Genomic DNA, 72089 nt, shown 5'->3' with positions numbered 1-72089 from the left:
TCAGTAGTAGAGTCCCCAAAATCTGAAAACTTACTAGATGTCCTCTCAAATATCTAAGAATCCATTTAACTATGTTCCAATTCTTAATTCCTAGATGACTCATGGGTAAGTGCACAAAGTTGTGGTGCCAAAAGGGGGGTATAAGTGGACACCTTTTTCCTGAAATTTGCAAATTTTAAACTTCAACAAGAATTTGAAGATAGTTACGCTCAAAATTTTCAGATATGACAAAAAAAAAAAGTCATAGTCCTTTGAATCTAGTTTCTAAACTACTAATTTTTTTTCAAAATGGTTTAGTTTTAGATCCTCAAAAAAGGGGGCCACAAAAAGTGGTACTGTTTATTCCAAAAAAACATAGCACAGTACAAAGTGTGGCCCCCCTAAAATTTTAACTTTTTTTTTTGAAATTTTTTAATTGCTCTGGTCAAAAGTTACTTAACACTATGTAGTTTATCCTAGATTTTTTGAGTAATTTTATAATGTCTATTTTTTTTTTTTAACGAATTTTTTAACTAGACACATCCCAAAAACGTGAAATATTTGTGTGCTCCCCCTAGAAATAATTGAAAACTAATCTAAAATCAAAACTTTTTTTTTCAAAGTGTGTAGAATGGAGTCTAGTTTCTAAAAAACTAAGTTGTTACAAAATTTGATGAACGGGCTAAAATCTATAGCCCAATTAGTATGTGGTGGTTTTTGACAAAAAATGAACATACATTCAAAAGAAATTATAGATGAGAGGCTTGAAATAGTTCAAATCAAAAATAAATTATATGGTTAGATAGCTAACACAGAGACCTATAATGCTATGTAACCTGATCTTATCGATACCCAACCACGAGAAATCTTGAAGGGGAGCACAGAAGAAAAAACAATCATTTTTTGTATGTTTGCTGGAAAACACGTCTCAGGCCTGTTCATCAAATCCAAACCTTTGGGTTGGATCTCCAAGGCAAAACCAAGCCTTAAGCTTGGGTTGGATTAAGGTTTAAATAGCGTGGGCACCCTATAGCATGCACATGCTATAGCGTGCACACGCTATTTAAACCTTAGATCTAAATAGTGCGTGCGCGCTATAGAGCGTAAGCACTATAGTGTGCACACACTATTAAGATGTAAGTTGCAAAAGAGAACTAGATGGGGGGGGATAAGGGAATGGCTATGTGTGTGCATGAAAGAGATAGAGAGAAAGTAGGGGATAGGAGAGGGGAGAGAGTACAGGATGGGAGAGAGAAAGTGAGAAAGAGTAGGGGTGGCAAAGAGAGTATAGGATGAGAGAGAGAGAGTAAGGGTGGCAAAGAGAGGAAGTGTGAGAGAGAGTACGGGTGGAAAAGAGAGAGTGCGGGATGGGGGAAAGAGATTTAAAGTAGGGGATGGGAGAGAGAGGAAGTGTGAGAGAGAGTACAAGTTGGGAGAGAGAGATTAAGAGTAGGGGATGGAGGAGAGAGAGAGTAGGTGATGGGAGACAGAGCGGGAGAGGAGGATGGGAGTGCATGTGTGTGAAAGAGAGAGAGTATGGAATGGAGAGGGGGAAGACAAAGTAGGTCAAGAGAGAGTAGGGGATGGAAGAGAGAGTAGGCGATGGGAGAGGGAGTGGGAGAGGGGGAGACAGGGGGGAATAGAAATGTGTGTAAGAGAGAGAGAGAGAGAGAGAGAGAGAGAGAGAGAGAGAGAGAGAGAGAGAGAGAGAGTAGGCAGTGGGAGAGGGAGTGGGAGGGAGAGAGAGGTGGAATGGAAGCATTTAAGAGAGATAGAGTAGGGGATGGGAGAGAGTAGGCAGTGGGACAAGGACTGTGAGAGAGAAAGAGAGGGGGGGAATGAGAATGTGTATTTATTTATAAGAGAGATAGAGTAAAGGATGGGAGAGAGTGTGAGAGTTTGAGAGAAAGTAGTAGGGGATGGAGAGAGAGAGAGAGAGAGAGAGAGAGAGAGAGAGAGAGAGAGAGAGAGAGAGAGGAAGAAAGAGAACTTGAGAGAGATAGATAGTAGGTAGTAGGAGAGGGAGTGCGAGAGGGAGAGGGAGAGAGAGAGAGAGAAATAGGGGGGATGGGAGTGTGTGTGATAGATGTAGAGAGTAGGGGATGAGAGAGAAGAAGAAGAGTGGGGGGGTAAGAGTGTGTGTATCTATGAAAGTGAGAGAGTAGGGGATGGGAGAGAGTGTGAAAGTGTGAAAGTAGGGGGTGGCAGAGAGAGAGTACGATGATGGGGGAGAGAAAGTAGGTGATGGGAGAGGAAAAGAGAGAGGGAGGATGGGAGTGTGTGTGTGTGTGAGAGAGATAGAGCAGGGGATGGGAGAGAGTGTGAGAGTAGGGGGTGGATGAGAGAGAGAGTACGACAATGGGGGAGAGAAAGTAGGCAGTGGGAGAGGGAAAGAGAGAAGGGGGATGGGGGTGTATGTGTAAGAGAGATAGAGTAGGGGATGGGAGAGAGTGAGAGTGTGATAGAGTAGGGGATGGGAGAGGAGAGAGAGAGAGAGTGGGGGAGAGTGTGAGAGTGTGAGAGAGTAGGGGATGGGAGATAAGAGAGAGAGCAAGGGATGGGGGAAGAGAGAAAGTAGGTGGTGGGAGAGAGAGTGGGAGAGGCAGAGAGAGCTTGTACAAGATGGGAGAGAGAGAGAGAGTAGAGAGGGAGAGAGAGAACTTGAGAGAGAGAGATAGTAGGTAGTAGTAGTGTGAGTGTGAGAGAGAGTAGGGGGTGGTAGAGAGAGTATGACAATGGGGGAGAGAAAGTAGGCAGTGGGAGAGGGAGAGAGAGGGGGAATGGGAATGTGTAAGAGTGACAAATTAGGGGATGGAAGAGAAGAGAGAGAGTAGGGGATGGGGGAGAGAAATTAGGTGGTAGGAGAGGGAGAGAGATAGGGGGATAAGAGTGTGTGTGAGAGATCTAAAGAGCCGAGGATGGGAGAGGAGAGGGGGTGAGAGAGGTAGAGAGAGTAGGTGGTGGGAGAGGGAGAGTGAGAGAGAGTAAAGGATGGGAGAGAGTAGGAAGAGAGAGGGAGGGTATGGGAGAGAGAGTAGGGAGGATAGAGAGTAGGGAGGATGGGGAGTGATGTGTTTTGAGAAAGTAGGGGGTGGCAGAGAGAGAGTACGACGACGGGGGAGAGAAAGTAGGTGGTGGGAGAGGAAGAGAGAGAGGGGGGATGGGAGTGTGTGTGTAAGAGAGATAGAGTAGGGGATGGGACAGAGTGTGAGAGTGTGAGAGTAGGGAGTGGTAGAGAGAGAGAGAGAGAGTACGATGATGGGGGAGAGAAAGTAGGCGATGGGAGAGGGAAAGAGAGAGGGGGGGATGGGGGTGTATGTGTAAGAGAGATAGAGTAGGGGATGGGAGAGAGTGAGAGTATGAGAGAGTAGGGGATGGGAGAGAGTGAGAGTGTGAGAGAGTAGGGGATGGGAGAGAAGAGATAGAGTAGGGGATGGGGGAGAGTTTGAGAGTGTGAGAGAGTAGGTGATGGGAGATGAGAGAGAGAGGGCAGGGGATGGGGGAGAGAAAGTAGGCGATGGGAGAGAGAGTGGGAGAGGCAAAGAGAGCTTGTACAAGATGGGGGAGAGAGAGTAGAAAGGGAAAGAGAGAATTTGAAAGAGAGAGATAGTAGGTAGTAGTAGTGTGAGGGTGAGAGAGAGTAGGGGGTGATAGAGAGAGTACGACGATGGGGGAGAGAAAGTAGGTGACGAGAGAGGGAGAGAGAGGGGGAATGGGAATGTGTGTAAGAGAGACAAAGTAGGGGATGAGAGAGAAGAGAGAGAGTAGGGGATGGGGGAGAGAAATTAGGTGGTAGGAGAGGGAGAGGGAGAGAGATAGGGGGATAAGAGTGTGTGTGAGAGATCTAAAGAGTCAGGGATAGGAGAGGAGAGGGGGTGAGAGAGGTAGAGAGAGTAGGGAGGATGGGGAGTGATGTGTTTTGAGATAGTGCATGCGTACTATAGTGCGTACACGCTTTATAGTGCATACGCACTTTGTAGTGCGTACATGCTATAGTGCATACGCACTATCTCAAATCACCAAAAAATAGTCAAAAACCAATCTTGGGGCCCATTTCATCCATTTTTAACTTTTGGTCTGTTATGCTCTCTGTTATTCTGACAGAAAACATGAGTTTCAACATCTAGCAAACACCAAATTCAATCATTGGATACGTGATTTGAAGAATTTTTGAATATTCTTTTAATAGAAAAGGTTAGTGCAATCCATTTTAAATATTGTTTGTCGATATATAGATACAAATTTGATTATAATTTGATATGTTATGTAATATATAGTGAATTCATTAAAAATTGTATGTTTGAATGAAATGTTATTTCGAAATGGTTAGAAATTTGACAAGTCGTTTGATATATATTGTGTATTCATTCAAATAATTATAATTTTTATAAGTAATTGAATAATTTGTAATTTACACATTTTAAGTAATTCGGATGTTTGAATAATTTGACATGTAGAAATCATCATCATGCCAAGGAAGAAACCAAAGATTCAAACAAATGCAGATAGGGAGAGAGATTTGACAATTAAAAGAGATAAAATGAAATTACTACGTGAACAAAGAAAATTGCAAAGCAATGATGAAGAATTAACTTTCGAAGAGGATCAAGAACCACCAGTACAAAGAAACAAGGAGGAAGAATTAGAAAGACAAAGAGAATGAATGAGATTGTTACGCTCAAGAAGACAATTGAATTGTGAAGCTACACCATCCTCCAATGTTGGAGTCATATCGTCCGCTACACCATCTTCGAATGTTGGAGTCATATCATCCACTACACCATCTTCCAATGTTGAAGTCATATCATCCTCTCATTTTGAAGATACTAATTTATAGATTCGAGGATATAAACACTCCATCATGTCATGTTGAAAGCACAACATCAACACATCAAGTAAGTGATATTCCATCTTTTACATCTTATTGCCAAGGCACATCATCTTCAGTTCAAGGTACGCAATACACTCAACCTTATATTGATGTTCAAAATGTTGAGAGAATTGAAGAGATTAGAACACCTTCTAGAATTCGTTTTAGAAAACCAAAATATTTGATTGATATTGATACTAACATTTGGAAATCAATGCCTGACAAGATTAGCAAGCGTACTTGTCAAAGAAAAGTTAATCATATGTGGAGATTTTTTTTGAAGAATTAAATATTATAGGTCAATGCCAATTATTTGTTGAAATGATGAGGAATTTGAAATTTAGGCCTATCATGAAGATTCTTGGGCTAAGAACGATGGATGATTCAAATGAAAGAAATATTGTAAAGAATCTAATGAGTGCTTATGACAAAGTGGGTTCTAAATCATGCACCAAAGATAGTAATATCACAAGACGAGTGCTCACATCGACAATAGTAAGTAGCCAAATGAAGAAAGCTTGACTCATGAGAAAGACAAGCAAAACATTAAAAATTGGTAGAGGTACCTTAAGGAGAGCCATGCTAAGGCATGAGAGATTAGAAGATCCAACAAAAAATGAGTTATGGACATTTAGCGGTAGACTACCGCAAAAGGATAAAGAAATTAGTGAAGCCTTGAAATCATTGATCAAAGATTTTTGGAAAAATAATACACGTGTTTCTCCTAATCAAAGAGATGTTGTAAGAAGGAGGATTTGTAGCCAAAATCGTGAGCCACATGCGAAACATTTTTTGGACTCAACTCAGACACAATTTTTTGCAAAATTTATTGGTATGTATCCTCAAATTCAAATAAGTCAAATATTTTTTGAGATGGGTAAATCTTTTTATGTGAAAATAAATCACACATGCACAACTTGTTGTTGTAGGATACATATTGAATTTTCTAACCATTTTGATGTTTTTTAGGCACATATGCGTAGTTTTGCATTCTCAGTTTGTTTTGCAGGATTGTGACATAAAAGAGCCACCAAGATCTTCAAGGGAATTCATATCCAACATTTTATGTAAAATAGGGGACAGCCAACAATTTTACAAGACATCATGCTTGGATGGTACTTGCTTATTTTGTGGTTCTTTGCAACTTTTATCAACTTGTCAACATATGGATAGTACACATGCAATTGGAAATGAAATAGTAGATTACGAAAAATTCAAGACAGTGACATATGCTCTAAAATATGGGAAACATGGTAAAAGATGCGATCTAGTTATTGAAAAGATTCCAGTGTATGAGTTCATGAAGATTTTTCGTGAAAAGATTATGTACAAGTATGCAAGGCATACCCATAGAGCTCGATGGTTGAATTTGCAATTCAAGTTGTGCAAGGATACATTTCCATTGGATACCATTGTTTCGGTTGTAGATTTTGCAGAGAATTACACACTACAACCACAAAATGAGGTGCAAGCAAAGTATTATACATCTCAACAGGTTTCTATATTTGTTCACATAACATTCATGAATTCACCTACAAGTATAGAGGATGACAGGAAGATTTTGAGGGAGTACCATTTTTACATCAGCGATGATCAATCACATTCTACTCATGCATTTATTCTATTTATTCGTCTACCTCCTCCTCCGCTTGGCCATTTTGCAACACCATCTGGATGGAACTCTAGCCTTCCTCAAAACCATTATGCATGACCTCTCCTTCTTCAAGATATTCTATAAAAAGTTCCTCAACCCTTGAACCTTTCAAAACCCCAATCTCAATGGAAGGCTTATAGACCAAAGGAACTAGTAGATCCGGTTCTTTAAGAGAAAGAGACAACAAATCCAATTTTCTAGTGACTAGATGGAAAATTGGGGAAATCATTTCAATTAGTTGTAAATCGAAAGGAATTATAAGTAAACTATATCAATATAATAAGTAACTTAGTAATTATATCAATATAATTTAATTACTAAGGAAATGAATTTATTACTCTAACATATAGTACATTATTTTGCAGACAAAGGTGTTGAATTTGATGCTTAACAGATTTACATACATGTGTAATAAATAATAAGTGTTGTAGCTTTGGGATCAACACTATAAAATGAAGGATGTCATACTACATTCACAGAGGTACCAAAATATTTTATTTGATATGGAGACAAAAGAAAATGTGTATTCTTCATAACTGCATTTGAGTCTCATGTATTATCATTTTCAGCTATTGACATCAGAGATACCTTTACATCTTCATCATTGTATTGATCAACAAGTCCTTATTGCACTCACTAGTTCTAATCCAATGACTAAGGTATGAAAGAGTTTACATTAAAATTTCATTAGTACTAAAATTCAATATAAAATTCATAGGCACAATCGAGTAGTAACTTTGATAGTTTATGTAGGGTCTTATTATTCTTGACCATCAGTGTATCCTTGAGGTGTATATATAGAGGAATTATCAGCTAGCTATAAGAAAATATTAAGTTTTATGTGTAAATATATATATATATATATATATATATATATATATATATATATATATATATATATATTTTATATAAAATAGTTATTTATTCATATATAATTTTGATTGTAACATGTGGAGTTACAGAAGATTCTAGACTAATGGACTAGTGAGCATGTTAGGAAGACCTTGTTATATACACTGGTCATCTCCCACTTGTTGGCAATTAAAGAAAATTAGGGATTTATTTTGTTCCCTTAGTTGGAAAGAGTATATATCTAATGATGTACATTTTACACCTATATGGCATTATTGGGCATATGTTTTGTATAATTTTTTCTATGTATGACATTATTAGACATATGCTTATGATGTTTCAAATTATTGATAAATGAATTATATGATATTGTTAGACCTTATGGAATCAACTTTTATTTTTTGTTATCACATTGGTTTGATGCTTGTATTCAATTAATCAACATATTTTCCTTTTAATTCTTCCACATTTGGCATATCCATCTAACAATGAACTTATGATACTCCCATCAAGAAGTGCATGATTGCATGGTTTTATGGTGGATGTCCCTCTCTTTTTTGAATTCCAATTTTATTCATCTACATGAGTAAGGGAGATCAATTCCATTTCTTTCAATTGTATTTAAAGGTCATCAAAGTTTTTTCAAACAATGTGATTAAATAAATATTATTCAGCATTTACCTCTATCATCAAGGTTGATTCATTCCTCCTCTTATTTTACCAAATAATTTGAATGAATCACCCATGGCTCCTTACATTTCTTGAAGAAAATTTTCAAAGACTTTGCAACATGTCTTCTCTTCTTCCATATAGTTCATGTTCATTGAAGACATTTGGTCAAACAATATATATGCTTTGTATATTCTCACAACACCAATAGTCATGGTACAATGCTTACAAGATCCATAGTTGAAGAGAAGCTATGTGAAGCTTCTAGAACCATGTATCTATACTTAATTTAGTATTATTGCATCCATGTTACTTATGAAAGTGGAACTTTCACATAGATAAGCAGGGAAACCAAAATTGAAAGCCAAACTTAACATAGAAAAGTAAAGCAAGCCTCAACTATATTCTCATTAAACACTATGAATTCAAATATCTTTGGCATAGCATATCTTGGATCTCGTGCAAGATATGGATGAGATTCTAGTTCCTACAAGACCATGTTGTAGAGACCTACAATAACCTCTCTCACTTTTTGGAGATCACATTCTGTTTTCATTCTACAATGCCATCTCGGGTGATGTTGAAACTTGTAGTGTTGGCGAGTACAAAGTTGCCAACTGCCAAATCTCTCTCATCTTTCGTCGTGGGATCAAACTGTCTACTCTGTTAGCTCCAAGTGGCCGAGTAAACCCTATCCCCAACCTCATCTTGTCCCCTTCAGTGCTCAAACATTCTCAGACACACTGAACCGAAATGTCCCTAAGGGTCACTAAATGCCACAGGGCTGCAATCTTTGATGGGGCATATCTCAGAGTTCGTGTGAGATATGGATGATATTCTAGTTCCTATAGGACCATGTTATAGAGACCTACAATAATCTCTCTCACTTTTTGAAGATCGCATTCTGTTTTCATTCTACAACGCCATCTTGGGTGATGTTGAAACTTGCAGTGTTGGCCAGTACAAAATTGCCAACTGCCAAATCTCTCTCATCTTTCATCGTGGGATCAAACTATCTACTCCATTAGCTCTAGGTGGCCAGGTAAACCCTATCCCCAACCTTATCTTGTCCCCTTCAGTGCTCGAATGTTCTCAGGCACGTTGAACTGGAATGTCCCTAAGGGTCACTAAATGCCACAAGGTTGCAATATTTGACGAGGCATATCTCGAAGCTCGTGCAAGATATGGATGAGATTCTAGTTCCTACAAGACCGTGTTATAGAGACCTACAATAAAATCTCTCACTTTTTGGAGATCGCATTCCATTTTTATTCTACAACGCCATCTCGGGTGATGTTGAAACTTGCAGTGTTGGCCAGTACAAAGTTGCCAACTGCCAAATCTCTCTCATCTTTCATCGTGGGATCAAACTGTCTACTCCATTAGCTCCAAGTGGTTTGGTAAACCCTATCCCCAACCTCATCTTGTCCCCTTCAGTGCTCGAACGTTCTCAGGCACACTGAACCAGAATGTCCCTAAGGGTCACTAAATGCCACAGGGCTGCAATCTTTGACGGGGCATATCTCGGAGCTCGTGCGAGATATGGATGAGATTCTAATTCCTAAAGGACCGTGTTGCAGAGAGCTATAATAACCTATCTCACTTTTTGGAGATCGCATTCCATTTTCATTCTAAAATGACATCTTGGGTTATGTTGAAACTTGCAGTGTTGGCCAGTATAAAGTTGCCAACTGCCAAATCTGTCTCATCTTTCATCGTGGGATCAAACTGTCTACTCCATTAGCTCTGGGTGGCTGGGTAAACCCTATCCCCAAGCTCATCTTTTCCCCTTCAGTGCTCGAACGTTCTTAGGCACGCTCAACCGGAATGTCCCTAAGGGTCACTAAATCCCACAGGGCTGCAATCTTTGACGGGGCATATCTCAGAGCTTGTGTGAGATATGGATGAGATTCTAGTTCCTAAAAGACCATGTTGCAGAGACTTACAATAACCTCTCTCACTTTTTGGAGATCGCATTCCATTTTCATTCTACAATGCCATCTCGGGTGATGTTGAAACTTGCAATGTTGGCCAGTACAAAGTTGCCAACTGCCAAATCTCTCTCATCTTTCATCGTGGGATCAAACTGTCTGCTCCATTAGCTACCGATGGCCAGGTAAACCCTATCCCTAACCTCATCTTTTCCCCTTCAGTGCTCAAACTTTCTCAGGCACACTGAACTGGAATGTCCCTAAGGGTCACTAAATGCCACAGGGCTGCAATCTTTGACGGGGCATATCTTAGAGCTCGTGCGAGATATGGATGAGATTCCAATTCCTACAAGACCGTGTTGTAGAGACCTAAAATAACCTCTCTCACTTTTTGGAGATCGCATTCTATTTTCATTCTACAATGCCATCTCAGGTGATGTTGAAACTTGCAGTGTTGGCCAGTACAAAGTTGCCAACTGCCAAATCTCTCTCATCTTTCGTCATGGGATCAAACTGTCTACTCCATTAGCTCTGGGTGGCCTGGTAAACCCTATCCCCAACCTTGTCTTGTCCCCTTTAGTGCTCGAACGTTCTCAGGCACGCTGAACCAGAATGTCCCTAAGGGTCACTAAATGCCACAAGGCTACAATCTTTGAGGGGGCATATCTTGGAGCTCGTGCAAGATATAGATGAGATTCCAATTCCTATAGGACCATGTTGTAGAGAACTACAATAACCTCTCTCTCTTTTTGGAGATCGCATTCCATTTTCATTCTACAACGCCATCTCGGGTGATGTTGAAACTTGCCGTGTTGGCCAGTACAAAGTTGCCAACTGCCAAATCTCTCTCATCTTTCATCATGGGATCAAACTATCTACTCCATTAGCTTCAGGTGGTCAGGTAAACCCTATCCCAAACCTTGTCTTGTCCCCTTTAGTGCTCGAACATTCTCAAGCACGCTGAACCGAAATGTCCCTAAGGGTCACTAAATGCCACAGGGCTGCAATCTTTGACGGGGCATATCTCGGAGCTCGTGTGAGATATGGATGAGATTCCAATTCCTACAGGACTATGTTGCAAAGAGCTATAATAACCTCTCTCACTTTTTGGAGATTGCATTTTTTTTTCATTCTACAACACCATCTCGAGTGATGTTGAAACTTGCAGTGTTGGCCAGTACAAAGTTGCCAACTGCCAAATCTCTCTCATCTTTCGTTGTGGGATCAAACTGTCTGCTCCATTAGCTCTGGGTGGCTGGGTAAACCCTATCCCCAACCTTTTCTTGTCCCCTTCAGTGCTCGAACGTTCTCAGGAACGCTGAACCGAAATGTCCCTAAGGGTCACTAAATCCCACAGGGCTGCAATCTTTGATGGGGCATATCTCGGAGCTTGTGCAAGATATGGATGAGATTCCAGTTCCTACAGGACTATGTTGCAGAGACTAGAGATCAACCAAGGATAAGGATAGCATAGTAAAAAAATGATTATTTATTTCGTGGATATAAGTCTTTTATATCAAAAACCATTTATATGCATAGTAAAAGAACTGAATATAGATTTGAGACATATTGATCACCTGCAGTCTGATCATCTTCACAAGTATGTAACTTTTGTTTCACTATTTCATGCGAGTTTATTGAACTTTCTTTATGAGGTCATTTACAGATGGGATGTTCAAAGGTTGAGTTCCTATGGGTCGTCAATACTTTGACTATACTTTAAGTCAACGATTATCAATGTGGGAAAAAATAGAACTCGTTGTATTTTGAAGTACTAAGAAGATGGCCTTGCCCTTCCCCAAGAGTTTCAGAAATGGGAGACATTAGGTAAGAGAGTGAAAATGTTACTATCGCTTCAACGCACATGACACAATTGGAAATGCAAATTTTGATGTTAATCATTTTGTGATAAGGGAGAGACTAGGGATGATCATTGTTACTATCTCTTTAGTAGTGGATTTTTGTTTTCTCTTGAATTTGGTGGTGGGGGATCAATGGTAATTCTCCTTGGATAGTCCTTCTTATGATGTTAGTGACAAGTGTTGCTCTTTGAAAACACTTGTACAATCTTTTTTAAATTATTAGATAAAAAAAAAGAATTGTAAGTATTAAACATGATTAGCCTTTAGTTCCTAGAAGATCTTTATTTCCCCATCAATGTATTTAGAAAGTTAAGTTTTAAGAAGATCATAAATAGAAAAAATTAGAGAAGCAATTTAAACATTTATATTGATTGGAAACATGTGAGTCTTGAGTTTCCTCTTCCTTTTAAAGAACATTCGTTAGCTAGCATACCTAATTCCACATTCCATAAGAGTGTCATTGCGCTAAAGATTTAGGAAACCAACTGCTCTAAGATAAAGCTTCCCGGTCAATAATAATCTAGCCTATTGAGGTACATAATACTTCTCAATTAAACTTGTGTTAATTCAGTATTAATTTTGTAATTAACTACAATTTCAGTATCTGTGTACAGGGGGTGACTGAGGAAACTATTTGAGGTCCAATTTGAAAATATATTTGTAAGGATCTCGACCAAGGTTCACAACTTCGATGATTAATACATTCATTCAGGCTAGAACCTCACTACAAAAAAATAATATATAAAAAAGGTAGTGAATAACTTCATTTCTAGACCCAAATCAACCAATGAAAGTCAAATTAGCATAATGTGGAACAACAATATATAGATTGAGTGGGTTGTCATAGAAAAGCTTCAGAATAAAATTCATGTCTAGAATTAAAAGACCTTAAAGAAAATTTATGCTTGTAACACAAATGGCCATTCAAAATTGAATATGATTGCAATATGTGAAATAGCATTACGAGAACTTGTAATGCTCTTGTGAACATCATGTTAATTCTTGTAAGAATCCCTAAGATGCTTTTTATACTCAAAATTTTGTTGAAATTGAATTAATTTTTATCCTGTCGGTTAATTGGCTTAGGGTGATATATGCTTCTTGGATGGAATAATGAGTTCGTGATTAACTCTGAATTAAGATTCATAGCATCTTCTAGTTATTTGCAAAGGAAATTTATAAATTAAGCTAATGTCATATGGCTTGCTTGAGAAAGATGACCGTGTTCTTATTGATGGGTACTAATGACTGTCCACATTTAGTTCTTCAATATCCTATTTGACAAGCTTTCCATAGACATTTCTTTGCCATAATATGTATTTTTGAAAACATATTTGAGTAGAAGCACTATAGTAGATACTACATGATGTTTTAACAAATAAAGTAATGGGTTAAAGACTATTATTTCCAAGGTATTGTGTCATAGTATTTTAATTGTAATGATCTTAGACTAATGATATTATTGAAGGTAACTTTGACATGCAGCAAGAAAGACAACCTACAACCAAGGCTATATTGTGCCTACAACCAAAGCTATAAATGCTCACAACCAAAGCCACTAGTGCACATAGCCAAAGCCATGGATGCTTATAGCCAAAGTTACAAGTGTTCGCAGCCAAAGCCATGAGTACATGAAGTCGATGATCACAATTGTTTACAACTATTCACCAGAAACAACTTCTTTGCAACTTTTGAGAAATACTAATAAAGCAAAAAATAACATCTACTAGTTGGTAGACATAATGGCAACTCTCTAGCAATTTAATTTAATTTCATACATGCACATATCTAATTTAATGTCATACACGAACATATCTAATTTAACATCATACATGAAAAAACATATAATATAAAATGATAACCAATAATGTAATATACATTAACAAACACATAATATATTATGATAACTAATAATGTCGTATATGAACAAACATATCATATATTAACCAATAATGTCATACATCAAATATGGAATTTCATATGTACATCAAATGTATGTCAAATATGTCTCTATGATGCCTATATATATACATGGGGAAGGAAACAAGTCTCTCTCTCTATATATATATACATATATATATATATATATATATATATACATATAATATATATATATATATATATATATGTATATATATATATATATGTATATATATATATATATGTATATATATATGTATATGTATATGTATATGTATATGTATATGTATATATATATGTATATGTATATGTATATATATATGTATATATATATGTATATATATATGTATATATATATGTATATATATATGTATATATATATATATATATATATATATGTATCGGATATCTCAACTACATCTTTTCCTTCCCACGAGGGGAAGGAAACAAGTCTCTCGACATCCTCTGTCGTCGTGTGGAGGGAGACAGTGGAGATGACAGGGCCCTCCTGACATGCTCACTTGACCTCTTGTTGAGGCTTTTCTCCAGGTCCAACTGATACAAAGAAAGTAGATATGAATCAATATTTATTATACGTTGAAATAAAATATATGTACACACAAAATCAATTATTTTCTTACCGCCAACAAATAGTCACTCTGTAAGTCCACCTCAAATGCTCGTGGATGATTAGGCATGACAAGACCCTACAACAATTCAATAAATATAATCACTTATAAATAACATTAGAAATTTTGAGATTAACTATTATAAACAACAACTAAAATGAAGAAAATTCTTTCATACCTCCGTTAGTGGCTGTGAGCTAGCCATAGCTGCGGCCACTCCACTATCAACAGACTGTCGCAGATGAGGAGGTGTGTCTGACATCATGAGATGCATGTCATACAATACACATTATATCTAACATGAAACATGGAATAAATATAATCAAATTAATTAAATTAACATGAAACAACTGTACATGTGTGAAGCTCGTATGGTGTCTCTGCTCTGTGTCTGTGGTAAAGGTTGAGGGTCCTATGGAGAAATGATGCACATGCATAATTTTTTTTGTCAATCCTTAATATGATTACATAATAAATATATGTATTAATTAAAATGATTAAATTGATACATACCTTAGGACTTGTCGAAGGGACAAAAAATGGGCCTGGAAGATCGCTGCTAGGCCCAACAACACTTTGACCCTAAATTTTGAACAATGTCAATAAATGCTAATTAATTAATCATTCACTATACATATGAAATGTGATCAAATTAGTAATTTACCTGTGTGTCAATGCCAAATGTCTCGTTCAGGAACTCATTGGTGACAAGCCCATCATCTGCAGCATCTTCGGCATGAGTGCCAAATGTGCATAGGGATCTGCATGAAGTGCACATGTGACCATGATGCATAGAAGGCTCCCCCTCAACTAATGGGCTCATGGAATGGATGAGGGTTTGTGTCAAAGCATTAATGGTCCCTAGAGTGCTGGCCTCTACATGTTCCTTCACAACTGAAGGAATAATCACATGCTCATGATGTGGATGGACCACAGGTGCCCTAACTACATTAGGGTCACGACGTGCTCCTGGCCTCTCAAATGATGACCCCCCACCTCTACCCTGGGAGTCTAACATATCAGAATAATTGGGGATCTCCCCAAGAACAAACTCACAATATAATTTCTTCAAAAAATACATGGGGACCTCATGATTGTTGCAAGGAGGGGCATCAAAAACCATCCACCATCTATCCCAAAAATTATTTGTAATAGCATCGTGTATACACCAATGGATGGGGAATCATTTAGTACCCTCTCTAACAGTATTTGGCTCATCGGGTTTTCTAAATAATGCACATATACTACCTTTTGATATTCCTTTTTTTTTAGCATCTTCAAATGACAATTTATTTGCATAAAATCTTTTTTGTTCATCCCTCTTAGCCCGCCAAATATCTAACTGACCACTAACTGAGGCTATCTGAGTGTTAATGGATTCGAGGGATGATGCCAATTGAGCCCTCATTGGATTTGGTTTGTTCGAATTCTTTCAACCGAGCAATGAGTCTTTCTAATTCAGTTTTGCCTCTCTGTATTTCATTTCTCATATTTTCTTGTGTGCCTAGCAGAGGTCTTGCAATTGGTTCGGGTTGTGGAATTTGTTGTTCTTCTTGAGGAGGGTTTTGATTTTGAGGTTCTTGAGGGTTTTGTGGATTTTTTGATTGATTATGGACATTTCCTGATAAAAAATCAATTGAAATCCAACTAAATAAACAAATCTAAATGAAATTTGTAAAAACCCTACAAAAGAATATCAAAAACCAATAAAACAATATGGAAAACATATTAAACAATGCAAAGTTAAGTTTATATCACTTACCTCATCGTCGTCAGTGTGCTCGTTGTCTTGGATTTCGTCGGTGAGGAGGCATTTTGGCAAATGGTGGTGAATTTTTGCTATCAAACCTACATACACGCTGTTGGAGAGCCAAAAAGCAAAATGAAAATGATGGGCCGTGGATCTGTAGCCCATCATATAACTTTTTGGATATCAGAATAGCACGTACGCTCTATAGCACGTATGCGCTATTGAAAATTAGAAAAAAAAACCTTGTCATCTTTTTGGCACCACAACTCAGTGCATATGCCCTCATATAGTTGCTAACAAATCCCACTACATGTGCAACATCTTTCCTGGTACATACCATAGCATACATCAAACTTCCTACAGCTGAAGTATAAGGTAGATTGGATATCTTATCCTCCTCTTCTTGTTTCTTCTTAGTCAACTTCAAATGACTAGGTAAAGGTGTGTTAATAACTTTAGCATTCTCCACCGAGAAACATTGCAACATCTTCACAATATAATCATCCTGAGATAATATCAATTTCCTATCTTCTTATCTCTACAAATCTTCATACCAATTATTTGTTTTGCTGCCCCCAAATCCTTCATAGAAAATGAACATGTTAACTATTCTTTTAACCCCTTAATATGATCCATGTTAGACCTAGTTACAAGCATATCATCAACATATAAACATAAAATGATGTAGCTATCATCATCTAACCTCTTAAAATAAACATAATGATTTGAATGACACCTACTATATCCATGCTCATGCATACAACTACCAAATTTAGATACCATTTCCAAGGTGCTTGCTTTAAGCCATATAAACTTTTCTTCAATTTGCACACTAAGTTCTCCTTACGTTTGACCTCAAATTCCTGTAGCTGTGCCATATAGATCTCTTCATCCAAATCACCATGAAGGAAGGCTTTTTTAACATCAAGCTGCTCCAAATGAAAATCTTCAATAGCCACAATACTTAAAATAATATGGATAGAATTCATTTTAACAATAGGAGAGAATATTTTGTCAAAATCAATGCCCTTTTGCTATGCAAACCCTTTTACCACTAACCTAGCTTTAAATTGTTTCTTGCCTCCATCCTCTTCTTTCAACCTATAAACTCATTTATTTTATAAAGCCCTTTTATCTGTAGAAAACTTGCATAAATCTCATGTCTTATTTTTTAACATAGAGTACATTTCTTCTTTTATTCTAGACTCCCATTGAATCTTTGTATCCACCTGCACAGCTTCATCATAACATTCAGGTTCACTAGCATTAGTAAGTAAAATAGAATACAAAGAGGGAGAGAATCTTTTTGGAGCTCTACTTAGCATTGTTGGTCATCTAACATTCACTGGTGTGTGTGGTATTTATTTTTGTGGTTGTTGCACATCATGGGGAACTACTAAAACATCATCTTTTGGAGTATCACCCAATACTACATAATCATTTTCTTTCTTCTCATGTTGCTACAACATATCTTTGTACAATACTTTCTCATTGAATATGACATCCTTGCTTCTTAAAATTTTATGATTTTGAAAATCCCAAAGCCTATAACCAAATTCATCAATACCATATCTAAAAAATACATATTTCTTTGACTTAGCTTCCATCTTGGTTCTATTTTTAGAATCTATATGAGCAAATGCTTCACAACTGAAGGTTTTGAGAAAAGAATAACTCGCCTTCTTACCAATCCATGTTTCCTCTAGAATACCACAACCCAAAAGAGTAGAGGATCCTCTATTAAGAAAATATACAATAGTATTGAAAGCCTCTACCCACATGTTTAAGGGTAACCTAGCAGGTAATCACATGTTCCTTGCATGCTCCATTATAGTCCTGTTCATGCATTCAACCACTCCATTTTTCTATGGAGTCCTTAGAATAATTTTCTGTCTACAAATACCATTAGTGGAACAATAATCTTCAAATTCATGACTGTAAGACTCACCATCATTATCAGGTCTGAGACATTTTAATTTCTTACTAGTCTCATTTTCAACCAAGCATTTCCATTTCTTAAAAGTTTGAAATACATCAAATTTTTGTCTAAGGAAATAAATCCATACTTTTCTAGTTGCATCATTAATAAATTTAACATCATAATCAGAGCCACCAAGGGAAGATACTTGACATGGTCCTCATACATCTATGTGCACAAGCTTTAATCTCTCACTTTCCTTCCTAGTCTTTACAAAACTCACTCTCTTTTATTTTCCATACACACAACTTTCACAAAATTCCATACACATTTTAGACCTAGTAAAACTTTCTTTGAATGAAGTGCTTTCATATCTTTCTCACTCATGTGCCCAAGGTTGTGCCATAACATTGTATTAGAATCTACAAAAACTATTTGTTCTCCCTGCTCATCTACAACAAATGTTCCTCAATGTTCATTTTTCTTTGAAAAAATCAAAGTAGAAGAAAAATTATGAGATATAAGGTATCTACTTTCACACCTTTTGATACAACAAGGGAACCTTTTGAAACCTTCCAATTTTTATCATTAAAAGTAACTATACAACCCTCATCACCAATTTGCCCTACTAAAATTAAATTCCTACTCAGCCTTGGAACATGTCTTACCTCATGTAGTAGCCAATGAATTCCCATTCTGCAACTTAATCTTAACTTTTTCCTTTCCAACAATCTAATAGGATTCATTATCTCCTAAACAAATAAGCCCAAAATCCTCTTGGCCATAATCAATAAAATAACCTCTATGAGGTGTAGCATGAAATGAAGCACCATAATCTAAAACCCATGAACCATCAACAATTTCTAAAGAAAGAAGTAAAGCATCCTCTTCGAATTTGTTACTTATCAGATTTTCCTCCTTGTTCCCTTCTAGTTTATCTCCTTCATTAGTCTTTCAAGTCTAATAATCTTTCTTCTTATGCCCTAGTTTACCATAGTACCAATAATATTTTGGTCCTCTAGATTGAAACCTCTTCCCCTTTGACTTTCCTCTTGATTTCCAATGATTTCCACAATTATTTTCTCTCTTAGCCATTCTACCTCTTCTTTGTGCATTTAAAGCACTTCCTAATGTAGATCCACCCAAGGCTTTCCTACGAGTTTCCTGACTAAGAATAACACTAATCACATAATCAAATTTTAGGGTACTAGATCTAGAAATAAAATTACTCATATCCATTACTAAGCCATTCCAACTTTTAGGCAAAGAACACAAAATCAAGAGAGCCCTAATTTCTTCATCAAAATTAATACCTATAGAATATAAATAACTAGTAATAATATTAAACTCATTTAAATGATCCGCAACATATTCACCTTGTATCATTTTCATATTAAATAAACGCTTCATGAAAAATACCTTATTTGAAGCTAGGGGCTTTTCATACAGTTTCACTAGGTTTGCATCAACTCTTCCATCATCTTTACTTTTGTAATATTAAATGTCACTGATGGTGCCAAGTGCAGTCGAATGCTTCCAAGTGTCTTCCTATTTGAAATCTCCTTATCCTCATTTGACATAGTTCCTTGTTTCTTGGACTTTCCTTCCAAAGGCTTCCATGAATCCTTTTGATAAAGATAGTCCATAACTAAAATTTCTCCCCATTTAACTTCTCCACCTTTAGCTTACCCTTGTCTACCATCACTCCCACTCAACTGTGAGACTTCCACTCAACTATGAGACCTTCCTATAGAGGATTGCTAAAAAAAATGGTGATGGCCTAGCTAAAACTAAAACCAAAAAATGACAATAGTTTGAACCCAAAAAATTAATACTCATCTAGCTCTGATATCACTTGTTACGATTAAACTTGGATAGAAATAATAGTTACATGAAAATATAACCAATATCAAAAAATAATAGATTGCATAGAATAGAATACAAAACACCAGGATTTAACGTGGTTCACCCAATCCCTAGGTTATGTCCACCAACAAGAAGTCCATTATTATTATTATCCAGTGATTACAATATGGAAATCCTTACAACTCAATAGCGTCACAAGAATCTACAATATCACCATTACATTATGAAATCCCTAACCCTAATCCTTTTTAAATAAGATTTTGTTGCTTACAAAATTAGGGCTAGAATAAGTTTTCCAATAGGAAAAATAGTAGCTAATGACTTTTATAATATAAATGCATTTTTGGCTTTAGGAGTGCTACCCCCAAAAACCTCGTAGGAGCATTGCCCCTCGATCTCACTCTATACTATGACAAGGAGCACACCTAGAGCATTACCCTAGGATCCTATAGGAGCGCTGCTCCCAAACCCCCATAGAAATAATATGGGGAGAAATATGCACTAAGTAAACCTCTAAGTCTGGTTAGGCTCCACATTACAATACAAACACCTTATAAAAGTGCATCCAATGCTCCTTTGACATCTTACAAAAGATCAAAATATTGTCTAGGTAAATAATGAAAGGCTTACCTAGAAACTCCTTTAGTACCTCATTCATGAGCCTCATGAAAGTGCTCAATGCATTGGTTAGCCCAAAAGGCATGACTAACCACTCATACAACATTTCCCTTATCTTGAAGGAGAATTTCCAATCGTCTCCTTCTCTAATTTGAATTTGATAGTACCTACTCTTTAGATCTATCTTTGTGAAATATGTAGCTCCATTTAAACAGTCCATAATATCATCCCTTCATGGCAATGGAAATCAATACTTGAATGTGATTTTGTTGATAGATCAATAATCTATACACATCCTCCATTTTCCCTTCTTCTTTGGTGTTAATACTACTGGTACAACACATGTAATCATACTCTCTTGAATAAACCCCTTCCACAATAACTCATGCACTTGTCTATTCAACTCCTCACTCTTTGTTGGTTTCATTCTATGCATTACCTTATTTACTAGATTGGCTCCTAGGATCAAATCCATCTAGTGATTGATCTCCTACCTTGGGGGTTATCCATTAGGTACATTATCAAAGTCAATATTAGGAAACTCTCTCAATAAATATGAAACTTCTACAAGTACCTCCACAACTTCTTCTTTACCATCTTTTGGAATCACAAAAAAACACATATACTCATGCCTCATCTCCTTCATAACCTCTTTTCCATCAACAAAAAATATTCTAGCATTACTACATACATTTTCTTTTTTCTCCTTCAATAGCTTCAAGTTACGTTTTACTTCATCCTTTTTCAAAGTAATATAGGTATTTGCGTGTCCATAATGTACAACATGCCTATCAAACTACCACTCCCTACCCAAAAACATATGACATATGTCCATAGCTATGATATCACACAATATCTTATCTTGGTAGGTTCCAATATTGAACTTCACTAAGCATTTCTCATTGACTACGACCTTGTGGTCATCATGCACCCAAGAAATATAGTATGGGCATAACTGTTTCTACTACTTGAGATTTAACTTCATGACCATAATTTTTGACACTATATTTTCAGTGCTTCCACCATTAGTGATCACATCATGTAACACTTATCTTGATATTTTCACCTTGTGTGAAACAAACTCTTTTTTTGACCAGGTTCATTCTCACCACTCAACAAGACTCTTTTGTTTACTAGGACCTCTCCTCTTTTATCATCTTTAGAATGTGATGATTTTGTAAGAATTAATGATAATGATGCTATATTGGGAGAGTATCCTATGCATTGGAGAGTATTGACATGTTTCATTCAGTATTGTGTTTGTCATTGATGTCAACATAGCAGTAACTCTGTGAAGACTGGTAGAGTAGCAGAGAGAGATCTTAGTTGTATGGACAAGGTTTTTCTTGTTTGGTGATGCATTCTCATGGAAATATTTAGTATAGTGTCCTAATGAAGTAGTTCAATGCACAACATGTAAGTTGAAGATGTTGAAAAGTTGTTCTTAATTTACTAAGAGCAATACAAAGATAGATTTCTTGGAAAGTAGTTTCTAATGTTTTTATTATATCTTTCATTTGAGATGTAAAGATGTGTAGTCAGCTAGTGATAGAGGATAGTCAAATGGTGACATTAGAAGATGTGTAAGCCCTATCATCACACATGTGAAGGGTAAAATCACATACATGTGTCACCTTTTAGGATAACAAAACTTGTTTTGGCCAAATCTCATTTCTCTATCAAAACTCATTTTTTTCAAAAACTAAAAATACCCTTTTATAGATCTCAGCTTCAATATCATCATTATATAAATTTCAAAGTGTTTTTATTAGTTATAATATGTTATCATTTCAAAATATTATAAGTCAATATTTTAACATTTCAGAAGATGCTCCGTCAAAAAAGAAAAAAAAATGGTAAATGATAACATTATATATATATATATAAAGAGAGAGAGAGAGAGAGAGAGAGAGAGAGAGAGAGAGAGAGAGAGAGAGAGAGAGTCCTCTTTAGGAATATGTAATATTTTTCCAAAAAGGTGTAGATTTTATAGGATAGTTCTAATAGGAGGAAAAAAGTATTGGATTCTGATAAGGTTAACCTTGAGTACTTATAACAAAGAAAATATACATAAAATGTAATTATTTCTATTTTTTGTTTCCTAGCTTTACATGTCATTTATAAAATATATTCAAATCAGATCAAAAAAATGATTTGCATATATTTGTTTGATGGGAACTACATGCTATATTTTTTACAGTTAGAAAGGGGACTTCAAAATTCAAAAAAATGAATAAACTCTTACTCAATAAAATTATAAAAATTATAGGCATAAAAGTCATCCAATTCTAGACATTTCATCAGTTTACATCATCTTCAACTTCTAAACACAAATACCATTTTTTATTTCATTAATGTTGAGCAATTGCATTCTGATATCCTTTTTCTTCATAAAAAGTGACACAGGTTTGTGCTTTTACCTTGAAGTTTTGTATAGATTGTGAACCGAAAGTGCTATTATAATTGTAATCAATTAATTATCTTATCATAATTAATTGAGAAAGCCTCAAGGCTAACTCAAGGAATTATTTTGAAGATATGGTATGAAGGAAAGCTTTTTTCCTTGTTTGTAAAGTATATCCCATATTGTATGAAGTGCAAAGTGTGAAAATGAGTAGAGTGTTTACCGAATGCGAGTAAGAAATCCATTAGATTTTGGATGTAAGTTTTGTGATCTGGTTACAAGATCAAAAGGACACTACAACATTTGGTGTCAAATTGCCACAAAAAATTATGACAATGGTGTAATTTGTGGTCATTTTCATACATTTTTTTTTACAATTGTCCCTGATATCATCACAATATCAATGTTGGCATCTTAATTGTGATGCCCTCATGAGGATTAAAAAAAAAGAGAAACACAACAATCAATTTCCATTTGTTTTTATTTTGGAGAGAGTTGCATGTGAAAGGGGTGGAAAGGTATGAACATTGTCGTGGCACCCTTATGATCAATGCAATTGGTTGTTGTGCCATCATGATCTTTGCATTTTGTTGTTGTACCCTTACTCTATGATCTCATTGTAATATCATGCCCTTGCTTTGTGATTTCATTCTCATGTTGTGCCCTTTCTCTATGATTTCATTACCATTGTTGCAAATATCTAAGACTAAGCTAAGTTACTGAGAGGGGAGGGGTCAATCAATAACTTCTAAAACTTCAACAATTTCAACCTTTAATCCAACCATTCATTTAGCATTTATCAATCATATAAATTTTGATCTAATTACATGCATAAGAAACTAAGAGCATTCATAACATCGAGACAAAAAGATTTGGTGACCCAGAAACCTTCCAAATAGAAAGTAAAAATGGGGTGGAGATGATACCCACAACTTTAGTACTACAATATAAAGTTAGCTTGTTAAAGCTTACATTGACTACTTCTGATGATCTGCCCTATTAGGAGCAATAATTACTGCTAGTTCCACCTTGTGAAAGGATTTACAAGCATACAATTAAGTATGCACTCGATAAAGAGATTTACAAAAGACTGTTAGGTCTACCTTGTGAAAAGATTTGACTAATTCACCTATTAGGATGAAATAGTAGATGATCTCTAATTTGCAACTTAGCTTGTTGAATGAGATTCCTTTGTGTACTAATCACCTTTCTATGATAGATATGTCTCTACTACTCCTTATACTATTATGGCCTTTATAATTCACTCCTTCTTTTCTCTGATATAATTCACATTCACATCTTCATATTTTCACACATTACATACATCCATACATTGGATATGATACAATGCATTACATATATATCAATCCAATTATACAAATTACAAAGTCGACCACCATACAAGTTACCATAGATGTTACAAAGTTAGCCCACATGAAGACATTCAACTTCTAAAGACTGACTCGGTGAGGTTCTAATACTCGACATCCACTATCAATACTCAACATCATCATGCACTTGGTAGGTGTAGAAGCTCAGTCCATATAGATCACTTCTAAGTAGTCCTAAACTCAGTTTGCACTAGTGACTTAGTAGACATTGTGAAACCTATCATATAAACTGAGTCTCTTGATTTACATTGTATGACTCAGTAAACATTCTCACCTTGAGCTTAGTATAAACTGAGTCTCTTGGATAACAATGAAAAGATTAGTTAACACTAGAATCTCATCACATACACTGCGAACTCGGTGAACACTGCACTGCTTGGTAACTACTGATAAACTTGGCATCAACTAAAATGCACGGTTTACACTATTGGTCTTCACATTAACTAAATCTACTTGGTAACCACTAGGATTTGTCCAAAGGACTTGGTAGCAACTGTAGAACTTGGTGAACACATGAATTACATGGAAAACACTAAGAATTGTACGATGAGCTCAGTAGCTATATATAATATGAAGAAGTGTGTGTCACTAATAACAAACTTGACTGATATGTCAACAATCTCCCCCTTTGGCATTAGTGACAAAAATAGTTATCAACCAAAATTGAATACCTTATATCGATCACCATGTGATACTGGCTCGGTAGAGTATACTATTTTTGGGATTTTTCAAAATTGGTTTTGTAAGGTATATATAGTACACTATACACCTTCCTGCTATATACAACATGTCTTTCTGTACATGTCTTACTTATTGCAAGTTCTGTCCCATAGTATATTTCTCCTCATACTATGTGTCTTACTCCCCTATAACATATGACATTCTCCAATTTATCTTTTCTCCCCCTTTTTGACATTAATGCCAAAGATTTATTCTATATTATTTACATAGAAACACCAAAATGAGAAAAAAAATTTAGAGTGTACCTTAAGAATGATTTGCAAAGTTTTATCCCAATTTTCCTATAGGACCTTACATGTATGAAGTGCAATTTGTACCTTTTCTAACAATTCTATCCTATGGTCCACAATAGAGAAGTTATTTTCATGGATTAGAGTTTTTCAATATGCAATATGTCTTTGCAGTGCATCCATGTTGGGAAGGATCATGTTCTGTATGTCAATCAATGTGGATCTGATCCTTTCTTCTTCCCTTAGCAATTATGCTTGAATTTATAATAAGAAACTTATTTTCTTGAAGTGTGCAGAGCTTGAACTGGGGTCAAGTTGTAGCTACTGAGGACTAGCATTTAGATCTTCATCTATTTTGGACAATTTGTCCTTTATTTCCTTTGTAAAACTAGAAACATCATATAGCTTCCCAAAAAGTGATTAGATATTTGAACATGATGTTTCTAAATTACCCAAAATTCTAGAGAGCTCTACTTGACGAATGAAAATTTGCTGAGCAATGTGCTCCAACACTTTATTGTTAAACTTCTTTTCAACCTTCTCTACTAGCTTATCTTGTCCATCAGTGTCTTCATTGAATTTCTAGGCTAGTTCTACTAGCTAATACAAAATAGTTTGAGAAGAATCAATCTCAATTACTATAGCCTCTATAAAAATGTTCTTGGCATCTTCAATTATCTTATACTCTTTATCTCTCTCCTCTCTTAGCCTTCTTTTAGAGGAGTTCACCAAATGTCCACATTTGGATAAGAGTAAACTTGTAGATATCCCAATTGGGGTTACTATTTCCTCATCTAAATCAATGTCATCCTCTATCTCCTTTACTTTTCCAAAAAAAAAATTTCTTAGTTGAACCGTGGGCTCAACTATCCTTACACGTATTGCTTTTGTATTTGGAATAGAAACAATGGTAGAGATACTAGGGCTTGCAATAAAAATTGATACTATACTAACTAAAGGAATACTTATAGAAATACTTGAGGAACTCAAAATTGATGTGCTCAAAATTGTAGAACCTAAAAATGGTTTGCTTACAACTAAAGAAGTCAAAATTGGAGAAGTCAAAACTGAAGTACTAACTCAGTAGATGAAGAAGGAATTTGTAGCTTGGTGGATGAAGTGGAAGTCACTTCTATTAGTGATGTGTTAACCTGAGTAGGAATAAAGAGTGATTGGACATTTGATATATCACTAGTGGTCACAATCAAACTTGTTGATGTTATCTCCACACTTGATGTTGACATTGGCTTTCTTGGAGAGTGAGGAAGTGAGACAATGACTACTGCAACTATCTTGACTGAGTCAGTCTCCTCGTCATCTTTCTTTTCTTCCTCAACAACCTCTTGTCTTTGATCCTCTTCATCTTCTTCATTGTCAAAGTGAATTACTTCTTCAACATTCTCTTCTTCATCTTTCTCATCTTCTACTTCATCATCATCTTTGGAATTGACTTGAAGATCACTTGGTTTATGTAACAAATATATATTCTTCCAAGTGTTTGTTGCATTCCTACCAACATGCTCAACGTGCTTGATCAAAACTAGACAAGTATTAAAATTTAGAGTCAATTTTTCTTCATTCTTCTTCAATGACTCTTTTACCTCAGCATCTGATATGTTCGATAATAACTACCTCAAGGTTTATCCATATATGTCATTGAAAGTTTGCATAGCAAAATCCCATCTTGGCCTTATCTTTTCCAATAATTCACTAGGAACTTGTGAAGCGAGCTGATCTAGTGAGTATTTCAACTTACCCATTTTATTCAACACTAGGTCTCCAACTTGCTTCTGCTCCTCCACTGTCCTAATCTCATATTCTAATGATTTAAAATTTTTTATGCCTGCTCCTTCTTCTAATTGCTTTAATTTTTCTTGGAAGGTGGGTGGAGGCTTCCCAAATATGATGTCTCCTCTTTCTTTATCAACTTTCTTTCTTGACCTCTTGGTGAATACTACAGTGGATGGTTTTTTTGGCTTGGTGATGATCACCTTTCCTTTCTTCTTTAATGGTTCTTTTTCCTCATACTCTTCCTCATCCTCTACTTCTTCACCTTTCTTATCCTCACCTTTTCCCTTGGTTAACAAAAGGGGTGGAATTGATTTCAGTTTTGCAATCCTTCTTTTCCCTTTGTTGACTACTTGAGGAAGCCTTATTTCAAGTTCAATCCTAGCCTTTGCTTCATCATACGTTCCAAATTATGTATCCTTAGTATCAACTTGTTCATTGATATCCTTTTCTTCATCAATGTTGACCTCATACCCAAGAGGTTTTACCCACACAATTCTAGGATTAACTACCTGAATATATACCTTATCACCATCCACCATGAAACATATATCATCTTTGTAGTCCTCAACTAGCTTCTTGGGGATTTTGAACCTATTGTTCATTTTCTCCTTAAATACATTGAAGTAGTTTTCCATGATATTGTTCTAGTTCTCACCCATCTTTGTAATATACTCATTGATTTGATAGAGCACATGCACATCTTTCCTCCATACTATACTGCCTTTAGAAGGAAATAATTTTTGTACATAAAAGAATAGGAAAGTCAACAAGGAACCAAACTTACATGGATTGTTCTTTGAAGTTCTTATGCTTTCCATGTTCTTGTTGAACTATCTTAGCAATAGCTTGACAAGGTCGTATAACAAATTGTTCTTAACCACTTTGTAAGCTAAGTCCACAGCTTCACATGACACACTATTTAGTCTACTCAAATTGTATATCTTGTGTGCAATGATGTGAATATCAAACTTTAATTCTACATTAGTGACACTGTTGATTTTCATTCCTCTACCACTCCATTCAGCTAGAGTTTTCTTTTCTAATTCTAACGAACCTAGGGTTTTTGTCATTTTGGCTTTGGCTATCATAGGGAGGCCAATGATTTGATGAGTCATCTTCTTGGTTATTAGAATTGGTTGTTCTATCCATAACTACCCATTATGCACCTGGCTGAGGATAAACCTAATCCATTTGATTTGAAATTCTCAGGGCATGTGAGGGATATGTGTCAACCCTTTGGTTTCCAGATGTTGATGCTTGGGTTTTAGGACTCCGTTCATGCATAACTAACCTAGGCATCATCCATCTCTAGTGTACCAATTTCTTGGATAATGCATTTGAAATGAGTGTAAATATCATTAATAAGAAGTACCTTAAGGGGAATTTGGGATTGTGCAATACTTGGATCTAGGGTTTTAGCAACCATAGGAGTGAGCTTAAAATTTGGCACCTTCCACTCAACTCCATGAACCAACATGTTAGATCCTCACTTAACCTTGTTGCTATTGGATGCCATTTTCACGATAGGGTTTGAGAGAATTCAAAATAATTTCACTGGAAATTTTCTCAAATCACTTTGATTACATTGAAAATCGCTCTTCAAAATTTCATGATAGGAAATGATTTTGATTCTATTCCTTTTGCTAAAACTTTTCCATTAATGCTCAATACGAAAGTAGATATGTTGATAGACTGTCATCCACTATTTGGCATTGAACACTTGGTAAAGTCTTCGTGACTTGGTAACCATATGAATCTTTATTACTTCTGACCTCACTCGGTAGAGTCTATGACCTGACCTCACTTGGTAGAGAAGTAACCTAGTAGTAACTGATGTCGATCTCACTTAGTGATCCCTTTGTATCCTAAATAAAAATTTGGATCTTTTCCACCTTTCAATTGGAACTGATTTAGATGTTATCTTTGATAGCCTAGTTCTAGTTCTCCCTTGTGAACTTAATTCTTGAGTGAGTTGACCATCATTTCTTGGACTTGTATCCTCAGTAGACTTAGGAACCCATTGATGTCTCATCTATTTTTGGATGTTATCAGCTTTTGTCTTCTTCTTATCTTCAATTCTACCATTATTCATGTAGTTCTTGGCAAGATGATCAAGTTCCTTACAAATGAAACATCTTTTTGTAGAATCTCTTTTCCTCATATAATGTTTAATGTAATTTATACCAATGTGTCCAAATTCTCCATGGTAATGATATTTTCACCAAGTGTTGTAGTCCCATCCAAATATTGCTTTCACAATTTGCTCTACTAGATTCAGTACCTTGGTTTTTCATTTTGGTGACTTGTGTCCATGTTTCTTGCGTTTGTGACATTTGCCTTCAAATCTTGGTTTCTCTTTGCATTCATTAGCTTTATGACCATGCTGATTGCAATTGTAACATTTTCCATTGAATTTTTCTTTTCCATTACTCCAACACTTGTTTGATGTATAACTTGTCTTACCACAGTGACTACAAGTAAGTCTTTGGTTCTTTTGAGCTCCTTGCTTGGATGATTCTCCTTTCGTCTATATATCCAATTCCTACTTTCCCTTTTTTCCTATAGAAATTTTTCTCATTTTTAACTGATTCATGTCTACTTGAGTTTTCATCATTCTTTGATTGATTTGCTTCTCAGAGTTTAGATCATTTCTCAATATTTAATTGATTTGTCTTTCAGATTTCAAATCATTTTTCATTCTTTCATTGATTTTCTTTTTAGAATTTATATCATTCCTCATTCTTTTATTTTTAAATCTTAGGCTCATGATTTCTTCATTTGCATTGTAGAGCTGATCAATAAGGTCTTCTTGCTGAAGGGATTGGTTCTAGATTTCATTGTTCCTTCCATCCATCTCTTCTTTTATCTTGTTTCTCTATTCCAAGACTTCACATAACTTTACTGATTGAATTTCTTGTTCTCTTCTTAGCTTTCTTACTTCTTCTTATAGGGAACCATTCTTTTCTAGGAGTTCTTTGATTGTTTCATTGGCTTCATCTAAATTGCTTGAATGAAGGTCTTCAATTCTTTCTTCAATGTAGAATTCATCATTCATTTGAATTGCAAGTTCTTTTCTTCTTTTCAAGGATTGAGAGAATTTCTCCTTTTCTTTCTTGAGTTCGGCAATGACCATTTCTAAATCCAACTTTTCATTGTCAATGGCTTTTTCAAGTCTAAATATCTCCATGGCCTTGATCTTTGCTCAAGCTATTAAGCTTTCTCCTGAGAACAAAAAAGCTCTAATACTAATTATTGGAAATATTTAAGACTAAGCTAAGTTACTAAGAGGGGAGGGGTGAATTAGTAACTTATAAAACTTTAACGATTTCAACCTTTAATCCAACCATTCATTTAGCATTTATCCATTATATAAATTCTGATCTAATTGCATGCATAAGAAATTGAAAGCATTCATAACAATGAGACACAAAGATTTGGTGACCCAAAAACCTTCCAAATAGAAAGTAAAACTAGGGTGGGGATGATACCCACAAATTTAGTACTACTATATAAAGTTAGCCTGTTAAAGCTTGCATTGACCACTTTTGATGATCTTCCTTATTAGGAGCAATAAGGAATGCTAGGTCCACCTTGTGAAAGGATTTACAAACATAAAAATAAGTATGCACTTGGTAAAGAGATTTACAAAAGACTGTTAGGTCTACCTTGTGAAAGGATTTGACTAATCCACCTATTAGGATGAAACAATAGATGATCTTTGATTTGTAACTTGGCTTGCTAAATGAGATTCCTTTGTGTACTGATCACCTTTCTATGATAGATATGTCTGTACCACTCCTTATACTATTATGGCCTTTATAATTCACTCCTACTTTTCTCTAATGTAATTCACATTCACATCTTCATTTTTTCACACATTACATACATCCATACATTGGATATGATGCAATGCATTAATCCAATTATAAAAATTACACAGTCAGCCATCATACAAGCTATCACAGATGTTACAAAGTCAGCCCACATGAAGACATTTAGGTTTTGAAGACTAATTCGGTGAGGTTTTGATACTTGACATCCACTATTAATACTTGGCATCATCATGCACTTGGTAGATGTAGAAGCTTGGTCCATACTGATCACTTCTAAGTAGTCCTAAACTTGGTCTAGACTAGTGACTCGATAGACATTGTGAAACTCATCATATAAATTGAGTCTCTTAATTTACATTGTATGACTCAGTAAACATTCTCACCTCGAGCTCGGTATAAACTAAGTCTCTTGGTTAACACTAGAAAGTTTAGTTTACACTGGACTATCATCACATACACTACAAACTTAATTAGCACTGCACTGCTCAATAACCATTGATAAACTCAACATCAATTGAAATGCATGGTTTACACTATTGGTCTTCAGATTAACTGAATCTACTTGGTAACTACTAGGATTTGTCCAAAGAACTTGGTAGCAACTGTAGAACTCAGCGAACAACTAAATTACATGGCAAACACTAAGAATTGTACAATGATCTTGGTAGCTATATACAATCTAAATAAGTGTGTGTCACTAATAAAAAACTTGATTGATATGTCAATAGTTGTGTCATGCCCTTGTGATCTATGTGCCCTAGCTCTATGTTTTTCTTCAAGGGTGAGAATGGGTATGTATGTAAATGTTTTTTCTTTTCTTTGTAAACATGGATTTCTTTATATTTCCTTCTAAACATGTATCTCTTTATATATTGAGAGAGATCTTTTTCAAGGTGCTTGCTACATATATGATCCAACTGCATATATATTCTAGAATCCAAATAGTAAAACAATAAAACTCACTCAACAGGTGCTAAATGACTTACCTCAAGATCCTACACAAAAATAATGTAGACCACAAAAAAGGGCTGATTTCATAGTTTCTTTTACAAAAACATATCATAGCAAATATTTTTAGAAAGAAGTAAGCCATAAAAAATTAATTGGGTCTAGTTGATAATTAGCTAGGTTGATATATACGTATATTTAACTGGGTTATGGCATCTACAAGTGAATGAGCCTTGTGATTATGCATATGTGTTTAGTGTATTTATTTCCTATGATATAACTCTACATTTTGTTTCCATGCCCTTATGATCTTTGTCTTTTGTTGTCATACCCTTGCTTTGTAATTTTGGTGTCATGTCCTTGCTCAATGATTTTGTTGCCATGTCGTGCCCTTGCTCTGTGATTTCATTACTATGTTGTGCCCTTGCTCTACGATTTTTCTCCCATGCTCTAGCTCTACATTTTTATTTAAGGGTATGTAAATGTTGGTTTCTTTTCCTTCTAAACATGTATCTCTTTATTTCTCTTTTTGAACATGTATATTTAGAAATCTTTTTTAAGGTGCTTATTACATATTAGCTACACAATAGAAAAATTGATCCAGCTACATACATATTCAACAATCCAAAAAAAAACCAAAAAAAACTCACTCAATCTATGCTAAGTGACTTACCTCAAGATCCTCTATAAAAATAATGTAGATCAAGAAAAATGGGTAGAGCTCACAAGAAATTTTACAAAAACATATCATAGAAAATATTTTTAGAAAGAAACTAACCATAACTAGTAAAATGGATCTAGTTGATGATTATCTAGGTTATATTCTCCTATTTTATTTTTATTTATTTTTCCATACTCTAAATTTTTTTATCATTTGGCATTGTTAATTTATTTTGATTTCTATGATTGATCATTATAGCTACTTATTTTTCCATATCTCATTAAATCTCCCCACTTCATTAGAGTGTAAGTAAGGTGACATTACACTAAGTTGTCTCTTGAGGCTCCATCAATATCAAAGATAACAAATTTCCTTTTCCATAATACTCCCTTTTCTCTTGAAAGGTGTTTGAGTAGGGGGGAATATTAGGAAAATGATGTACCAATATTGCATTTATGTAAGGTTACTATTTATTTTAAATTTCATTTGAGCATGGATCAGTTTTTTTTTCCCCCAAACCACTAGATTGGTAAATAAGTATGTTGGTAATTTTAGTTGTAATATGGTGTCTAGATTTGAAGATATTAAATATTTAATTTTCAAAGTTTTTGAAAAAAGTGTGAAGTAAATTTCAAAGCCCTTAGAGGATCTTAAATGCCCCAAAAAGTGTCCATAACAAGTGTCACAAGCTCTAGCTCAATAGAGCACATCATGAGCTTTCATATAAAAATGCATTGGACATATAAATGAGTTGTAAAAGGTACCTACATGTGTTGGTATGTATATTGACACATCATAGGGAATCTTAGATTGGTGATAAAATAGGTGCCATTTTTGGGTGGTTTTAGCACATAGTTTTGTAATATCATTTGATATTTAATATATTATATCTCCTATACATTGGGTGTGTGAGATGGAGTTCGTGTGATAGAATCTTATAGCTTTTGAGTTGTGTCCCAATATGTGGTTGTGATAATCCTAGGATAATTTTTCTCTAAATTATATTATATTTTTCTTTTTATTTATAAATAATATTTTTTAGGTGAAAAATGGAAATGTTCAATAGAGTAAGGCCTCCACTTTTTACTAACTTTCAATACAAGAGAAAGAGGGATTCCAAACATAACTCTCAATATAACTCAAATTAGATTAGCAAAAACTAAGGATACGAAGGAATTCTAATGCTAAACCCAAATTATATAAATTTAGTATGCAAGTAAGTTCTCTTGCATACAATGTAAGTTTGATTAAGAATCTATAAATGTAAAAGTGCAATTGAGATAATTGATCTCAATGGAAAGTAAGATAGGTCTAGGTGCTAAAAGTAAGCAATCAAACCAATAAAGATATTGTTAGTTTTAGGTAGCTTGGACAACTGTTCATCCTTATGTGATTAATTGGAAAATAATTGTTAAGAGTTACGATAATTATTTGTTAATTAATTGACTCCTTCCAGAAGCCACTAATAACCTATTGGTTAAGTTGTTTTAATCGAGAAGCAACTAGAAACTTCTTGGTTGAGTTGTCTTGATCAAGAAGCAACTAGAAACCTCTTGGTTAAGTAGTATAAATGGAGGTCAAGGGAGGTATTTTGAGAACATAACAATACAAAGAACAACAAGAGTTATAGAAGCATTTATAGTGTTAGCAAATGAGTTTGTAGTGATAGAAAATAGTCTTGCAGTGTTAGCAAGGGCATAGTGATAGCGTTGGGGATAGCAGTGGGGAATATTAGCAAGAGAAATTAGGAGGTTGTCTAAATTCTGTGAGTGAGAAGTAAGGAATTTTATATCTCTTGATTTGCTGAAGTTAATATATTTTCCATCTGCAAAACTGGTTTTCCCTTAGGGGTTTTTCCAGGGACGATTTGTCCAAAATTATTATGTTCTTTGTGTTCTAAATTTCTTTCTGTATTTTATTGGTGAAGTTGTAGTTGTGTTATTTTTCAATATTAGCTGTGAATTTATTTCTACAGTTTAATAATCGTTTACAATAGGAGATTAAATAATCAATGACTGCAACAGTGTTAATATTCACAAATATTAAAATAGGTCTAGACTAAAATGAAATAAATGATAAAGTGTGAGCCTTGGTGTAAAGGACTGTGCTTTTTTGTTGTGAAAATCATGGATTTGAAACTATGAGGGAGCTTTCAACTGCAAATTTGTAATTAAAATTGAAAACCTTGAAAATGCTATTTTATGAGGACCTTAGAAAGACATCAACTAGGTCATCGTATTCCAGACATTTTACCACAAAGTCACCATGTTCCCAAGACATAGTAGCAACTTCAACACAACTTCTTTGGAAATGGTTCAACAAATGTTTTTCATATATGTGGTTGTGACTCTGTTATCTTGCTCCTGCACATAGAAAATCTTGTTCCTTATTTTCAGTAGATGAGGTCTTGCCTTGTTTAAGCCCTAGATTGTTGAGTTAACCTTGAAATGGAGATGTAGATATGTAAAGGAAATAAATAAAAATGTAACTATTCACTTTTCTTGTAGAAACCCTTGTCAGTAAGGATTTGCAAGACTTGTATGTTGATGATGTTGAACTTGCAATAAAGGATGTAGGAAATCACCACAAATGCAATGGATCTACCAACACCACATCATGGAGCCATGAATGCAAATGTGCATCAACAAAGAAGATCATGAATGCCTCAAAATTTATCTCCTCCCTTAATGGCCAACACAATATTAGATCTTGAAGAGGAAATGCATCAACAAACAAGAGGACCTAGTCAAGGGTGGGGAGTTGACTTTTGCATGATCCATGTGCACAATTGTTTCCACCAATCACAAAGACTTTACTTTTGTGTTTCCATGTGAGACAAAAAGACTTTTCTTTTATTTTTAAAGTGGGAAAATGCTTATATGTGTGCAACTTAGGATAAGAGATGAGTGGGGTCTTTTATTTAATTAAAGGGGGGAAATGTTCCTTTTAATTAAATAAGAACTTAGGATATAGTAGTCAAATCATAAGATAAGATAAGATAAGATAAGATAGGATATAATCAAATAAATTGATTTTTGAAGATTTGGTCAAAATAAATGATTTAATAATTTTAGCAAAAATGTTGAGAAGGGGGTTAATAGTCTAGATGACCATTTTTGGGTGATTACAGTTTTAAGGTTCTTTCTCATCTTTATTTGCATGAAACAATGAAATTTCACCATTTCGTGGGTACATCTAATATCAACCTCTGAAATGACAAAAATACAGTTACTAAGGTTAAAAATTTATAGTGCAATTTAGTATGGAAATTTTCAAGGTCTACCATGTTACATGTTTTTCCATGTTTACTGTTTCATGCTAAAACTTGAAATATATACATGAGGTTTACTTTGATATTTGGTATATGAAGTTAAAAAAGTTTGAATTGGTTTATAATTGTAAAGTTTGATCTATTTACCGAGCTAGTTGATTAAAAGTTAAAATAGTTAAGTTTCTGGAAAAGTGTTTAAGGACCTAATGATAATTGATGCACCCCCCCTCTCTCAACAATCTAACAAATGCATCCTCCATTCCATGATCATTGAATAATTTTTGTACTTGTGCAATGATAGTTCTTTATTTGATTAAGAGTACTCCCCAACAAAATTAGTACACTCTCACTCAATTTAAGATCGTCAAAATTGAACAAACCCTTTAGTTTGTGTTTTTGTAACTAGCCTTATAAATGGGTTATCACACTTCATTACTTTCAAGGTGAAAGACATCTCCATCTAGTAATGACACAATTCCCACTCCAACTCTCTCTACAAAGCAAGGACTTCATTATGATTTTTTTTGAGAAAAATTATCACATTTATCACTACCTCTGATTGACCACCTTCCTATATTTTCAACATACTCTCCACATTAATTGCAATCCTTCGTACTATGATACCAACTTGCCTACCACCTTCCCTTTTTTAGATTTTAATTAAATGAGTTCCTTTAAAACATATTTCATAATTAATTAGGGAGATCTATAGTTAAATTTATGAAGTCCTTAACCTTATTTTCATTAATTTTAAAGTAAAGATCCCAATTAGATAAAGTATCTTCCTCCACATTTCATTTCCTTCTTACTAAAATGAGGCTAATTCCTCAATGATTCAATCAATTTTAATTTTTTCTAGGCTCCAATCTTGACTTTTTGCTCTAATTCCTTAGCTACGTAACTAGTTCCCTTTACCAATATTTTTCCTCCACACACAACCATGTTTCCCTCCCAATCCACTGTGATAATTCCTACACTTGAAAGGCTAGGGTTACCCTTTGATGCTCCATCAAAATTACATTTCCACCATCCTTCTGGTTCTAAATACTTCACCACATCAAGATCTACTGACTCCATATTCATCCATCTCAACCCATTTACAAGGAAATGTAATAGGTTATTAATCTATAAGAAAATTTATAATTATATTTTAATGTCTATTTTAAAAATATATTAAAATCTTGAGAGACATCATTTCTTAATTGTAAATATTCTCTAAACTTTTTGGTAGTTGACAATTTGATTGAAAAATACTTACATTTAGAATGTTACACTATTAATAGATAATATGTACTAAAATCATTCATCCAACTCTAATTTTTTTTAATAAGGAGAGGAAAAATGAAAAATGAAAATTTTCATTTTCGATTTTTTTAATAACAATTACATCAATTTATATTCTAGGATTTTGAGCTTGCCATAAACTTTGATATCTTCCTTTTTTAAATCAAAGATTTATGTTTATCTCCTGTAATCATTCACAAAAAAGATGAGAAATAAAGGGTCACTTGATAATAAATTAAGGTGTAAATTTAACATATAGATGAAAGAAAGTCAATGTGTATACTTATACAACAAAATATGTAACAATGACCTTGAATAAATATGTCAACGTGTCATGTTTACGAAGAAATGTTGGAAAAATAATCCTACAAAAAATTAAGTTAGATGAAAATAACTATAGTTTTTAAAACTTCTGCCTATTTATTTCAATAGTAATAGAAATAAAAAATGAAGAGTAGGCAGTGATAATGATTTTAAAGAAAATTGATTGTAAAATAAGAACATAATAAGATATTCTACATATTTAAAATCTAAATAAATAATCATATAGATAGGACAAATTTTTGTAAATGAATATGATTTCAAAAACCCATTCTTAAACATATATGAACAATTTAATTTAAAAAATCAATCTCAAATTTTATTTATAAAAATATGCATAATTTAGTCACATATCAAAATCAAAGTTTATTATAAACTATAAATATTTTATAAAATTTAATATTAAAATAAATGAAATCATGTACAATATCAATAAAATATTTTTTTATTAAAATTCCACCACCTATATTTTAACAAGGATAAAATACATGATAATAATACCCTAAAAGTTACCTATAAAAAAATCCTATAAGTGTGAGGAAATGTTAATATAATAAAGGTAATATCTATATAAATAAGGAGACACACCCACCTTAATTAGTAGGAGGTACATCCCCTAAGTTAGAGTAATAGGGTGCATCAATCCCATTATCTTGAGATGATTCTTCATGATGATATTGATGATGATGTGATATCATGCTTGAAACATTGTCTAACATAACCAATTCCTGAACGTACAATTAAAAAAAGTACATATTAGAGAATTTAAAGTTCAAAAATATGTAAATAACAAAATAAATTAACAATAAATTAGTAAAGAATAATTTTGATCTAGACAACAAAACTACTAATATATATATACACAACTAATTATTGAAAGGATCTTAGTTGGAGTGTGAGAGGGTGTAAATTACCGGTGCTAAAGAGAAATGATTTTGCACAATTGGTAAAGATGGCATCAAGCTATTTCCAAACATTGATTGCCATTGAGAAGAAAGTGTCTTTGTAGAACTATAGTCATTTCCAATCATATCATGCTCAATATGCTCATCACTAGTGTTTCCTTCCAAAGAAGGATAAACAAACTTCAAATGTGATTTATTGGAATTGATTGCATGGCTTTCAAGCTGCATGTTGTCATTGCCTTGTTGAAGGGATGGACAAATATTTATAGGTATACATTCTTCCACAACATCTCTTCATTTGACCAAGTGGAACACATATTTAGTTTCAAATTATTTGAAAACACATTTGATGGGTGAAATGAAAAACACAATCTTAATTAAATTCACATATTTTTCAATCATAGAACATACCTCATTCCCAATATGCCATTAGCATTGTTAGGCTCTAAATTTGTTTGAGCACTTGTTTGTAGGTCTCTCTGTGATATCCAACTTAGCATATGACTCTCACTTGATCTAGTACAACTTGGATTTCCATTTTGTCGTTGAATATACATCTGTATAAAAGAATAAACATATAAAATTAATTTGCAATTAAAAAAACACTTTATTATGATATATTATATTAAAAGCATTATCCAAATACATCTTCATTGGTGGGTGATAGATACAAAAAGGAAATTAAACAAAGAATTTTTATTTCCCATACATGGAACATACCTGTATATTTGATTGACCATGTACATATGCTTGGCTGTATGGAGCTATTCTAGATTGTTCAAGGTATTGCTGCAACATATTTAAAATTACTTTAAAATAAAATGATTTTAAATTTTAAAAAGAAAATTATTAATAAATTAATAATAATTTTAGTATTCTTAAAATATATATTTTTAAATTTTTGATATTTTTACTTTTGAAGATAAATTTGAATATAAAAATTAATTGAATGAAGAGGAATTATTTACCTTTTTAGCTTGAACTCTACTTAAGGATTCTTCAAGAACTCTCTCATAATACTCAGCATCTTGTAGTGAGGTTATCATATTAGGATCTGCTTCCAAACACCTAAATTTTACATGGAAATGGTGAGATAATTGTTATGTGCTAATTAAATCATTTATTATTGTTAAACTTAATTGAGTAATCTTTCATGATCTTAGGCAAGAGCCTAGAACACAACAACAACTTGTGAGCCTTTCATGTGGGAGGTCTTGGGTTCAAATCAAGTCAAGTTTAACATAATAATAATTAATTACAACAAAATAATAATAACAATTAATCTAGGCTTCGATCCATTATTGATAATTTAAAAAAGAAAAAAATCATTCATGATCCGAAAAAGACAAATATATTATTCAAATGAACAAACGTAAGGTTTTCTAATTTTAAATCTTTTCAAATTATGACGTTTTAATGGAAAGCACACAAATACATTGTTGATAAAGATTGATTACGATATACAAATATAAATAAAATTCAAAATATAGTATTATAATCAATTAGAATTAATAAATAATTATATTAAGTAAAACTTAAAAATCTATATAATAATTAAATCAAAACTTCAATGACATCAATGAATATTTTTAGCTATAAACAAACTAATGGGATAAGTAGTGGGTCTCATCTCTAAACCACCAAATTTCTCTTAACTATCTACAATTTCATTTTGTTTTTCTTCACATTTTGGAATTGCAAAATAACTAGAACTATTCTAGGAGTTTACTTTGTGGCAAAATAACCTAACCATCTCTACTCCTAGTCATGGTCAAATCCATGTAAAGAGAAGCAAGTGATAAACATGATTCATTTTCCCAACAAAACTATAAAAGTAATTAATCTTCAATTGTAACTTTTCTTTGTACACTAGTATCTAAAAGTAAAGAAAAAGATGTTACTATCCTAGAACCTTAAAGAAAATTTTATCTAAATTTTTAATACTTTGTTCTCTTGAATACATTTCTCTATAGAAGAATAACAAATTCTATTTCACAATCAAATCATGAATATGTATCATAATTTTTTCATGCCTTAAAATGAGGGTTAATTATGTAATTTCAAAATTTTCTACATGCCTAAAGATACATACATCTCTCAAGCTAAGGACCCAATGATGATTAAAAACATATTCAAAACATATTTTTACATTACTATATTAGGAAAATAATGGAAGGCTTAGGTCATATTATCATATTAAAGGGTCTACATAAATGTTATCATGTAGTAAAATCTATGAATGACTAGTCATTTCCCAAGTTACTTCGTACAAAACTTGAATTTTTAAAAATCTAACAAGAAATTTAGAAAATAAATTTCTAATAAAAGAATTATCCATTTAATATCATGTAGTTTTCTCACCTAAAGAGATTTATTTTAAATTTTCTATCAAGAAAAAAACACATTTTGAGGGTTCTAAAAAAGCTTCAAGTGAAAATATGGTGTTGAAATTAGAAGATTGATTATTTTGGAGAGCTCTGCAATTTCCCTTGTGCACCCATATGCTAGGATTCTTTTCTATAGTTCCCCAACAATCTTGTTATACCACATTAATTGTGGGAGTTCCTTATCAAATTTTTAATGTATGTGGTCAATTTTAGCACAATAGTTATTGCTAGTGCTAAAGCGTTGTCTCTCAATGATCATGGTTCCCCTATGAAAAAGACCACTAAAAATTGTACCCAAATTTTGATGAAGTTGGTGAAAGGCTTGAAAAATCTACTTTAATTGGATAGTTTGTGGGTCATGTCCCTTTTGAAAGTGATTTGAAGGATTGGGTTGCCAAGGCTTGGCTCTCTCATGGGGTCCTCCTTGATTGGTTCAAAACTTGACCAAAGTAATTTTACTTTTCCCTTTTGGTAACCCTTTATATGTGGAAGGTGTTCTTAAAAAAGGCCCTTGGTTCATTTGTTCCTCTCTTCTTATTTTTTGGCCATGGTCTCAAGACTTTGTTGTCTTAGATGACAAAAAAACTCAAAGTTGCAACATTGGTCACGTTTCTTGGTTTTCCCTTTGCCCCGTTGACCTTTTCACAAAATATCACCCATAATTTAGGTCAAGTAATTTTTATGGAGCCTAAGCATGTTTTCCAGGCCCTCCCTTAGAAAAGGGTTTGTGTTGAAATTGACCTTGCAAAAGACCTTCATGAAACTATTGATTGTTAATGTAAATAATTAATTATTATTACACTTTACTTAAGTTTACTTAGGTTAAATGCATTACTTTATTAGTTTTCATGTAGACACCTAGGAGTGTGCATAGTCATATGAGTTGTCTTGTTGACAACATAGGAGTTTGCAAATTCAACTGAGTTGTCATGTAGACAACACATTTGTTCACACTCTAATTAAGCACATGGTGTCTACAACATCTTTTTATGAGATACACCTATGTAAGCTTATCCTCTCATCATCGCACAAACTCCTATGCTCAATGGAGGATAATCCACTCTTGGTGGACATGTATTGTGAGGCTTATCACTTTGCTAACTCCTAGTCATTCTAGATGCCTTTATATATAGGCACTTCTAGTGTGTATACATCAATTATTCATTTTAATATTGTTATTATGATCATACATTGTTCGTCCATACTGTGCCAAGTTCTTGAGGTTTTTGATCTTGGTGTCATTTTTCCCTAAGGAAAATTCTTACGTGGTATCAAAGCTGAGGGAGAGTCATTTCATAACCATTGGAGACCATTTTTGCTTCACCTCTTGGAGGACCACAATTTAGATCCAGAGTATCTACAGCTATTGGGAGCATCTAGAGCTAAAGTGGACCTCACCATTCTATTTGGAGCGTCAATTCGAAGAATTTTTTGACTATAAATTTACCTAACCTAGGACATAGTCAAAATTGAGGCAATTTTTTTTTTTGCAAACCAAAACCCGAAGGCCCAAATGTCAGAATTTGTATGATCTTTTTAGATCTGTGCATTTAATTTTTGAATCTATATTTTTTATTTTCATCTTTTCATTTTTTCAAATTTGCAAATTTTTTTTTTTCTAAAAAAATTCTGGCCTATTAGGCCTGTAGTAGACTATTTATTATAGGCAAACTGGGTGGTCAAATCCTGGCAGCCCATGGTTAGCATTATTTCTCTACAGGTTGGCACACATTATACCTGATGCATTACTAGCACTTTCTAAAATGTACTCCTAGTCCTTAACCCTCCGGGGTCTATTTAAGGAGATTTCTGGCATTGTAAAAGGCAGTTTGGAGGGAGTTTGAGAGGGGGTGCTAAAAGGAGAAATATTCTCCAGATTTATGCTATTGTAAGCCCTTAGGGCATGTTTTGAAGTTTATTTTCTCTGCACTATTTGTACTAGCTTATTTTTCTCAGTTAATAGAATTCCCCTTTTCTATTGTGTCCATTTTGTTGTTGGGTTGTGTCCCCATCAATACCTGACAAATCATATAAACTGACATTCACAACCAGATTCCATATATCAGCATACACATTCAACAAACTAGCGGCCTTAAATCATTTTAAAATCGATGCATCCAGGCTTTTATTCACTCAGTATCCTTCCACATGGTGAATGTGGGATTAAAATCCCACATCCATCACCACCAACTTCTCTTCCAATGTTGGATGCTTCGCAGGTGCTTTGTGGCCTCTATCGATCCATCGCTGCTACTACTCGATCAACACCACCTCCACCACTCCTTAGCATTGGTAACCTATGGTGACCTCTGACCACCAGTAAAACCTTTCCATTGCTGTCAATAGTACCCTTCCCGACGGCCACATTAGAACGTCCATGTTATTTGTCACGTCAGGTCCCTCATAGTGCCACATTAGGTGCCAACTCAGCCTAAGACATGTCATTCATATGGATTTGCCAAGTCACCATCCATACTGCCATGTAAGCCAGGGGCTGCTTTTTGTGCCGACATCACCATTTTATAGTGTTAAATTTGACAATATTTTAACCATCACAAGCAGGTCATAGTCCACTACCATGACAACCATTTGGACATCAAATTTAACCTAGCAGTTTCCTTTGTAGACCCCTCACCATATGCAGTTTTGATTTCACAGTCCAACTTTGGGAGGCCATATCTCAGTCATTTAGACTCCAAATCAGGTGCAATTTTTTTTGATTTTGGCTAGAATTTCCTAAAAATTTTAGTGATGTTATTATTTTCTAGTTTTGGTGCATGGATTTTTCAAAAAAATAAGTTTTTGGTGACTGTACCTATCCAATCCTGCTTTTTGCAAATTCAAATACTCCGTACAGGCTCATCTAGACACATTTTTAGGTTCCATTTTTTTTTTAAGTTCATAATTTTTTGTCTACTTTCTAGATCTACAATCAAATTATAGGCTTGTGTGGACATAAATACCACTTTTAGAAATAGGTCCTTTTTTGCATTATATTGCTTTGATCAAACTTCAACATTTTTGTACATCTAAGCTACATTACTGAGTACTAGATTTGAATTCCAAGAGGAGGTTGTAAACAACAAAACTAGAACTCCACTTAGGCCCTAAATTAGCAAGTGGCTATTGTAAACGCACTAAGTATAAAGTGCCAAAATCATTCATTGGGGGGGGGGAGGGTTTGATTGAGTGAAGGTGTGGGGGGGGTGTCTCTTGGTGTTGTGTTCCTATTTTCTCACTGTTATCTTTCTTTCCTTGCATTATGGGAAACCTTAAGATTCCAACATTAACACATGGTCAGTTAAAAAATGGCATGAATTGATGAATGATGAAGTTTCTCAATATGCAGATGGCTCTTTTCCCAAACCAACAGGTGATTAAGTATCTCAAAGTGAAATTCGTGCTTGGCAAATAGTAGATAGGAAAGCCCTAGGACCCATTAGGTTAGAGGTTGATGACAAGATCATCTATCAGATCACAAAATATAAAACATCCAAGGAAACTTGGGATGCCCTTAAAAACCTATATGGGAAAGTGACCGAGGAGGATGTCTACAAGATTGAAGATGAGCTTATCTCCCTAGATCCTAAGAGCTTTGATTCTATCCAGGATTTTATTATTAAGGTGAATAAGTTGAGAACAAAACTTAATGATTGTGGTAGTCCCATTAAAGATGACAGATTGATTTATCTAATTCACAATAAGTTACCATCAGAATACTCCACATTTTCCTCTTCTTTCAATGCCACAAAGACTACCTTAGGGGCTTTGTATAAGAAAATCACTTTTGATGACCATGCTCAATTGTTAGAAGATGAACAAGCTAAAATTGATAACAATGGGGATTCTCAAGTCTTAAAAGTCTAAGGCATTGGTGGCTAACAATGAGAGCTCTAAAAATTCAACTGGTGAAAGTTCAAACAAACGCAAGGGCAAAAAGAAGTAGTGGAAAGATAACAAAAAAGGGGACACATAAAAGTCAACCCCTAAATCAAATCAACAAAAAGGCAAGTCTTCTCCTAATGCCAACAAAAATGGGGACAATAATCAGGAAAATAATAAGTGTGCCTATTGCAAAAGAATTGGTCATGATGAACATCAATGTTTTTGATAAGATAAATAGGTTTGATAGGGACCTTGAAACCCAAAAGTTACTACATATCCATGGTTGATAATAAGCAATTAAAGCCCAGCCAAAAAAGACAAGTCACATGGCTGAATAAGCACTAAGCCCAACCAAAAACAAAGGCCAACAAAAAGGCTAGAAAAAAATCCAGTCATAAAGCTAGGAAAGATAAAGCCAATAAAAATAGCAAACACGGAACAATAAAAGATAGAACAAGAAAAATTACTCTTCTATCTTCCACTCGAGCTCCTGCATATTTTGAGCAACTTCATAGGCTTTGTGAGTCTCCTCTATCATCTTCTTTTGGGTCTTCTATGCATCTTGATCCATACTGGTGAAAGTAATATCAATAGCCACATCCTCATCAGTTCTAGCTCTTCCTCTGTCCTTATCATCATCCTCATCCAGTAGGCCTCTGGCTTTTAACACACCAGCCAAGGAGAAAATTTTGTAATTGATTGAATTGAGAATGGAAATCATTTGATTTGCCAAGTTATGATTATAGTTTTCCAAATTTTGAATTCTCCTCTCAGACAAGCTGATTCTATCCTCCTAGTCCTTCTGGTTATCCCGACCTGGCTCTTTCTTGTTACTCTCCATTTGCCCAATTTTCTCGCTGACCTCTTCCAGCTCGTGATAAAGCCACTTGATTGATCTGCAATTATCAATCATGCTTTTATGAGCATTATTCAATAAATTCATACGTGTCTCCCTTGCATTGTCCATTATTGCCACAATTGCAGGATCGATAAGATCTTCAAATTAAGGCTGGTTCTGATTTCCTACCAGAATTTGGGGATTCATAAACTCTCTTACAATTCCTATTTTTGTAGTTCTGACATTGAAGTTCTTCCAAGCTTTTCACCTTTCCTTCACTACTAATTCACCACCTTCACTCCCAATATCCTCCTTATCCTGCTTCTGGGGTTGAATTTGGGGGTGGATAGGGGAAAATGGGATAGTAGACACATTCAACTCCTGGCTCAAAACACCCCCTTTATTCATACCAATTTCCCTCTTCTATTTTTTTTGAGCAAATTCTTCAATTTGTTCTCCTTTTTCTCCTTTCGCTCTTCATCAAATACCATATCCTCCCCTTCCTCATTATAATCCTTTTCATCTTGGCTTGAACTTTTTTGCCCATGTCCTCTAGGACTCTTCCTACTAGGGGTTATGGAGGAAGGTGACTTCATTTCCTTTTCTTTTACTTTCTTTCATAAGGAAGTGTTCTCCTCCCCCTCTGAGCTAATACTCTGGATGTCCTTAGAATCAGAGGAGAAACTCGAACTGCCAGTGTCCTCAATAGAATCCACATCATGCGAAGGATTATTGCTAATAGTCTGAGCTATAAAGTACTCATGAATTAACAATAATAATCCCTCATGCAGAATAGGATTCATAGAGGGTTTCTTCTTAAAACTAGATATAGCCTTACTCATAGAAGTTAACAAATAGTACAAAAAGGAAATTTTAATGCCATGGCAAAAATGGTTAAGAAGAATGAAATGACGAGTTCTCACTCGATCAAATCTAGTATCTAGCATAATTTACTCAATAACAGTGGGTAAGACAAACCTCCAAAGTTTCTTGATGGACTCCATTTCATAGTACATCTCACATTTTACCAGTTCATTCTTCTCTTCTGAGTTCTTTACAAAATCCTTAACCACATTCATTGATAGCTTCTTGTCTTTGAAGAATTTGAAACCCTTCGATGGGATTTTAGACATGATGGTGACAAATTCCTTAGTGACCTAAAAAGAAACACCATTCACTTTCACCTTCCCATCCTTCCACGAATTCACCATGCTGTTAGTTGCATCTAGGTCAAAACCATGGAGTTTTTCCATATAATTTGCAATACCTCCCTTCTCCAAATTTTCCCAAACTTTAACCCTGTTTTTTCATTTCTCCAATTCCCCCATAGGCTCCTTCATACCACATTCACCAACCATCTCTGCACTTTCTTCTCCAATAATTCTATAAATTTCAAACTCTGCAAACCCTTCTCAGAGCAATGGACAATTTGGTGATTGTTCCTTTGAAAAGAGCCAATTTGTTTTGCATAACCCCATAAAAAGTAGCAAATGTATGTTATCACAAGTATATTGATAATTTGAAAAACACCATGAAGAAACACAATGTTCCATTGCCTAATGCTTATAAGGAAAAAGGGTCTTCATCTTCAGAGTCTAAGAGCAAAGAGAAAGCTTTACTCACAAACACTATTACTCAGGGAGAATGGATTATTGACTCAGGTGCCACACATCACATGGGTGCTTCAAAGAGATATTTTTCTTCCATTAGACCTTTTGAGGTACCTCACATCTTTGTAGGGGATGATACAAAAGTGGAAGTTGAAGGAAAAGGTGAAGTTGAGATGGAAAATGGAGCATTAAAGGATGTTCTCCATGTTCCTAATCTTACCTCCAACCTTCTTTAAATCTACAAAATCACTCACTATGGAGGTGGAAATAAGGTTGAATTTCTTCCAGATTCAGTGGTAGTGAAAAGCATCAAAGATGACTCTATGGTTGCAATAGGTGAAGCTAATCATGATTCAAGGCTTTACACTTTCTCTTCCTTTGTGCCTAAATCTAATGCACAAGCCTTGTTAATGCATTCAAATATAGAAAGAAAACTATGGCATGAGATATTTGGACATCTCAACCACAAGTATCTTCAATAGCTTAGCAGCAAGAACATGGTTCATGGTCTACCTCAAGTCCAATTTTTAGATGGTGTTTTTTCAGGTTGCACACTTGGGAAGCATCCAAGAAAAATGTTTGACAAAGAGAAGTCTTGGAGAGCACAAAGTGTTCTTGAACTAGTTCATAGTGATGTAGCGGGTCCATTTCCAGTGTCATCATTTGGCAAGTCTCGCTATGCACTTACCTTAATTGATCACTACTCTCACTATTCCTAGGTATTCTTCATGGATCATAAGAGTGAAGTTTTTGAATGATTTCTCAACTTCAAGGCTTAATTAGAAAAGCAATCAAAACAGCCATCATAGTCATTCGAATACATAATGGAGGGGAGTATGTGAACTCAAGACTTATAGACTTTTGTACTCAATAGGGAATTAACCTTTAGCATTCAGTACCATACACTCCTCAATAGAATGGTGTTACCGAAAGGAAGAATAGAACCCTCAAGGAGATGACCACTTGCATGCTACTACATAAGTCTCTTGATCAAGTCTTTTGGGTGGAAGCAATGAATTGTGCAAATTACATCTAGAATAGAAGTCCTTATAAAGCTTTGGATGGTGTAACTCCTTTTGAAGCTTGGACTAGAAGGAAACCTTTTGCAAAGCACTTTAGAGTCTTTGGTTGTCTAAAATGGGCATGAATACCTCCACAAAAATGCATGGCATTAGAACCTCAAAGAAAACCTTGCATCTTTTTTGGATATACAGACTCTCATAATGCCTACAAGTTGATGGATCTAGAGACACATGACATTTTTTATGAGAGGAGTGTTCACTTTGAAGAAAGTTGTCCCAGATTTACTTCTTCAACTCCTCCTTCCTCCTTCATTAAAGAGAATGATAATGATAAAAATGACTTGGAAGATGTTCATCCACAACCCAAATAGAGGCATCAACCAATTGAGGTTGAGGATATCCCTTCTACATCTTCTTCCATAAGACCTAAATGGGCTCAGCTGAAATTGGATGCAAAAGGACCATTGGCAGGAAATCCTTTAGATACTAGGAGGATAAAATCACAACCCAACTCACTCCCTCATGCTTAGATTGTAATTGCTTCTGATCCTCAATCATTCAAAGAAGCTTCAGGAATTCTAAAATGGGATCAAGAAATGGAGGAAGAATATAATTCTCTTATGAGAAACGATAAATGGGACTTAGTCTTTCTTCCTAAGGGAAGAAAATTGGTTCAGTATAAGTGGATCTATTGGACCAAGTTTGTAGTAGATCTAAGTGTTGATAAGAATAAGGCAAGACTTGTTTCAAAAGGTTTCTCTTAGGTACTTGGGATTGACTACACTGAGACCTTTGCACCAGTTGCAAAAATGAACTCTATTCATTTGACACTAGCTGTAGCAAAAACTTAGAGATGTGTTGTTCATCGGATGGATGTGAAGAGTGCATTCTTGAATGGTGATCTTCATGAGGATATTTATATGGAGTAGCCACAGGGGTTCATTTAGGATTCTACCTTGGTTTACAAGTTGAAAAAGTCTATGGACTCAAACAAACTCCAAGAGCTTGGTATGCCAAGATGGATTCTTTCTTCTATCAACAGGGTTCACCAGATGTTATTTCGATCTAAATGTCTACATTCTTCATAGGGATTATTCTCACTTGCTACTTGTGCTTTATGTTGATGACTTGATCATTACAAGGAGTACAACATCCATGATTGATAGTTTCAAGGATACTTTGCAAGACATATATTCGATGATAGATTTGGGTCTACTTCATTATTTCCTTGGTATTGAGATACATCAGTCTTCATCAGGGATCATATTATCGCAACCCAAGTATGCTCTTGATCTACTTGCTCTATTTCATATGAGTGACTATAAGGCTGCATCTACTCCATTTATTTTAGGTGTTAAGTTAGAAGAAAAGTGTTCCACTCCACTTGTTGATGCTACTTTATATAGATAGTTGGTTGGAAGTCTCATCTACTTGACACATACATGCACTGACATATCATTTGCAATTGGCATGGTTTCTCGCTTCATGCAAGAGCCACATGAACTTCATTGGAAGGTAGCCAAACACATCTTACACTATATCCAAGGTACACATACATATGGGATATGCAATGTAGGTTGTACTAGACTACAATTAGTGGGTTATATAGACTCAAACTATGTAGGAGATATTGATTCTCACAAAAGCACTTTAGGATACATGTTTCATCTTGGTTTCAGCCCCATTTTTTGGCAAAGTAAAAAGTAGAACACTATTGCTCTTTCATTGATTGAGGCTGAGTATCGAGGAGCTATCAATGTAGCTATAGAGGCTATTTGGTTACAACATATTCTGAAGGAGTTTGGTTTTGACATACCCAGATCCACAATCATACATTGTGATAATCAAAGTGCCACTGAAATCTCTAAACATACTGTGCAACATCAATGCACAAAACATATTGAGGTTCATATACACTACATCAGAGAGCTAATTCATGAACATGTCATTGCATTACAGTAGTGTCCTAAAGAGCAATAGATTATCAACATCTTCACCAAGCCCTTCACTGAGGTCAAGTATTTTCATTTGCGAGATCTCTTGGGGGTGCAAGGTTTTTCACAGGGGGGGTCACATGACTCTTCTCTTCTTTATTGTACTTATCTCTCTTTTTGGGGGAGGGTTTTTCCCATTAGGTTTTCCCTCTTTCTCTATTTTCAGAGAGATTGTATTGCATTTCATTGGATTGCATAGCATTGTATGTAGAGCATTGCATTTGTACATGAGTATCTAACACAGCCTAGTAGTCAGGAACCATTATGCATTTTCATCATAGCTTTTGTGAGCTTAAGTTCATTCCCCTAAGTTGCACTTAAGGGGGGGTGTTAGTGTAAATAATTAATTATTATTACACTTTACTTAAGTTTACTTAGGTTAAATGCATTATTTTATTAGTTTTCATGTAGACACGTAGGAGTATGCGTAGTCATATGAGTTGTCTTATTGACAACACAGGAGTTTGCATATTCAACTAAGTTGTCATGTAGACAACACAATTGTTCACACTCTAATTAAGTACATGGTGTCTACAACATCTTTTTATGAGATACACCTATGTAAGCTTATCCTCTCATCATCACACAAAATCTTGTGCTCAATGGAGGATAATCCACTCTTGGTGGACATGTGCTTAGTTGTGAGGCATATCACTTTGCTAACTCCTAGTTATTCTAGATGCCTTTATATACAGGCACTTCTAGTGTGTATACATCAATTATTCATTTTCATATTGTTATTATGATCATACATTGTTAGTCCATATTGTGCTAAGTTCTTGAGCTACTTGATCTTGGTGTCATTTTTCCCTAGGGAAAATTCTTACATGGTATCAGAGCTATACCAAATTCTTACATTGATATTCAAGTTGGTGGACAATTTTTCTTGCAACATGTCAGGTATTTGAACTCACCTAATACATGTTTCTGATGTCACTCTACATACCATAAATTAAGGATTTCCTTTTGGTAGTGTCAATACTAAGCCTACTCTTAAGGAATTGATTTCTTCTCCAGGTCTAAATCCCACTAAGGAAGAGATGCTAGTTCGATAATTCTTGTTCATAAGGAAAAACAACCCTCAGTTTCTCAACCTAAACAAACTTCACCTACTTCAGCCTCGCCATATCAAGACTCTCCATCTTCCAAGGATTAAATGATAATTTCCCCAATGTGGGATCTTTTTCAAACCTTGTTTCTCAGGGGATGTCCAAGTAGTCATAGATTCTCCAACCATTCCACATGATGTTGATTTGGAGGCTTTGTCTCCACAACTAGCTTTATTGGGTTCTAACACTATGGGGTCCTTGCATCATCACTCTCACAACTCTCCTATTCATGTGAAGCTTGATGATGTAGGTTTATATAAGAGGTAGGTGTCTAGAAAATTTCTATCAAATTTTCCATTCAAGATCAAATTTTTTGTACAATAGCTTCTCCTCTCTTGAGGTCAAGGACACCATGAATAGTGGTTTTTAATGAATCTTCTCTCCTAAAATGTTTGAAGAATCACAAACCTCTCTCAAAATTATTTTATTTGAGATGTTCATCATAGGTTTTCTTGAACCGATACATTTTTTTAGCCTCCAAGAGATCAAGATAGTTAATTTTTTTGTTTGTTGTGACATATCATGTTATGTGCCCTCACAACTTAATTTTTTCACCTACTCATGAAGATGGTAGAGGAGTTGTCACTTTCTTGGTGCCACATTGGTAGAATGCTATAATTTATCTCGGTAAGGATCCCATGCACATATCGATGTGCATTCTTATGAAAAATGACAATCCCCATTTTGGGATTATTAATATTTATGCCTCAAATGATGTAGAGGAGAGAAGGTACCTTTGACATGGGATTGATGAATCTTTACTTCTAACTACTTGTACTTTTTGTGGGGACTTTAATATGGTTGAGGTGTCTTTTGAAAAGGACTCCACTTCGCCATTATAGAGGATACTTGATGAGCATAAGGCTTGGTTTTACATGCATAGTAAATTTGACCTTTTTTTATTATCCCGATGCCAACTACCACTTTCCACATGTGGCATGACATATTTGGAGTAATTTTAAGGTTGTGTTTGACAAATTATTTGAAAGCCTTGATTGTGCCATGATCTCCTCACTCAATCATTTTTTCCTTTTGGGACATAACAATCATTTCTAGTTTTATCATTATCTTATGTCACCTTATCAGACCATTTTTCCACTAGATTTTCAATAGAATGGTGTGCCACTTACTACATCCCTCTCATTCTAAATTTGTTTTAAAAACATCAGCTTTGAATCACCCACATTCTTTTTCTCACATTTATAATATAAGGAATTTATAAGCCTTGACCCACTTACCCTTGGTTTGATTTTGTGCTAGAGTGATTTCATTCTTCGAACCACTAAATTACTTCATTTTGATGGGAAATAACTAGCTCATTTCCATGGCCAGTCTTATGCTAAAACTCCTAAGGATTTGTGTGCTCTATTAAGAAATTGGTAGATATCCCTTTATCAACTAATTTATAGTTTAAGGTGGCAACTTTGTGTCATCATAATCATGTTGCTGAGAGTTATCTTGGCAAAGGTGCTCAAATTAAGGTACATTTATATTGGATGAAAGTTGGAGATTGGGATAGCAAGGAATGTTTTTCCTCTCTGCACCCCTACTCCCACCAACTAGTCTAGCAATCATTCTTATATGTATGCTCAACTCCCAAAGATATTTCTATAATGAGACCTTGTCTATTCAATACCTTAAGGAATAACTTATTCTATGGATTATGAAAAATATCCCTCTCCCTATGAATTCTACAAAACCCTTTAGGATTGTCTTGGGTCATACCTTCGCCATAGATATCTTGAAGCATTTCAAAATGGTTCCTTAGGAGTAGAAATAAATAAGGGAAATATTAATTTTATACCTAAATATATTTTCAATTGGCGCACTATTATTTTCTCAATCTTTCTTGCAAAATTAGTATAATTAGGATCACTAGTTGAGAACACTAGTTTTATTATGTCTAGATTCATATTAGATAATATTATAGCTTTTTGGGAGGTTATGGAATGAGCTTGCCAATACAATCAAAATCCCATTTGAAAAAATGATGTTACTAAAGCCTACGACCATATTGAGTAGCCTTTTATTTTAGCTATGTAAAAAGCCCTTGGTTTTGGCCCTGTTGGTCAACAGTTTGTCTTCCTTAATTCTATGGTTTATACCTTGACTCTTAATGTGCCCAGTGGTAAATGAAAAAAAAAGCAGCTGACAATAGAGTGGGTCAGTGTAGTAATCTATCAAATATCCCTGAATTGAAAGGTACAACTCCCTTGAAACACAAGATTTGCAATGAATTTCTTTTAAGTTTTTGGGGTATGCTCATAACCAAGATAACAAGATAATACTCATGCCTATTAATATTTTCTAGAAAATGAGAATCCTCCCATAAGAAATAACCCACTAAGAGAAATTAATTTTAGGGATAAGATCGAGAATACATATATACCTCCATAATTGCTTATTATCTTCCACCCTCTCTGTAGAACAATAACTTGAGATAATATAGAAGGAATCTAAAGATTTTTTACTATAGATCTATCTAACAAAACTAGTCTAGCGGGATTATAGAAAAAAATCTCAAAATTTTTAGAGGTTGGTTGGTAATATTGGGTAGGAGAGCATCACTTTGCTATAGATATCCTATGAAATCATTCCATTTCTCTTTACCTTCTATCCAATTAATGTAATTATTCATAGAGGTGCCATATTGACTAGTGAGCCATCTTTTAGTTTGATATAAGGAGTTTATTTTAGCCAAAGATTTATCTTGATTCCATATATCATCAAAAAATTTCTTTTTTACCATCTCCTATAACCAATTTGCTTCCTTTTCTAAGAACATTCTTGACATTGATTATGCATTTCCAAAGAGGAGAACCCATAAAAGAGGCCAATTCATATAAGAAGGAATCAACTTGTAGATTACCAAGATGCTTCATTTTTAAAAATTAGCCCACTCCTTATTCTCAATAAGCATCCATCCAATTTTGGAAATAAAAGCTTTGTTAAATTGTCTTATTCTTCTTATTCCCAACCCTCCCACTTTCTTAGAAGTATGTAAACCTTTTACATTTGACCAACCAAATTTAATCAAGAATTGTCCTTAATGTTCATCTAAAGGAACTTCTTTCAAATGAATTCTTTCAAAAATATCAAACAAGGATCCTAGGATTTTGAAAAACGGAAAGAAAGAACACACAAATATTTTGCAAAAGGACTTGAGCAATTAAATTTCACCAGCTTGACTTAGTGGTTTCCCCTTCCATCCAAAAGTTTTCTTCTATAATCTCTCTATAAAATTATTCTAATATTTTGAAGAAGGAAATTTGATAGTAAGGGAAAGCCATGTAAGGGTCTCAAAGAGGAGTAACATTAAAACCTAAGACCTATGTGATCTAATTTTGGAGAGAATTTTCAACATTGAAAAAATAGAGTTTTCTCTTGTTACAATTTATTATTATCTAGATACCTTAGCATAAATATTCAAGATCTCCTTGCACCCCAAAAAATGTAAGCCTCACTAAAAAATATGGTATTGTCAACAAATTGTTGGTGCGGAAAGGCTAAAGTTGAGAACCAATCCTCACTCCTCATTGAACATTAACTAATCTTTTCTTTTCTTAATATTACATCCCAAAACTTCAACCACCATTATAAAGGTAATGTAAGAGGGTATCTCCCTACCTAAGACCTTTCCCCATAAAAAAAGAATCCTTTAGAAGAGCCAATGACTAGGATAGAATACATAGTGGTTGTAACAATTTATGATCATGTTAATTTCTTTTCCTTTGAACCCAAAATTCTTCAACACAACATTAATAAATTGCAACTCAAACTTTTTCATAGGCCTTGGATATTTCTAGTTTGAGTAAATTATGTACCAACTTTTTCATTGACTTCCATTGAGTAAACAATATCAAGTGTTGTTAAGGAGTACCCAATTTTAATTTAATTTAAAGAAATATGCATTTAGAGATATCACCCCCAAAAAAATTCCACATATTTGTGATCATTCTCACCATTCATACCCACTTTATTTGAGAACAAATTATTTTTATTGTCTTTCTTTGCTTCTTAATAGATAAGCCATCCTTGTGATACTCTTAAACTTAACTAAATTATATTTCACTAGATTTGGACATAAAAAATTGTAGAGATTGTGTGAGGCCTCGCCCCAACCCATCGTAGCCTAGTGATACATTACCCTTATTTTGTTATTCACGACTCGAGATGTCGAGACATTATCTGATGCTTAGAACATACTTTATTATTTCATGCTGTGTGATGTTACTTCATATATATTTGATGATTGTCATTTAATGTTCATGTATACGTATGTTGATGAAATCAGTAAATGTAGGATTGAGATTTTGATTTAAGTTATTTTAAATGGTTAAGAATTATGTAGGATGAAGAAACCTTTATTGATGTATGTTTTAATTTATGTAAATTTTTGATACATATACATTTATGTACATGTGATTTTACAGGACTACTGATGTGTGCAATGAGTGTGCAGATATTTTAGCCGAGAAACCCTACGGAGGAACAAAACTAATCTCTATGTGCTAAATTTGAAAACCTTGTTGTTCGTAATTCACGTATTTGTATTGTGAGATGTATGTATGCATCTTCTTTGTTCAATGAATGTTAATGTTCGTAATTATGTTCTTTCAGTGTTGCTTGACACTCATAAAATGGTTATTTGCTTCAGTGGTTGTTTAGGGTTAATTGTTTAACCTTTGGACCAAGTTGGTTTAAGTTAGTGTCAATTTTCTATTAGGTTCTTAATTAAGGTTAGTCATCCCTAATTCGGATTAGTGCTTAATTTGCAAGTTAGAGTAGTTAGATGGACCTATTTTATTCCTATATTTTATTTGACTCTAAACCTCTTTCCTAAGGCTTTTAAACATGTTATTATTCTAACCAAAGGGTTTGGGTATGGGTTAGGGGTCTTTTCCAACCCCTAAGCCCCTTTTTTTGACTTTTGAGGTCACTCAAAAAGTCCCTTTTTGCCTTTGTGCGAAAATTGATCATGGTTATCTTGAGTTACCTCACCTCATCTCCACTTAGGGTTTAACCATGGTGTAGGTTGAGTTAGGAGTTTCTAGATTTGTTAGTAGGTGGAGATAGTTATTGCTCATTTTGGGTGGTTGAGTTGGAGGCTTATTTAGAGGCCTTCATTGGGCTAGTGGAGGTTGTTACCCAATCTCTACATTTAGAGAGGAATTCTTGAAGGTTGAAGGAAGGAAAGGGATACTCTACTCAAACTTGTTCATTTCCATTACCTCTTTGTGAAGGTAGGAAATTCTCATCTCCCTTATTCAGTTTTTTTGTTTTGTTTCATGTTCTTGTTACCTTGTGGTTGTTTCACTGTTTGTATGGTTGTGGGTATGTTGGGAAGATTTGAAAACCATGTCATTTTGGTTGTTTCCCTTTCTTGTTTATGTTTACAATTTTTGAGTTTTTCCTTGCATGGGTGTTTTGGTATTACTCACCCTTGGAGAGGGTAGAAGTGACCAATTTAGGGAGAGGTCTGTTTAGTTGGACTCCAACCAGTGTAGAGTCTCTTCTCAGGATGAGAAGAGGGATAAAGGGTAGGGTGTTATGGGCCCCTACCTGTCAGCACAAACTTGGTATGAGTATGGCATGTTTAAATGAAAGAACAGGAGTTCTTGGTTATTAGCCCCGATTGGGCATCTAAATTGGTGTTGTGCTTGACTTCTCCTGTTGGAAGAATCCACCTCTCCCTAGTCTTGATTCATTGTGAATCCTATTGTGTAAACCATGTATGATTATGCATGTTTGATTTTCTTTTGGTTCTGCTCGGTTGTCACCCGATCAGATATTGGTTTCCTCCATGGTTCTTGAAATGAGATTCAGAAAACATTACAAATTCCTTGATTTTGATCATGAGGGAAAATTTGATTTAATTGTTGAAATTTTGGATTGAGATCCTATTGTAAATTTTATTTTAAACCTTATTGTAAATGGCAATGAAGCCGAGTTTTCTTCCTAATTCTTTCCCGGCTAAGCCCTTGAATCAGGTTTGCCAATAAAATTGGTGTTGAGCATATTTGGTTATCATGTGATTTAATTGTGTATTAAATTTAATATGGTTGCACATTAAAAAAATAAGAATAACGGATAATGTCATGAATTGTGATATTTCAAGTTTTTAAATTGTTAAGGAAGAACAACTTGATCGAATGAAATTTCCAAGTTGATGTATAAGTATTAGATGAATTAGGATTCCTACCTTGAGAACTCAAATTATCTCTTCTTTGTTAAATTTCCTTATGAACGAATCAATTGGACTAAGAGATTTTGTATCTCCTTAAATTTTTAAAGCATAAATCAGTTAGTTATCTTTAACCTTGCCATGGATTGCTTATCGGCTGCATTAAGTTTTATGTTGATTGTTATATGAATTATCATCCTAAACTATACTTAGTCCAATGAGTAACTCACACTATCATTGTAATATCTTATCATGAGTAACTTAGACTATTGGATTAGGAAACCAAATAGGAAGGAATTGATGATGTTAAATTTGACAAAATTTCCAAGCTTTCATATATGTTGAAAATGAAAACTATGATCATGCATGCAGATTCACTTTTTATGATTGTTAGATCCAAATGATAAAGTATTGCATTATTGAATGAAACGAATAATTCAAACTCTTGATAGGTTATGGTTGTATCAAGTCATTATAGATTTGCCCAAAAAGGAAATTAGTGACGAATTTAGTCCTTGAATCAATCTATTTTAGATGTGATAGAAATTGTATTGAATCCTACCTTAATCATCTAATAGATTTAAAAGATGCACTATTAATTTTGTAAGCCATAAGAAACTTTAAGAATTAATACTTGGGATAACATTAGCAATATGTTAGCTTTTCAATTTTTTGATCCAACTTAATGTAGAGTAAAATAACTTTACATACCATCCCTAAGAGAAAAATTCCAAAACACCCACCTACAGGATGCTGGAAATTGTATGGAGAAATAATTTATTCTCTTGTTGAACAAACAATATTCCATTTTGATTCTTTATTTCAAATTTTATTAATAATCAATAAATTAATTATGAATAACTAAAGTAACTTATAATGGTCTTTAATATCCTAAATATCTAATTTTGCAACCATAAAACTTTATTGCATTAATGCTTTATCTCCTTCTTGAACGTTAGTATAGAGGGAGGAATAAAATAATGTTTAAAAGTTTTATGAAATTCTAAGTCATCATAAACGATGACATCACCCCCCCATCCCCTCATCTCACCTTGGGCCAAGCGTCTTGGGAAAATGCTAAGTTCACGTCCCTTTTGCTTGGAATGCATTAGTTTTAAACTATTCTTTTTAACCCCCCTTGTTTATCGCCTACCTTGGAGGCTCGTCCTTGCGTGGATGGGATGGTGTACCACTGACGTAGGTCAGTGAGCTTGGGCAGCGCGCTCAGCTTTTGGAAAGAGCACAGGCCTTGGGTAGAGGGGGTAGGGGGTGACGTGGCGGCTAGGGGTTGGTAGGGTTAGTAGGGTTGAGGGTTAGTAGTTAGTAGGCAGGTTAGTTTAGTTGTTTGTGTATTATATTGTTTAATTTAATTAATTTTAGTTAAGTTGTAGTTAGATTAAGTTATAGTGTTTAGTTTAGCTTGTAAGTTAAAATTAGTTAGTTTTTAAACTTTAACTTTAGTTTTAGATTTAGTTAGTTATTTATTTATTTAATTTTAGTTTCTTTATTAATATTTTCTAATAGTTAGTTTAAAATATAATCTAAATTGTTAAGTAATAAGTTGTGTTAGTTTAGGTTAGATGTTGTGTTATTTTAAAGTTAGTAGAAAATTAAGTTAGCTTCTAGTATATGGTTTAATGTAATAAAGTTTAGATTTTAATTAGTTGGTAGTGTTTCTTTTTATATATGCATTCGTAATTAAATGATTATGTAGCTAAGTGTTAATCGATTAAGTTTTAAATCTGTTTAGTAAAGTAGCTTAATTTAAGGGTCATTGGTTAATTAAAACAAGTTTTTTTTAAGTAGAATTTAATTGCTTAGATATTTGACCCAAAAATCTCGTAGTGATCTACACTTTTAATTTAAACAATTTTAGCTATGATGTTGTATAGACATGTAAAGAACCTATACTAAAACTTCTATCTCAATCATTTCAAACTTAGAGCATGTTTAATTATTAGTTATTGTTCAAAAAAAAAAAATTTGTGTGTGTTTTTGCCCTCGTAGTCTGGGCATGACAGATTGTCTTTAAGGTGGAAACAAAATTGAATAAATAACAAGACGTTAATTTGAACCCCTTTCCTTACCACCAATTATTCTTATAGCCTAATCATTGTCCTAAAACAAGCATATATTTCATTCTTATTGTACTTGTCGTTAGACTAGTACTATTGCATTCACTTTGCCCAATTACTTAATTAGTTTGAAAGCTATCCACCAATCACAAGTAATGATTTTTGAATAATTAAAATATTTCTAAAGTTTTTTATTCATTTATAAATTTTATATTTCGTACAAATTATATGATTGGTTGAACTCATTTTGCGTTATAGGAGCCCTTTTTTCGGAGGTTCTCCATAATGCAATATTTTCAGCTAGAATCAAGGTAAAATAAATTTAAGAGATAGTTGCATTAGTTTTAGTTTCCCTCTACATTGGTTAATGCAAATTTACACAAAATCAAATACTAATATAAATGTTTAAAATCTTAATAAATGTAATAACACGATCAAATTTAATTTACCTTTAAAGATTATTTTCGTTAAAAAGTATATATAAGTGAAATAACACATATGAAATTTATAAATGAGAATGTTTTCACAAGATGTATTCAAAGTAAAATGTATTTACAACTACCAATGAGATAATGAGAGTATAATAATTTTACACTATTCTATTTATTCATTTATAATTATACTTAGAGAACTTATTAATTATTATTATTTTTTCACTTTTTGCATTAATTTATTTTTCACTTTTCTAATATTTGAATTAGGTTAGATTAAACTAATTAGAAATTTATTTTAAAAATAACAATTTATATTTAATACTTACAAATACAACTAATAACAATAAGACAAGTACATGCCATTATGTGGCACTTGTTTCATTATAGAGATTGTTACATGTGTGCTCTTATATATGTGTGTCCAGATATATTCTTAAAATAATATATGATCTCCTCTTAAATTATTTTGATATATTTCATTTATAAACCCAAAATCCTCAAAAATATTTTAAAAGATGTAAAATCATAAATAAGTAAATAAACATTCTAAATACATACATCACAAGCCTTATATAAATATAAAATCAATAGAAATTAAATGGTTAGTATTCATAGACAAATTATTTAATATGATTAAGTAATTTTGAACTCAAAGCTTTATAATAGAGAAAAACAATTTGATAGTGAATCTTTTTATATAAAATTATTGTGGTCATAAATAATTACTTATATCTTAGAAAAAACATAATTCCTTTGAATTATAATATTAAAATGAATTAATTAAGTTAATTAAATTTTTTTTTTTAAAGTAGTAATACTACAGCTTAAAATTTGCAACTACAAAAATATGATTGTATGGTTAATATTTTATGATATAATAATGACTAACAATTATAAATGAAAATTTTATATATTAATACTTAAAGAAACATAGTGAATAATTCAAAAGTTTAATAAAACAATTACACAAATTCAACAAAAATGATAATAAGAGAGTACCTTAATCTTGCTTCTACATCTTCTAGTTGCAATCTCCATACATTGATCTCCCTTTGAAGTTCCTACATAGTTACTATTATAACCATACGTTTCAAATTAATGATAACTTTATAAAGTATAAATGTGTTGCATGATAAAATCAAGCATACCTCAACATTTGAAATGTCTTCGGGACTGGTTATGATCATGCATAGTCATATATAGAAAAACATAAACAACTATCAGTTTGAGGCAATACTTGTTAAGAGAATTTAGCAACAAAATAAAAAATACTAAAACAAAATTGTTATAAACCTTGTTAAATGATTGGCAAGTTCATTGTCGAGCCTCAATTTCCTCAATGCTTTATTTAGAAGTTGCCCATACATATATAGATTAATTTTTTTGATTGCATGCTATTTTTTAGATTCAATTTTTATAAAGATATCATTCTTTCAAAAATATTTAAAAATATATAAACAACACTAAAGAAGAAAATCTAGATAAAAAATGTTTAACTATGAGACTTACTTCTTGATTCTGAAACCTAAATGTTTATCGTGTTTGAAGAAAAATGCAAAACAAAGGAGAAAATATTGTTATGATATTATTTACAAGATAAAAAAAAAGGTATACATATGATTTTATAAAAAGTTCAATAAACTAATTTAATTCATTTTGCTGGAAAAGAAAAAACACCGTGACTATATATTTTTATTATTAAATTCATAACTCAATTCATCTATATGTAAAAATTCCTTATAAAAATTTTGTAATAAGAATGGAGCAATGCTCCTCTTATGAACTATTTGTATAAAAAAATATATAAAAGCATGCATTTCTATAAAAGATCTATGTGAGGATATTGAAATTAAAGTGAAATATATTATATAGACATTGGTTTTTTAAAGTAAAATATCAATATAGATTTATTTTCTATTTTTAAAGATAGTACAAGAAACATATACCTACCTCGCTCATGTTCTGGTAGATTAACGTAGCGTGTTATAACATCCTCTATCCTATTACATTTAAAATATATATATATATAGTGTTACAAAATAAAAAATAAATGTGTTTCATTACATGTTCACTTATTCAACATGTTTATATTATTAACATAATAAAAACAATCCAAAAATCTATTCAACAAACCTAAAATCATTGGAACAAAAATACTCACTATGCCCTTATTATAAATGAAAATATCTATACATGCACCACATTAAAGGCAACCTACATCCTACTTAAAGATTCAAAAAGCTTTAAAAATCTCCATATTTTTAACACAAATATGAGTGTTTGTAATAGAGATTACCTTTTCTTTGAAAATTCACTCAATTTCCCAGAAGGTGAAAACATAATAAGTGCAATATCAATATCACAAAGAATGGAAAGCTTGTATGCCTTCTTAATAAGTCCATTTCGCCTCTTGGAGTAGGTAACTTGCCTATTTGTGTTATTTTCTATTTTCTTGATCAAGAGTTTAACTCTCCCCATTATTTGCAATACTTCTCATCCTCTGCAATACTATGAGTTTGAGTTAAGTGGATGCAAAAGTAGAGGATGAATGGATAGATGATAACCAAGTGTGAAAAAATAAGATAGGAACTTCTTTATCTGCATTTTTCCATTGAAAGATATGAAAATGAATTAGTAAGATACTATAAAGAATATTTTTATAGAAAAAAGATGTAAATCTCTTTTTACAACTTATTAGAAAAATATATATTATATATAGAAAAATTGACAAATTAGATAATTGAAATATTTATAAAAAATTAAATCAGATACAATGATAATTCTGTCTAGCTGACATAAAGTTATATGATTTTCATAAATAGATGTCTAAATCTCTTTGTTTTAAATAATAATAATAATGATTTCACAAAAAAGGCAGAAATAATAATGATTTCACAATGAAAGCTAGACTATTATCAAAATAGACATAAAATTAAAAAATTAGTTGTTGTTGAAAAATAGAATAGGATTGAGATAATGAAACTATAAAGAATTTGTGTACCTTTCTCTTTTGCAATTAATATGATTTATTCTACAGATTAAATATCTTATCAAATTGCATTTATTCTTACACAATGTGAACTGAAAAAAATCATATCCTCAAACAGTAGGCATCCATTGAAAATATAGCTGAAAAATATTTTAGAAAACAAAAGATATAAATCTCATTTATTCAGCTTGATAGATAATTAGAATATATATATATATATATATATATATATATATATATATATATATATATTCAGATGATTGTATTAAAAAATATGCAATCAACTACAATAATAATTTTTTAAAAATGTAATATCTGATTGTTCCAGAGGAAAATTCATATTATATAGATGGAAAGGTTCACTGGTTGACAATCAAGAAAAACATATAATCTAAAATTGGCTATTGGAAACATATTATTGAAAGAATCAATTATTATCCACTGCTTTCAATATATATATATATATATATTTATATATATATATATATATCATTTCAAATTGAAAATAGAATGGTGTAAATCAACCAAGAATGCAAAAGAAAAATACAGAACAACAAAAATGCATAAACACAGAGTTTATCATGGTTCACCACAAATCGTGGCTATGTCCACACTAAGAGCAAAGGAATTATATTAATGAGAAAACCAATTGAGTTTACAATACATGCGATCAACATTTATAGATCACAAATGATCAGCTGAAGAGACAAAATAAAGGGAGGGAAAAACACAAGTGTCTGTTGGCCTTCACAATTCAACAAATCTCCCACCTGAAGACAATAGATACACTAGCTGATCATCCATTCCCCTGCTCTACATGCTGACTTACTTCTTTTTAACAAGGCCAAGAGAAGTATTGGCACATTCGAACTTCTCCTTGGCAACAACCTTTGTCAACATGTCCGACGGATTGATCTTGGTATCAATTTTGGCAACCTTTAGTTTTCCTTCTGCTACCACATAACAAACATAGTGAGCATGCTTGTCAATATGTTTGGAGCGTTGCTGAGAGGAATGATTGTGAACCATAAAAAATTGCATTCTAACTATTTGAAAATAAAACATAATCATCTTGTTGCCAATGTAAATCGTTGAATAAGCATTGCAACCAAATCATCTCTCTAGCCCCTTCGGAAAGAGCCAAGTATTCGGCATCAGCAAAAGAAAGTGCAACACAATGTTGCAGTCTTCAGGCCCAATTAATGGCAGCCCCGACAAATGTGAAAGCATAACCAGTAGTAGACCTGCACTTTTCTCGATCTTCGGCAAGATTTGAGTCACTGAATCCTTGCAGCTGAGTATGATTTCTACCAAAACACAATGCATAATCAGAAGTACCCTTGAGATACCGCAATATCCATTTCACTGCTTCCCAATGAGGTTTCCCAAGATTGCTCATGTATCTACTAACTACTCCCACCACATGAGCAATGTTGGGACGTGTAGAAACCATAGCGTACATTAAGCTACCGACCGTTGATTTATAAGGAACATTAATCATAAAATCCTTCTCATATTGTGTTTTGGGACACAATTCATAACTGAGGGAAAAATGAGGAGCAAGAGGAATAGGAACGTGTTTAGCTTCAGCCATGCCAAACCATTCTACAACTTTGTCAATGTATGATTTTTTTGACAAAGTCAACATCTTTTTCTGTCTATCTCTTGTAATAGTCATCCCAAGAATCTTTTTGACTACCCCTAAATCTTTCATGGCAAACCGAGAAGCTAACTCTTTCTTTAGCTTGCTGATTATTTGAGGAGAAGTACTAGCAACTAGCATGTCATCAACATAAAGTAATAGAATAAAAAACTCACCACTAGTAAGTCTTTTATAGTAGACACAAGGATCTGATTCACATCGAGTGAAATTATGCTCAACCATGAACTGATCAAACTTAATATACCATTGTCTTGGAGCTTGCTTGAGCCCATACAAACTCCGCTTTAGCCAACAATAGAGATGTTCTTTCCCCTTTTGAACAAAACCTTCAGGCTGTTCCATGTACAATTCTTCATTGATGTCACCATGTAGAAAAGTTGTCTTGACATCAAGTTGTTCGAGCTCAAGATCCCAAATGGCTACCAATCCCAAAACTGCCTGGATTGTAGTCATTCGAACAACAGGTGAGAAAATCTCTTCAAAATCTAACCCCTTTTTTTGAGCATATCCTTTGACAACTAATCGAGCATGGTTCCTTTTTCTTCCGCCATCTTCTTCTTTCACCTTATATACCCAACAATTTTTCAGAGGTTTTCGATTGGGTGGAAGTGGAACTAAGTCCCATGTTTTATTTGTTTTAAGAGAGTTCATCTCTTCTTCCATTGCAATCATCCACTAATTTTTATCAGTACTTTCACAGGCATCTCTGAAATTAGCCGGCTCTAGTTGATCAGAGATTAATATCTCAGGGTCTGCCTCTTCGGAATAAAGGAGCTCATAATCTGAATACTTTGCAGGCATCTTCTTCTACCTTGTAGATCGCCTTAAGTCTGGATTATGTTGCTCATTCTGAGAATTATTTCTTATTAATTCATAATCACTGCCAGTTGAAGATGTGGGAATTCTCTGTTGAATGTGATGAGTAGATGTATTCATCAAATCACCCAAATTTTTCTGTGTATTGTTGGCTGCTCCAATATTATGAAGTTCAGAATGACTCAAATTAGAGTCTCCTATCATTTTAGTGGTCCTTATACAGTGTTCTGCACAATTCCTATCATATATTGGAGGAGCTATAGCTAATTTGTCACCTAACGGGTAGTGACTATCACTACCATGATGGCTATGTTTGTGCACACAGCTTATGTGAGCGGAAGATGGAACAGAGTCTTCATTGGTTTTTTCTTGCACCCAAATATGTTTTTCATACCTTTCGTGCTTTGTTAAATTGGGATCCATACTGATGTGTGTCTCATGCAATGGGAGGATGCCATATAAATGAGAGGTTTCTTGTCTTATTGTGATAGGAACATCATCTTGTTGTGTGGGTGAAAGACCCCCAAGTTTGTAGACACGCTGCTCATCACTGTGACCTGCGTCAAGCTCATGGAGTCCAATATGCTCTGTCACTGTTTGGTGAAGGCCCAAACTTGAAACTGGTGAAGAAGAAGCCTTATTTTTATGTTGACTATGCTACCTACTTCCTAATTCATGGTTTTATCCATTGTGCCACTGTGGGAATGAGATAGACGACTGCCAATGTTCTGCCAATTACATGGGAGAGTTAACTAAGATCCAACACACCTATCATGATTTAATGTTTCTTCTATCTGAAGCTCTCCATCTGCTGCTGACTAGGATATGTCGTCAGGTCTAGTATGTTTTGATTCAGCTTGATTTCAGGTATGATCAAGGCTGTGATTAACATTCTTATTGCCAACATTCCCATCCTGTGTCTTAGACCCGAATGGGTTTATTGCACCATGGTTAATATCCAACGTAATGTTGTTGGAACCATCATAAAACTGTTCTCTGTGTGAAGAAGTATTGTTTGGTGGCAATGAGGTTTCCTCAAATAGTTTCGTAGACTGCTGATTAGCATGATAAAGATCCATGCTATCGAAGATAGATGATGAAGACAAAGCAGGATTTGATGCCAAAATAGAGGTAGGAGTGGAAATGATGGGCTGAGACAGTGACTGTGAGTTTAATGAAGAATTATTCTCATTAAATAAAGGCATAGGAATAAAATCTTCAACAACTCTTTCCTGTGGTGTTAATTGAAGAGCTGGAAACTTTGTTTCATTAAATACCACATCTCGACTCTATAAAATCTTCTTTGCAACAGGATCCCATAATTGAAAACCATACTGATCTTCGCCATAGCCCAAAAAGATACATTCCTGTGATTTTGAATCCAGCTTGCTCCTTTTTTCTTTAGGAACATGAACAAACACTTGACACCTGTACACTCAAAGATGTGAGTAGGAAATCCTTCTACCTAGCCATTCCTCCTCTGGAATTCCAAAGTTCAAACAAGATGAAGGACTTCGATTAATCAAGTATACTGTTGTATTGCAGGCTTCCGCCCAGAATTCTTTGCCTAAACCAACATTAGATTGCATACATCAAACTTTCTCAAGTATAATTCGATTTAATCTTTCCACTGCCCCGTTTTCTTGAGGGGTGAATGGCACAACTTTCACCCGTCGAATACCATGATCTACACAAAAGTTATCAAACTCCAAGGAACAAAATTCACCTCCATTATCTGATTTTAAACATTTAATTTTGTGCCTGCTCTAATTTTCAACAAGAGCTTTAAAATTTTTGAATTTGGAGAAAACTTCAGACTTTCTAGACATCATATAAACCCAAACCTTTCTAGTACAATCATCAAGAAAGGAAACAAAGAAATGTGTGCCTCCATGGGAGGTTACCTCTGTTGGACCGAAGACATCCGAGTGCACCAACTCCAATGGTGTCATCTTCTTGTCATGACCATGCTTTAAAAAACTAACACATTTTTATTTTCCATGAAGACAATGTTTGCAGAATTCTAAATCTGCTGATTGGAGACCCGGAAGTTGCTCTCTATTAAGCATAACCTGTAGGCCATTCTTGCTCATGTGGCCTAATCTTTGATGCCAAAGTGTGGCATAGCTTTCCGCAACAATCATCGCAGCTCCCACCTCATCATTAGTTTCTACAACATATAGATTGCCAACTTTGTCCCCTTTGGCAATAATCATGGAACCCTTGGTAATTTTGCATGTGTCCGTGAGGAGTGTAAGAAAACCTTGAGCATATAACTGACTGATTGAAATCAAATTTCTTTTTAATTTGGGAACATACCTCACATCTTGAAGTAATAATTGAGTGCCTCCTTTAATTGATAAGAAAACATCACCCTTTCCTACGATTTCACAAGGTTTGTTATCACCCAAAAAAACATTCCCAAATTTACCTTCCTTGTAGTTTGTGAAGGCTTCGCTGCAAGAAGATGCATGAAATGAAGCCCCAGAGTCAATTACCTATGAATTTGAAGTTGTTTCACTTGATGCAAGAACCAAAACACCATCACTGGGATCATGAATGATGTTTGCTCCGCTGTCCAAAACTTTTTCTTGAGTTCTTTTATACTTTTTGCAGTCCTTTTTGACATGACCAGCCTTTCCACAAAACCAACAACCATTTTGTCTACCTCGGGACTACAACCTTCTAGCTGATTGTGATCTTCGGTTGTTATTATTTCAGCCTCTATGCTGAGTTTTGCCTCTATTTTCTGTACTAACCATTGTTAGTGCATCATCAGATGAAGACTCTTTTAGTGCATCACCGGATGAAGACTCTTTATTAGTTCTCCTCATGTCTTCACTAAGCAACATAGAGACTACCTCATCATAGACCAGCTTGTTTTTGTCAGTTACAAAAGTGCTAATTGTTGTTACCACACCATCCCAGCTATCCGGTAAAGAACATAACAAGATGACCGCCTTATTTTTGTCATCTTGAGGCATACCAATAGAGCGTGCTTGACATAAAAGAGTATTTAACTCATTTATGTGATTCAACATCGTTGTTCCTTCCTTCATCTTCAATTTGTAAAGCTTCTTCATGATAAAAATTTTGTTTGCAGCAGATGCCGTTTGATACATACTATGAAGTTTGTCCCACACGTCCTTTGTTGATGTTTCATTGTTCACATTGAACAATACATTCGGAGATAGTGAAAGAAAAATCTCTGCCATTGCCTTCTCATCAGTTTTAGTCTAGTCTTCATTTGACATAGCGGTAGGCTTATTTTCTTTACCTTCAATTGCTATTGCAAGATCGTGCTTGACCAAAAGTGATCGCATCTGTACCTTCCACAAACTGAAATTCTTCCCTGAGAATTTTTGCACTCTTGTTTCCTCCATGACTTCAGAATTTGGTCACCGAAATCGATTGTGGCTCTGATACCAATTGTAAATCAACCAACAATGTGAAAGAAAAATACAGAACAACAAAAATGCATAAACACAGAGTTTATCATGGTTCACCACAAATCGTGGCTACGTCCACACTGAGAGCAGAGAAATTATATTAATGAGAAAACCAATTGAGTTTACAATACATGCGATCAGCATTTATAGATCACAAATGATCAGCTGAAGAGGCAAAATAAATGGAGGGAAAAACACAAGTGTCTATTGGCCTTCACAATTCAACAAATGAAACTGTATCATCTTTCTGTTGAACTATTGCAACAACTAGAAATAATTATTTGGTCAATAAGTTGAATATTTTATCAATTTAATAGTTGTATTCATATTGAATGTGAAGTTTTAATAGATTCTGATGATATAGATCTAATATATTCATTAGAACAAAAAAAAAAATCACTAAATAATTAGGTGTCTCCAAATTGTAATAGAATAAGAAAAAAAATGACTTGAAAAAAATGAACTGAAACAAATTTTTAAAAAAATCTTAATAACCATGATTTGAATGAAACCATTTTTTAATTCAAAATTTCTAAATGATCTTCTGAATAACCATTTCACACATTCCAGCTTCCCTAATACAGTTTCATGTTGCCAAAAAATAAATCTAATCTAATATTGCTCAGAGTATTTAATGCAGATATAATAAACTTGGCAAAAGAATTTTACAAAATCAAACTACAGAGAATCTAAAAAACAAAATAGAAAATAAATTATATTGGACTTGAGTTGATATTCAAGTCTCTAGAAGTGATAATTCCATCCAAAATAAAATGTGAAGACAATCAACTCGTGAATGCACAAAAGAAGAAATAAGAGTTGGGTCGAAACTATCACAATATAGGAATTTTGGTTCCAAAATAATAATTTTTTCAAATTGAATTTTAAGTTTTTTTTCAATACATTTGAATTTTTTTGTAATTGGACACACCTACAACTTGGATTATTTTTCAATTGTTCATGAATTTTAGTTTATCCTCTACAATTCATTTTGATTAGTTAGGGCAAAATCTGATTATTGTTTCAGATAAGATTGATGATTTTCTAGATTGTGATGAGTAAAAGAAGTTTCAGCAATCTTAGTTTTTTCTAAATAAATATTTTGCATCTTCCAAGAGCAAAATATGTTCCAACGATCTTAGTTTTGATCCATATTTTTAACATGAAGTGGGACCAAATAGTCAGCTAAAAAGCTATAAAAGAGGTTGGCGGGATCTTAGAAAATTAAAAAATAGCATGAAAAAGTTCAAATCACATCACTATCAATTAAAATCATTCAATTTCATGCATGGTAAACAAACCAAATATGGCTCAGGAACTGTTATGATTATAGAAACATGCAGCGTTATCCATTAAAACCCATTTTCAAAAATAATATTCCCATTCATACCCAAATCCAAAAGCAAGATTTTTCAATTAATTCAGAAAATCTAAATATAATTCACAAACAGAAAAGGGCAAAACACAAAAAAATTCAAGAACAAGAAATCTATTTTGCATACCTTGTTAGATGGGCTTTTTCGCAGATCTTTACGTTGTTCTATTAATCTTTTTTAATTTATTTCATATCAGACATGCAATTGCAGCTTTCTCCTCTTCCTCCTTTAGGCTTCTAAGAATCTATTTTTTATCAAACATGCAACTTTCTAAAAAAAGGAATTTATAAAATTTTTTTATCAGATATGAAGCTCCCTAAAAAAGGGAAAAAAAAACCCTGTTTCAATCTAGAAACACATCGACAAAGTGAGCTTATGATATTTTCCATTCTAGGGTTTATATGGTTTTCTAGGTCTTGAGAAAATAAGGAATACAAACTACACAAAACTCTCTCAATTGTAGGGTGACACAAAGATGTTATGTGTTATAGCTATCTTTAACTACATTAGATAATAATAATAAATATGTGTTATTGCGGGTTTAGGTTTTTGCATTTTAGCCAGCAATGATAGCTATAAACTTTGTGCCAAAAGGTCCAGCAAACTTGTGTCACTTGAATATTGAATAAGCTCCATGGAAGCCTCTTTATCAATGTAAGATGATAAATAGAAACCTATCTAAGTAGATATATTTAATTGGTCCCAAATATGATTAAAAAATATTTTTTCATGCCTTCCAACTAGCTTAAGTGTCTTCCTTATGAAAGATGGAGAAAGTGATTTCAAAGAAACACTTCTAGATGGGGTTTTATAAAATGTGTAGATGTTTACCATGTGAGAGAGATGACAATAAGAGACCACCTTTCTATTGTTGCATGAATACATTAAAATAGAGTCGATCCTTGAAACTTAGGCAAGGATCTTAAAATAGATTTCAAAGTCAGCATATATCTATTAATGTTGTAAGAAAGAAAATGATTGTTTTTGGTGTTTTAGGAGTCACAATATATCTATTAATGATTAATGTTGTAAGAAATAAAATGATTGTTTTTAGTGTTTTCTAAAATTTTAGTTAATGCTTAGATGGAAATAGATTGCAAGTTAGATATGGTTTGAAGAAATAAAGAAATGAAGATTGATGCAGGAGCATCCAGAGGTATAAGGGCAATCCTGTGTCACCCAAAAAAAATGTACTTAGACTTAGTTTCTGTTTCATGTCTTTACATTTTTGGATACCCATTTGGCTCAAATAAAGGTTCCAACTCTCATAGTTCAACTATTAGTGCATTTGAAAATCTCAAAAAAATAGGAGCATGCAATTTGGCCATCATTAGGTGTGACTTGGCCAGATGAATGTAATTGAGATTTAGAGCATTCCAGAAAAAGAATCAGGTCAAAAGGCCCCACGGTTTGAAAGTTATTGCAGTTTTTCGGGTTTTGGAGACCTCCTAAGAATGCTTCAAAGTCAGGTTTGGGGCATTAAATGACCTCGAAAAGGGTCAAAAAATGGGGGACAAGCGAAGCTTGTCCATAGGGCTATAGAGCGCTTTGAGAGCTTTCTGAAAATGTAAACGGTTCGTCAATCGGAGCTACGGTTCAAAAGTTATGCCTCCCGAAAGTTCGGCTACCGTTTCTGGATTCTTCTAGATTTGCACCGACTTCTAACGCAGCTTCTGAAACCTTCTATTTTGTCGGTGGATGCCTACTAGCACTTTCTAGAATGTACTCCTAGTCCTTAACCCTCCGGGGTCTATTTAAGGGGATTTCTGGCATTGTAAAAGGCAGTTCGAAGAGGAGCTTGAGGGAAGGTGCTAAAAGGAGAAATATTCTCCAGATTTATGCTATTGTAAGCCCGTAGGGCATGTTTTGAAGTTTGTTTTCTCTGCACTGTTTGTACTAGCTTATTTTCTCATTTAATATAATTCCCCCTTTCTATTGTGTCTATTCTGTTGTTGGGTTG

The 72089-nt window shown here is 34.0% G+C and overlaps 1 protein-coding gene across 1 annotated transcript; it reads right to left on the bottom strand.

Annotated features, from left to right (window-relative positions):
• Window positions 1-37855: 37855 nt before the first annotated feature.
• LOC149550852 (agamous-like MADS-box protein AGL66) lies at window positions 37856-62314 on the bottom strand. The gene is made up of 11 exons (XM_089789585.1): window positions 62133-62314; window positions 61783-61836; window positions 61348-61361; window positions 61130-61193; window positions 60985-61009; window positions 60836-60897; window positions 39267-39366; window positions 39019-39087; window positions 38710-38855; window positions 38308-38590; window positions 37856-38121 (listed from the first exon to the last, which is right to left on the bottom strand). Exons 1-11 carry the CDS (start codon window positions 62312-62314, stop codon window positions 37987-37989), a joined length of 1134 nt encoding a protein of 377 aa, XP_089645711.1. The 3' UTR covers window positions 37856-37986.
• Between the last annotated feature and the right edge of the window lie 9775 nt (window positions 62315-72089).

Source organism: Cupressus sempervirens, chromosome 6, assembly GCF_028749045.1.
Source record: "Cupressus sempervirens isolate cs-2001-9-10 chromosome 6, ASM2874904v1, whole genome shotgun sequence".
NCBI classification, from domain to species: Eukaryota; Viridiplantae; Streptophyta; class Pinopsida; order Cupressales; family Cupressaceae; genus Cupressus; species Cupressus sempervirens.
This window is presented reverse-complemented; position numbering and strand designations above follow the sequence as displayed.

Bases quoted from the DNA above. Each gene is read 5' to 3' on its own strand.
- LOC149550852 (XM_089789585.1), bottom strand. From the start codon at position 62,314: ATGGGGAGAGTTAAACTCTTGATCAAGAAAATAGAAAATAACACAAAT. The intron at 61,837-62,132 runs GTAATCTCTATT...TAAATGTAATAG, and splicing joins AGTGAATTTTCAAAGAAAAG to GATAGAGGATGTTATAACAC. The intron at 39,367-60,835 runs GTACTCTCTTAT...TGTAAAATTTAG, and splicing joins GATGTAGAAGCAAGATTAAG to GTGTTTGGAAGCAGATCCTA.